At 55.9% G+C, this 67,509-nt stretch overlaps 16 protein-coding genes across 19 annotated transcripts; 8 read left to right on the top strand and 8 right to left on the bottom strand.

Annotated features, from left to right (window-relative positions):
• Window positions 1-5,081: 5,081 nt before the first annotated feature.
• On the top strand, window positions 5,082-7,838 carry IUM83_09266 (uncharacterized protein; the record flags this gene model as incomplete). The annotated part of the gene is made up of 2 exons (XM_067933693.1): window positions 5,082-5,160; window positions 5,248-7,838. The coding sequence occupies 2 exons, from the start codon at window positions 5,082-5,084 to the stop codon at window positions 7,836-7,838; spliced, it is 2,670 nt and encodes an 889-aa protein (XP_067799832.1).
• Window positions 7,839-9,833: 1,995 nt separating this feature from the next.
• On the top strand, window positions 9,834-11,723 carry IUM83_09267 (FYVE finger containing protein; the record flags this gene model as incomplete). Its single annotated transcript, XM_067933694.1, has 1 exon — window positions 9,834-11,723. One exon carries the CDS (start codon window positions 9,834-9,836, stop codon window positions 11,721-11,723), a length of 1,890 nt encoding a protein of 629 aa, XP_067799831.1.
• A 2,700-nt stretch (window positions 11,724-14,423) lies between these two features.
• IUM83_09268 (Dynactin subunit 1) lies at window positions 14,424-17,036 on the bottom strand (the record flags this gene model as incomplete). Its single annotated transcript, XM_067933695.1, has 2 exons — window positions 14,424-14,850; window positions 15,547-17,036. 2 exons carry the CDS (start codon window positions 17,034-17,036, stop codon window positions 14,424-14,426), a joined length of 1,917 nt encoding a protein of 638 aa, XP_067800026.1.
• Window positions 17,037-20,827: 3,791 nt separating this feature from the next.
• IUM83_09269 (TKL protein kinase) lies at window positions 20,828-22,990 on the bottom strand (the record flags this gene model as incomplete). Its single annotated transcript, XM_067933696.1, has 1 exon — window positions 20,828-22,990. The coding sequence occupies one exon, from the start codon at window positions 22,988-22,990 to the stop codon at window positions 20,828-20,830; it is 2,163 nt and encodes a 720-aa protein (XP_067799835.1).
• A 929-nt stretch (window positions 22,991-23,919) lies between these two features.
• IUM83_09270 (uncharacterized protein) lies at window positions 23,920-25,500 on the bottom strand (the record flags this gene model as incomplete). The annotated part of the gene is made up of 1 exon (XM_067933697.1): window positions 23,920-25,500. One exon carries the CDS (start codon window positions 25,498-25,500, stop codon window positions 23,920-23,922), a length of 1,581 nt encoding a protein of 526 aa, XP_067799944.1.
• Window positions 25,501-26,128: 628 nt separating this feature from the next.
• IUM83_09271 (putative myb-like DNA-binding protein) lies at window positions 26,129-28,668 on the bottom strand (the record flags this gene model as incomplete). Of its 3 annotated transcripts, none has more annotated exons than XM_067933698.1 (4): window positions 26,129-26,284; window positions 26,442-28,059; window positions 28,139-28,214; window positions 28,293-28,668. In XM_067933698.1, the coding sequence occupies 4 exons, from the start codon at window positions 28,666-28,668 to the stop codon at window positions 26,129-26,131; spliced, it is 2,226 nt and encodes a 741-aa protein (XP_067799945.1). The 3 variants fall into 3 exon arrangements, with proteins under 3 accessions (XP_067799945.1, XP_067799947.1, XP_067799946.1); XM_067933700.1 differs by lacking the exon at window positions 26,129-26,284 and having other exon boundaries at window positions 26,554-26,557; window positions 26,722-28,059; XM_067933699.1 differs by lacking the exon at window positions 26,129-26,284 and having other exon boundaries at window positions 26,421-28,059.
• A 2,725-nt stretch (window positions 28,669-31,393) lies between these two features.
• On the top strand, window positions 31,394-33,061 carry IUM83_09272 (Merozoite surface protein 1; the record flags this gene model as incomplete). Its single annotated transcript, XM_067933701.1, has 1 exon — window positions 31,394-33,061. The coding sequence occupies one exon, from the start codon at window positions 31,394-31,396 to the stop codon at window positions 33,059-33,061; it is 1,668 nt and encodes a 555-aa protein (XP_067800041.1).
• A 308-nt stretch (window positions 33,062-33,369) lies between these two features.
• IUM83_09273 (NAD(P)H-dependent FMN reductase LOT6) lies at window positions 33,370-33,588 on the top strand (the record flags this gene model as incomplete). The annotated part of the gene is made up of 1 exon (XM_067933702.1): window positions 33,370-33,588. One exon carries the CDS (start codon window positions 33,370-33,372, stop codon window positions 33,586-33,588), a length of 219 nt encoding a protein of 72 aa, XP_067799943.1.
• A 724-nt stretch (window positions 33,589-34,312) lies between these two features.
• Window positions 34,313-34,906, top strand: IUM83_09274 (uncharacterized protein; the record flags this gene model as incomplete). The annotated part of the gene is made up of 1 exon (XM_067933703.1): window positions 34,313-34,906. One exon carries the CDS (start codon window positions 34,313-34,315, stop codon window positions 34,904-34,906), a length of 594 nt encoding a protein of 197 aa, XP_067800000.1.
• Window positions 34,907-35,031: 125 nt separating this feature from the next.
• IUM83_09275 (Proton-dependent Oligopeptide Transporter (POT) Family) lies at window positions 35,032-36,918 on the bottom strand (the record flags this gene model as incomplete). The annotated part of the gene is made up of 2 exons (XM_067933704.1): window positions 35,032-35,822; window positions 35,883-36,918. 2 exons carry the CDS (start codon window positions 36,916-36,918, stop codon window positions 35,032-35,034), a joined length of 1,827 nt encoding a protein of 608 aa, XP_067799948.1.
• Window positions 36,919-38,637: 1,719 nt separating this feature from the next.
• On the top strand, window positions 38,638-39,917 carry IUM83_09276 (putative taurine dioxygenase; the record flags this gene model as incomplete). The annotated part of the gene is made up of 4 exons (XM_067933705.1): window positions 38,638-39,195; window positions 39,262-39,408; window positions 39,480-39,642; window positions 39,709-39,917. 4 exons carry the CDS (start codon window positions 38,638-38,640, stop codon window positions 39,915-39,917), a joined length of 1,077 nt encoding a protein of 358 aa, XP_067800042.1.
• Window positions 39,918-41,582: 1,665 nt separating this feature from the next.
• On the bottom strand, window positions 41,583-43,450 carry IUM83_09277 (Proton-dependent Oligopeptide Transporter; the record flags this gene model as incomplete). Its single annotated transcript, XM_067933706.1, has 2 exons — window positions 41,583-42,559; window positions 42,976-43,450. 2 exons carry the CDS (start codon window positions 43,448-43,450, stop codon window positions 41,583-41,585), a joined length of 1,452 nt encoding a protein of 483 aa, XP_067800043.1.
• Window positions 43,451-44,120: 670 nt separating this feature from the next.
• IUM83_09278 (Poly ADP-ribose) lies at window positions 44,121-45,424 on the top strand (the record flags this gene model as incomplete). The annotated part of the gene is made up of 4 exons (XM_067933707.1): window positions 44,121-44,684; window positions 44,753-44,899; window positions 44,970-45,132; window positions 45,210-45,424. 4 exons carry the CDS (start codon window positions 44,121-44,123, stop codon window positions 45,422-45,424), a joined length of 1,089 nt encoding a protein of 362 aa, XP_067799940.1.
• Window positions 45,425-46,156: 732 nt separating this feature from the next.
• Window positions 46,157-48,022, bottom strand: IUM83_09279 (the record flags this gene model as incomplete). Of its 2 annotated transcripts, none has more annotated exons than XM_067933709.1 (1): window positions 46,157-48,022. In XM_067933709.1, one exon carries the CDS (start codon window positions 48,020-48,022, stop codon window positions 46,157-46,159), a length of 1,866 nt encoding a protein of 621 aa, XP_067799942.1. The 2 variants fall into 2 exon arrangements, with proteins under 2 accessions (XP_067799942.1, XP_067799941.1); XM_067933708.1 differs by having other exon boundaries at window positions 46,157-47,605.
• Window positions 48,023-49,032: 1,010 nt separating this feature from the next.
• On the bottom strand, window positions 49,033-50,439 carry IUM83_09280 (Proton-dependent Oligopeptide Transporter; the record flags this gene model as incomplete). The annotated part of the gene is made up of 3 exons (XM_067933710.1): window positions 49,033-49,527; window positions 49,752-49,897; window positions 50,169-50,439. 3 exons carry the CDS (start codon window positions 50,437-50,439, stop codon window positions 49,033-49,035), a joined length of 912 nt encoding a protein of 303 aa, XP_067799804.1.
• Window positions 50,440-52,237: 1,798 nt separating this feature from the next.
• On the top strand, window positions 52,238-53,452 carry IUM83_09281 (Poly ADP-ribose; the record flags this gene model as incomplete). Its single annotated transcript, XM_067933711.1, has 3 exons — window positions 52,238-52,942; window positions 53,003-53,165; window positions 53,241-53,452. 3 exons carry the CDS (start codon window positions 52,238-52,240, stop codon window positions 53,450-53,452), a joined length of 1,080 nt encoding a protein of 359 aa, XP_067799803.1.
• Between the last annotated feature and the right edge of the window lie 14,057 nt (window positions 53,453-67,509).

The following is a 67,509-nucleotide window of genomic DNA, read 5'->3' on the forward strand; positions in this document are numbered from 1 at the left end:
TACACTACGAGGTACGCGGTAGTGGCGGCGGTCCCGAAACACACGGCGAAGGACATCGCCAAGTTCATCTTGGAGAAGATTGTGATGGTGTATGGGCCGATGCGCGAGCTCGTCATGGACGGCGCGCCTGAGTTGAATGGCGCGGTGATTGAAGCGCTGGTGAAGTCACTGCAGGCGAAGCAGACGACGCCGGTACCGTACAGGCCGGCGTTGCTAGGGCTCGTCGAGCGATTTCATCGCTCGTGGAAGGATATGGTCGCGCTCTACGTGGCCAAGGCTCAAAATGATTGGGATCAGTGGCTGCTGTGTGCGGCCTATGCGTACAACGGCGCGAGACACACGAGCACGGGGTTCAGCCCCAACGAGCTCATGATGGGCAGACGGCTGAGAGCCCCGAACGAGTTGCTGCGCGTGAGCGGTGTGCGGCAGGTCGGGGAGTTCGCCGAGTAAGAGCGGCGATTGGTGGCGAACATGGCGAGAGCGACGGAAGGCGCTGGAGAAGGACCAACGCCGCCGCAAGAAGTTCTACAATCGGCGTGTCAGGTAGCGCCGGGAGTTCAGCCCAGGCGACTTGGTGTGGGTGCTGCGGCCGCCCAGAGGCAAGGGGATCACGAAGCTCGCTCATCAATGGGTAGGACAGGCCAAGGTTGTGCAGGACGCTGGGTTCGACAACATGGAAGTTGTGCGGGACGACATAGGCGAGCACTTGGTGACGCACAGCAGCTTCCTGGTGGCGAGCAGCTGCCCGAGTGACTCGCTGGGCGCGATTGCTGAACGAATCCTCGCCGAGCTGGCGGAGGAAGATGACGAAGCGGAGACTGGTTCGCGTGGCGACGGCCGGGCGGCGAATGCAGCGCCGCTGGGACCAGGTGCTAGGGCACAAGCGACGGAGTGCCAAGTGTGACAGTGGTGCCATTGCGTGAAGCTGGACCAGAACCTGAAGCTGCTGGCCCTGTCGGAGACGCAGTGGGTAAAACGAGAAACGGTGGTGGCGCTGGAAGAAGCACCAATACCGGTGAACGGGCAGAAGGTGCCGCTGGACAAGATGAACGACTGGTGGTGGCAGATGCGACTGCCACGTTGGAACCGACGAACCCGAGAATAGTCACGGCGAGCGGTGACGCTGGTGGTATGCGCCGACTGGGGCACCCACGCAACGCCAAGCAGCACTAAGGAGCGGGCAGCGAAAGAGGAAGGCGCGCTCAGGCGGCGATGCCAAGGACGACGAGAAGCAGAAGCAGCAACGGCGACGAGAAGCCGATACAGCGCGAGAAGCACGGCTTGCGCGGCGCCGTGCTGCACGTGACGAGGAGGAGGCCCCAGAAGCCGAGGAAGTGGGTCCAGACGACGATCAAGGGCTACACGGTGGTGCACGTGCCGAAGTACGAAGGCGTAGTGCCGGTGACGAAGCCACGAGGGAAGTCGGTGAGCGAGAGCGACAAGCGGTCGGGCAAGGACGGCCGACAACCGAGCCGCACGACGAAGTCCGAGACGACGGCCACGGCACTGAACGAGAGGGCGCAAGTGCAGTTACGGTGGGAGCGGTCGAGATGCGGCAGGGACGAGGGCGTCGGCGACAGCCAGCACCACTGCCAGAGTTGTTGCAGGTGGCCACGGCAGGCTACATTGTTGAACGGGCGAGGCGACGCGTGCGTAATCGCGCCGGACGCTATGTATTGGAGCATAAAGTGGAGTACAGTACTCGACAGGGTGGACCGATGGGCAAGCGTTGGCTCACGGTCCAACAGTTCGAAGAGCTGCTGGATAACGGCAAGATCGAGGACGATCTCGCAGCCGGGGATGGCGTGTAGTAGTAGGGATTTTCTCGTGGCCAAGCTCCACGACGGTGACCCGGGTGATGACGGGCGAACGGTGATCGACTTGACAGCGTCACCATGACGAGAGGACGGTGACGAAGGAGTGAACGAGCAGTCAGTTGGTGGTGGATGCAAGCCAGCGGGCTGGTGCCACAAGCGCGAGGGATCTAGAAGGGATGCAGAGGGTCGCCATTGGAGCTGGGCGACTCGGGAAGATCGCAAGGGGAGACGACACGGCTAGGACGAACGACGTGCAGTATGCGGAGAAGGAGAGGCGACGAGGAAGAACCGATGAGCGGTTGAGAGACAGCGTGAGGTGAGTAGGTTAGCAAGGACACCGTAGCAAGTAGGATAGGCGCGGATCGGGGGGACTTCGGTAGATAGGAGGGTGCGGCCTTGCGGATTGGCAAGCCTGGCCCTCAGTTCTGGATTTAGTGCGGGAAGAGCATTAACGACGAACTAATCTAAGCTACTTGGTGTCGGACGCGGAGTTAGTGTTGCTACCTATCGGGAATTGGGGTACGGCGGCACTGCACGAGGTACGCTGTTCGGGGTTACGTATGCGCGTGGTAGAGCAGTAGGGTGGTGAGGACCGCGGAGAGAAACCGCGGGGGCTTCGACGTCAGTATGCGCGCTGGCGTCGTGCCGAGGGACATGGAGCACGGCTAGCGCACTTGTGCCGTCGCTCCGAGTCCGCTGTATATTGCATGTAAACCGGAACGCTTGCGGGGAGCAGCCTAAAGACCTACCGGGGTTGCGGTCGCCGATAATCGCTCTCTCCTCACTGTCCCTATCCCTGTCGTCAACGGTGGACGAAGGGCCAGCTAACGCTGGAGACTCCCATGATGTCATGCTCCCGTTCTAGGTGAGGCTCAGCTCCAGGAGGTGTCAACTGAGTAGTCTAGAGTAATGGTATTTGTCCCCGCGTGGGATATGCCGACACAATCCTATTTGCTTCCTAAAAGATAGGGATAGCGCTGAAGTTGATTTAAAATCGTAAATAGAGGACATTGACACTCATACGCATTGGCGCAGACTTAATTTATAGCTAACAGCACGATTGTTTATGGAGTGGCTTTCCCAGTCACGTGGAGATGGGTGCGTCAACGCTCGAGATGCTCATGTTCATGATGTACAACAAGGACATGTGGGACGTCTACACTTTTGTTGTAAGAACTATTGTCAGGCATAATGCATACTAATGACATTATTCATTCTGTGGTGTCTTTGCTCTTCACTAATACACCTACGCAACATTGCCCTTCACTGTGGAGATCTGCTGCAACGAGCTCGTTTCTGATCTCGGTGAGGTCGTGAGACGTGGCAACATGTAGCATGTTGAAGTCGCTTAGATACAGCTTGTTACGTTCCTCTAATCGACCGGCAACCTTCAGTATGGCCCTGACAACGATTCGTTTGCGGACAAACACCTACTTGAAACAGGGCGAGGAAGTCATGAGTCACCGTTGATAAGTTTCGGCGGCATGGCGCACGTTTATTAGTCGACGACAGCGAACAGATCGGCGAGCTGAGCAACGACCAGCGACGAAGTGTATCCTGCGACAGCCAAAAGCTGAGCTCGGCAGCTGGTAGTTGGGTACACTTGTGCCTAAAATCTACGCGTGTTGCTCTTTAGCAACAGCGTTTCATTCATTGAACTCGTTCGTTGCGCGAAACACCAGCGAAAGCGGATCCGCTCGAACCATCCGCTCTTGAGAGAACGTTCTGCCACAAGAGCACTGAGCCCCACCTACTGGTTAGCAACGGACACCTTGGCGTCTAACGCTACCAGCGGCATGAATCACGGCGGGCTGCACTGAAGAAGCCAAATTGGCTTCGAGCAAAGCCCGTGCTGAGACCAGCGGCATCTCGATGGATCCCCGCTGGCAATCTCTGCCACCCGAGGGTGTATCCCAAGGATTCAATCGCCGGCATCACCCGCGCTGATTTTTCATCATTTTGAGCAGATAAGATGCAAAGTGCATCTGCGTCGTTGCAAATTGGCCCGAGGTCAATTGCCAACCCGCAGCCATGGTCTCCGCGGCCCGAGCCTAAGACGCGGCCCGCATCATGAGACGCATGCGTCGACGCTGCACGAGTGGATATTGCTGGCGAAACGATGGTCGCCATCGGCGGGGATTTGCCGGAGTGGCACGATTACGCGGTCGTGGACCGAGCCTTGAAAGCTGAAACCACGCGCGAGGCCCGAGGCGCGAGCGTCGTGCTGCGGAACGCCAAGCGCGTCCGTGGAGAGCACAGACGAGCATTGCGGAGTGGAGCGCTGCCAAGTCGGCGCTGGCACTGCCAAAACGCCAAGTGAAGCGGATAAGCCCGCGAAGTGGCACTCGGGCTGTTCCAACGGCTGCCCCGCAGAGTTCAGACGCGGTACTGGACTTTTGTATGCGAAACGAATCGAGGATCGCGGGTGGGAAACCTGCGAGAGTTTGTACTTCTTCCATCTGCACCGCACCCCATCTTTCTGGCTCAGTTAAACTACGCCAGGGGCGCATGCATGCACACTAGTGCACATGAATCACCTCGCCGCAGCCGAAAGCAGAAGATGTGGGCGCGCAGCCCGGCTTTGAATGACCCGCAGCGCTTCTATTGCCCCGGAGCGAGGCTCACGGCGAGGCCGCGGGGCGGAACCAGCCCGCAAAAGCAGAAATACGCATCTCCACCGTCAGCATCCTTGCAGAAAAGCGCCCGTCGCTATTTTGGGCTCTGGATCCATGAGCACAAGAACGCGGACGAAATACACAACATGGGGGCACCAGTGTTTGGCTGTCGTCGCTCCCGGCACTAAAACGATACGGAGCTCTTCTGTCGATTGTCTGGACCCTTAGACACACTTGCGTTAGCTCGAGCGCCAGAAGTGGCAACTCGCATTGGAGCGACGCGCAGCTCCGCTGTTGGTAACGTTGTGTTGCGAGCATAAATGATGCCGTTTGAGCGAACTTTTCGCTCGTCCGTGTGTATTTTCCGCGCGCCGATCACCCAAAGCAGCGTTTTGCACGGGCCCAAACCGGATTAGATTGGGCGTTAGACTCCTTCGGATTACGCGGCAAATACAGTTCAGCGCTCGCCGTCAGTTCCAAAAGTAACTTGCAGGCCGCACACGACCCAGAGGCCACGAGCTGCTGGCGTGTGTCTGTGCAAATTGAAAGGGACACAACGCAGAGCAAAAGGCAGCGAGGTTTACGCCAACGAGCTCGGCACGGCGTGGCGACGGAGTCGGCCAGCAGCAGTCGACAAGCAGTGTTCTAGATGCCGAACGTCGAGGACGCCGAGGAGCTGCCGCTGCTGCAGAGCAACTCGCGGCGGGCGGCAATGCCCAAGAGCGACAGTGAGTGTCTAACCCCTTTCCCGCATTTAACACCTCCTAAAAAGTGTCTAAACCCGTTTTTTTGCCATCCATGTCTAAACCCCGCAGTGCCCGACATGGACGAGTACATTTGCTACGGCGACCGCGTGGCCTTCCTGTGCGAGGGGCAGCTCCTCGCGCTGACGCACAAGTTCAACCTGACGTACCAGCAAATGGCGCTGCTGGCCGCGTCCACGCTGGCAACCGGCGGACTCATGGGCCTCGCCGGCTTCTTCGTGTGGCGCAAGGGGCTGTTCCGCAAGCGGTACGCCGCGCTCTTCGGCGACGACATCTACAACGAGGACGACCTCGAGCCCGCCGTCTGCTCGCAGCAGACGCACGCAACGTTCGACGTGCCGCTGCTCGGGGGCGAGCGCAGCAAGACGCAGGGCTCGGCCGTCACCTCCAGCCGCGTCACCACCACCAGCGGCGTGGCCGGGGAGCCCGACGACCCCGTGGGGGGATCCAAAGCCCCGCACGGCTCCGTGGCCTTCAGACTCTTCGAGTTCGACCCGAAGAAGCAGCAGCTGGTGTTCTCCAGCGTGGGTCTGCCCGTCAAGTTCGGCACGCCGCTGGTGGTGGTGCACGCGGAGACTGGGAGAGCCATCAGGTACTTGAGCCACAGGGGCGCTGTGACGATCAGCAAGCCTCCTGTGAACTTGGCCTTCCACCGCCAGGTGCGCGCGAGTCTGTTCGCCATAGAGGAGTCCGCGGTGCACCTGAACCACATCAAGCGGACGAGGCCCCAGTCGCTCACGACGGCGCTCATGGCGTCGAGTAACACTGCCAGCGTTAATAACGCGGGGGCGGAGGCGCTGAGGGCCACGGTCGCGGACCCCACGACGACCGCAGTGGAGCAGGAGGACTCTTTCATGGTGGAGCTAGCGGAGCAGAATCAGGGACAGCAGACGCAGCGGCAGATGCAGGTGCTCACCAGCTACCCGAGGGGCAGGAAGCTGCAGAATCTGAACAACGTTCAGCAGAACAAGCACAGACCGCGCAGTCGCAAACAGCAGCAGTCGGCGCGGTCCGTGCAATACGGCGCCCAGCGACGCAGCTTGGACGTGACCAGCTCGACCGCCGCGGCCTTCCGCGCGGCTATAGAGGATCCGCGCTCACGCCAGCCGGCACTTTCTTACGGCGACGACCCGACCGGAACGACGGTCGTCAGTCTCAACGATGGACCGAACACGTCGTCTGGTCGTGGACGCCGCCGGGCAGCGAGCTCGTCGGCGTCTGCAATTGCAGGCTCAGGTCCGAACCCGTTTTACAGATCCATCTCCGAGTCGTACATGAACATGGTCTCCGACATCACCGATTCGTTGCAACAGCAGCGTGACCGACAACGTGACCGCCAGGAACTAAGACGCCGACAGAAAGCGCTCATGAAGGACCTGCCCAACATGTCGTTTAACAACCCGTTGGGCAAATACTATGTGGGAACAGTTGAGCCAGTGCGACACCAGGTGAGCGGCAGCAACTACCGTCTACCTGTTGCTCAGAGTGATGAGTATCTGCGCTGGGGACAGCCAATGTCGCTTGTCGCCAAGTTTAATGGCCGAACATGTGGTATCCGGCCGCGCGAGTATTACAAGGACAGTGATCTGTACCTGACGACGGAGGCGACACCAACTACGATCGTGCCGCTGCGTGAAGATGGCGATCTCAAGTGCATGGCCAAGGAGTCTACGCGATACTTGGCGCATCTGGAGAAACGCCAGGTGAATTTGAGTGTGGGAACGTACAACGTGTGGATGCTGCCGCGAAAGGTGAGCGCGTTTACGAGTGTTTCACCCAAGAAGAACACGCGCGCGAGGTTGATCGGCGACTTGCTGCCTCCGTGTGACATTTGGGTCCTGACGGAGTGCTTCGACTACCGTGCGCGTGATATTTTGCTGGACAAGATGTCGGAGGCGGGCTACTTTTTTTTCTCGCCGACGGTGGGCCACAAGCGTATGAACAAGTCGAACATGCGCAAGCTGCTGAATGGAGGTGTGCTGCTGGCCAGCAAGTACCCGATTCTGAGCGTTCGGGTGAAGCTGTTTGAAGGTGCGTGCGCTGGCGCTGACAAACTGGCGGACAAGGGTGTGCTGTACTGCAAGATCCTGAAGGACGGCCTGCTGGTGCACGTGTTCTCAACGCACTTGCAAGCCTGGAACGACCCGCTGTCGCGGACGATGCGCAAACTGCAGATGGACATGGTCGCGAACTTTATGCATGCCATGGATATCGACGAGACGAACGATGTGGTTTTGTTTGTTGGTGACTTGAACGTCAACTACTGGCTGAACAAGACGAACGAGGAGTACGACGAGATGCTGGACATCTTTGGCGCCAAGGACCCCTCGGTCGTCCGCCCCCGGGAGCTTGGCAACGCGTCCGATTCTGATAAGAAGGAATCGGCGGCGGAGTACAAGCACTTGCGCAAGTACAGCTTCGACCCGCGCGTGAATGCCTTGGCTGCTGACGGCCTGAGCAGTGATGGCAGTCTGGAGTTGCTGGACTACATCCTCTACTCGCGCACCCACCGTCAGCCTAAGTCTGCAACGAGCTGGGTCCAGCCACTGACCACGAGGTCGCCGTGGATGTGGCGCAGCCAGCCGCACTTCAACCTGTCGGACCACTTCCCCGTCGTGAGCGAGTTCACTTTCGAGATGTAGAATCACGAGCTACGGGTTGGATGCTGGTGGATGGATACTCTGATCGCGAGAGCATCTATTCACAACAAAATGCCTGAAGCCTCGGGGATAAGGAATCCCGCTCAGGACGTGGGTACTATTTGCTTGTCGTGTATTTTTGCTATTTTATCTGAAGTAGATTACCAAATACATGGGGAAATCAATGAAATCGTTTAACATCATTTGAGTGAAGCTGCTGTTTGCCTTTTAAATGCAGGAGGACGTGGTACGTTGAAGGTGTTTGACACAAATGGTTTGCATGCACGTAGAGCGCCCGCTCGACTTGAATCCCTTCATGAGGTCCTCCAACACTGTTTCGGCAAACTTCTGACGTGATGTTGCCTTATCCTCATCAGTCGAATGCTTGCGTCGTGATTTTGCTGCCACGCGACATGGAACCGCTCTCTGCATACACCTCGGCGCTGCGAATGCTCTCCACAGCTCGTCACGCGAAGCACGGAATTTGGTCGATCGAGCTTGCGCCAACTTTGGAAGCGGATTTTCCATCGGTTGCTGCTCCCCTTCCGTGCTCTATACGGAGCCCCTCGAGCTTTGCTGCCTGCTGTGATTGCGCCTACGATTCGTACGAGCAGTTTATGAGCGCGAGCCGAGTCAGCCTTTCCAGCAGGTTTGCAAGGCGGGGGCGGACCAAGGCGGCTGGTCTGTCCACACGATCCGCCCTGCGCTGGGGTGGAATATCAGGCGCTTTCATCCGACGCCATCGAATCGGTTGAGTGCGTGCAGAGCTTGGTCTCACTTGTTACGCCTTGACCTGCGGCCTTCCGTTAAAGCACCCGTTGCCGTCGAGACGGAGAGCTCGACTCGGACAATTGCACGCGTCGGAGACATCCAGCAGTCTTCGACCGCGCGAAGTTCCGTACAAACCGCTTTGGTTGGGGCTGCACCGCTCATGCCAAGCGCGCCCGTGCTCTGAAGGTGTTAGTAAGGCGTTTGCTTGACCTCTTTGCAGCAAAGAGATGTTTTAGAGGCGGGCGCTGAGCCTGCTTTTCCAGGGGCAGAAACAACTGACTTCAAGATGACGGGAGTGTACTTTTGTAGCAACTCGTCAACGCTTTAGGCAGGAAGATAACTGACCTCAACACCATTACAGGTAGAAAAATATCCCTGGCGTGCCCTCAAGTCTACTGGAGGGTCAAGTGAGAGTCAAGTGCGTCACACGGGTTGAGTCAGGTTTCTCCACCGGAAACTTAGGGCGGAGTGTCTGCGATGCAGATCAGTCCATTTCGAGGGCAAAGCGCTGAGCGGAGGGAATTCGTGCACAACTCCGTGAGCTCACGTCGAGTCAACGGAACCAGGCCTCGATTTTTCACCAGCAGCGTAGCGCTCTCCCACCAGATGCCATCCTTAGACACAGTGACCGCGACCGAATGGAGACTACGGTACTTCTTCTGCGGAGCATGCGGCATTGAGGAGGCCTGGCAAACAAGCACATGCTTGGAAATAATACAGCTTCCTGGCGAAATGCTTCAAAATTGCCAGCTTTGTCGGGAAACAGGAAAAAATGTTTGAGATAAGCATTGTCTCGAAACCTGCAATCGCGTATGTTGTAAGTTTTCCCCAGACTGACCAGGTGAACTTCTGCCTGTCGTCAAGGCATCTACAGCCTCCAGGAACGCATAACCAACGTCGGTTAAGCTTTCCACAGGGATTTACGCGTGGTGTCGTGCTGCGATGGGACGGTTGATAGCAGTGGGCCTTGCAGTGCGGAGCGAATTTTTGGTGCATAGCGAGGGTTTGTGGACTGACGAGGCTCGTCGTCCCATCAAAAAGCAACTCGGCCGAGTCTGCGCCTTTGGTAGCGCTGTGCCTCTGCCTCGGTCACAATCAAAAACGCCACGCTGCCTCGCGTGGCCGGAGATCAAGTGCTCACGGGACGTGGTTCCCCACTGAAAAGCGCCTAGGCCGTTTCAGCGATAAAAGCACAGCAGTCGATTTAGGTGGAGCGTGCAGGTTCCCATGAGCAGCCCGCAGCCATTCCGCCGCTCGCGACTGGAGCGCGCCAGCAGTGCCGACCTGGCGTCGTCGTCACTCTTCCGCCGCTTCCAGGGCAAGAAGACCAGCAGCAAGACGCCGACCGAGCCGCTCGCCGCCTCGCAGCCGCCGCCGCGGCACTCGCACCGCCGCATCCTGTCGCGCGACCGCCGACGCCCCATGGTCATCTACTACTCGAGCAACTCGGCCGACCTTGCCGACGACTCGAAGCTCACGTCCACTGTGCGCAGCCTGGATGCCACTGTGTACACGGACGGCGAGCTGTCCGAAGACGAATTGGCCACGCCCGGCTCCAACGTCTTCGGCGACTACGACCGCTTCGACGCCGACCTCAAGGTGCCCGACTTCGCCGCCACCACCGGCCCGCGCGACAACGTGAGGCACAACCGAGGCAGCCGCGCGCTCATGCGCATGTCCCAGACGTTCAGCCGCGCCTCGGAGCGCATCGACCCGCACGGGGACGGGAGGCGCGACCACCGCCGCGCGGCGAGGCAGAGCGCCAAGTACGACGTGGCGTGGCGAGAGGACGACGAGAGCGCGTGCTGCCAAGTGTGCTTCGCCATGTTCACGAAGTTGTCGCGGCGTCGCCACCACTGCCGCGTGTGCGGCGAGCTCGTGTGCGGCGCCTGCTCGCAGGACCAGGTGTCTCTCACCGACAAGTTCTCCACCCCGCGGCGCGCCTGCGTGGCGTGCTGCAGCCTGCTGCAAGCCATGGCACGTGCGGGCGACGACCGCGTCAAGGTCGTCGAGCCGGACGCGCCAACAGGTGCAGCCCCCGGCAAGAGGCATCACCAGTCGGCGCCCGCGGCGACTTGCCGCTCGCCTGCCGGCAGTGTGATGCCCGCACCCGCGGCGACTCCGCGCTACCACGACCGACTCTCGGAAGTGCACCGAGTGATGGCGGCCGGCAAACTGTCGCGTCGCCGCGGCAGCGCCGAGAAGAAAATGTTCGTCATCTCCAGTCGTTGGTTACGCACTTGGCTGGCGTTCACGTCCTCGGCGTCGAGTAACTCGAGTCGCAATTTGGACTACGGCTTTGACCCGGAGAGCTCCAGCTCGGCCCCCTCCGGCTGCAACGACAAGGCCGCCCCGGGCCCCATTGATAACCTGTCTCTGTTGGAGCTGTCTCGTGGCAAGCTTGTTCGTCGTCCGGGGCTCATCCGCGACGAAGTTCTTGCGGGAGATGCAGCGAGTTCGGTAGAGGATGCGGATTACCAGCTTTTGTCTCCTGAAGTTTGGGAAGTTTTCCAGCGGCTGTACGGCGGTGCGCCTGCCATTTTCGTGAACTTGATCGGTGACGACCCAACGGAGTGGATCGTTGATGTGTCCAGTCTGCTGGTGTCGGGTACCAATGCCAACGGCACGAAAGTGCAGGTGCTTCCTGCCGTCGAGCGAGCGTTGACCACCCGTCACCACAGTGTGAACGCATTCACGGATGTTCGCGGCCCTCGGTCGGGCTCGAACGCAGCTCGAACCCCGACGGAGTCACCGGTGAATAGTCGATTCACCATGTCCAGCTCCAAGCACCAGCCGCCGAAGAGTCCGGCGTGGACGGTCACGAGCAGCAGTAGCAGCAGCTCGTTAAGTGAAGACAAGGATCGCGTTCGCAGTCCGACCGGCAATGGCAGGATGCAACTTGAAGACTTGGAATCAGATGTCGCGACGATGTCTGTTGGGGTGAGAAAAACCTCATCGGACGAGAACCTTGGCGAGGATGACACCCGAGCCACAACCTCGATGCGCAGCCCGACGGCTGCCCTGGCAGCATCGGCCTTTGCTGTTGCTATGAAGCAAGCGCGATTGAACGCCCAGAAGGCCATTGACGACCGCGCCTCCCGCGTTGTTGCAGCCTAAGCTACTTTCTAGAGTATTATCCAGATCGAGGCAGGTCTACAAAACTTATCTATCAACGAAACGAAAATATGCATTGCAAACGTCAAGCTTGTGCTGAGCTCGGTTGAATAAGGTTGAAAAAATATAAAGTCATAGTAGCACGTGAGATTTGCATACAGCAAAGAGAAATTTTCAGTTCGGGAGTTTAAACGTAACTTCAACTTCACCCATACAAAACACGAGTAATTTGTTCGCCACAGCTAAAACAAGCTGTCTATTCTTGCATTTCCTTCGATCTCGTTGGCAGTGCTGTCTTGACCATGGTGGTGATTCGAGCTCGACGTACGAAGTTGCCATCGGATGTGCGGCAAAGAGACAGCGAAGATGCTCCGAGTGCTCATCGCCAGGCCCAAGTCCGAGCACGTCAGGATAATAGACGTCGTGCTGTGCTGTACGATGTGAGCTCCCCGTCTGGAAAACGTCTACCCAGCGTCTGTCTACAACCTACCGATGCTCGAGCACGGCGTGATTTACAGCGACTCACGCAGATGGAAGACAATATGGTCGAGAGTGAGAAGAAAAGTTCCTACGAAGACGAGCAGAACGACAGCAAACATCGCGAGCATCTAAACTACAGACCACCTATGGATCATATTCAAAACTTACAAGATTTGCACACGACGGTAGCCAAGGACTGTCGAGGTCGCGTGAAACTTACCCCCGAGCAGCGTATGTTCGCTAAACTCAAGAAGAAGTTTGTCTTAAAGCAATACGGAGACGTCACGGACGGTGCAAAACCTGAATGGCGTCTAGGCTACAAAAACAACATCGACACTGGGTCTCGCGCTGGCGTAGGTGGTACTTTCGAACCACGCGATGGCACCCAAGAACGAATTTTGGACTCTCGGAGTGCTACAGCACTCCTCCCCAGCTCCGTTGCGGTTGCATACCCTTTGAAAAAGTCAAAGATCCCGGTAGAACTCATTTGGCGAGAACACGAAGATGAAGATGATGCACGTACTGAGGTGCCTAGTTCTACCGAGTCGGATGCTGATAACCAAGTTGATGCAATTGACGAGAAGAAAGATGAACGAATGGGAACTTTAACGCAGCGCCGAGTTATTAAGAACAAACCGTGGTGCCCAGCATCCTCTTCTATGTTATCAAGTTCATTAAGTCTTCGAAGGCGCTACCCCGTTGAACGCTTCACACTACCAGGTTTCGAAAGTCATCCAGACCAAGAACGCGAGGGTAGTCCTGGTTTAATACCCTCTGATCACGATGGGATGCAGCGATTCCCAATTCGTAACGTCGAGCCATTTGAGCCGATTGGCGAGGCTCAAAAAGAATTTGTGATCGACGCTCGATGCGCACGCAGACAGCAAACATTACTGACTAAAGCCGTTGATACGTACGCGCGGGTCCGAGCGCGTATGGATCGCATGAAAGATCCACACCTGCGATACGAACTGCCAGTCGATGACGGCACGCAAAATCTTCGAGCATATCGACTTGGTTTGGATGACGTACCTTCGACAACGACAAACCCCAAGAAGCGTAAGGAGAAGCTAAAGTTTCGACCCAAGTCAGCCGGTACCAGTTTGGGCTTCCAAACAGGTTGTTTAGGCCCAAAGTCGGGTGATTTGTTAACTCCAGAACTCAATGGGACGGGGAAGGTAGCGGGTGCGCGACGTCGACCTCATTCCGCATGTATCACGTACTTCAAAAACGCGACAGTTTATTGCATGGGTCCACCGACTCCATCGAAATCGGGCTGCGTTTCCGCTGCTACCGATTTTCGCAGCGTAGTCGACGTGGAGTGCCGAAAGCGACAGCGCGATCGTGATGAAACTCTTCGAAAACTCGCTACGCGTGGATTGCTCCACTCAATACCTTTAGCTCAAGTGTTTGCTAGGCTGCGACGTGAAGGACTCCTAAACATTGACCGGCGACTTCAACGCAGTATATTCGAGCGAATGACGCTTGATGAATACATGAGCGCGTGTGGTTGTCTTAGCAGTAACATGACTCCACCCGTGACGGCTTCGGACAGGAAGCAGTACGATTCTCCCCAGTCATCCCCTATGAAAGAGATCAAGCGATTCAGTACCAACCTGACCAATACGGAGCTAGTGAATTCAGGCACGGCCTCAACCGTGGACACGTCGCCCTCTTTACTGGCAACGCGGAATGCACTTGCAGTATCAAGGCAGCAATTCCACCTGGCCCTCGAAGCCTTCAACTTGTCTCCGACGGACGTGAACTTGTTCTTCTCAGCTCTAGATGTGACAGTGAGTGATCATGTGCAGGTTTGGGATGCCATGTGCTCTGTTGAAACTCTGCAGCTCGAACACACAGCACTACGGCGTGCGCGAGTGCAGCAACTGCAGGCTCCTCCATCGAAAGACCTCGAGTTCTTTCGTAGACTGAGTGCCTAAACGAAAAAAAAACACCCGATCGTTGGGACATCTCTTTTTTGTATTTTGCGTTGTTGTTCCCAGATTCCTACGTTTGGGAAGTTTGGGTAGCGACATGCATTGCGATCTGCAGTGCCACGTATGGTCCTTTGCTTCGAGAGGTATGGGATTCATAAACCGGATTGAAACTGAAGCGACATAGACTTCCGGTGCTCTTGCTCGGGGAGATGTGGCTGGTCTCAAAGCTACTCATCGCGTTGATACCATCATAACGCCACTCGGAAGTTGTGAATGCAGCAAGGACCTAGTGCACTGAGAGGTCCAGGCGGCTGGCGCGGATGAAAATGCCGTGGTTTGGAGCACAGGTGAAGTATTTCTCTCCGTCGACAGTGCCGCTGTTCTTGCCTTTTTGTTCACAGAGCTCAATGCCCACCCACGTGCCTGTTGCAAACCGTGTGGTGCCGATGTAGCGCACCACTCCTGGTACATTGCCGACGTTGATGAACTTGCCCACGCACAAAGGAGCGCCGTTGATGTACACCACGTTGCTTCCTGAGTGGCGACGCGCGCTGGCACGATTAGTAGCTCCGTGTTGAACGGGACGGATTGAGGTCGATTCTGTCGCGTTGGCAGTGTTGATAACAGGAGCTGTAACTTGCACACCGTGCATGTCTCCCGTTTTCGGGAGATACACATCAGTGAGCGAGTGGAGCGACTCGCTGCGAGCACGACTGAGCAGTGGAGGATCCACACTCGCCAACAGAGAAGGTTGAAGTCCGAGTGGAGCCTCAGAATGCTGTCTCTGGTTACGCTTTCGTTGCTGCTGCTGTAAGAGCATCTCCTGTCGGTGTTGCAGGGTAAAACTGTTGATCGGAAGAGACCGACGCCGAGGTCCAGTCGCAGCAGCTCTGCGTTCACGTTCAGCTTTGGCAACAGCTTCTAGCGCTTGATCACGCGAAGTAGAACGTTGATACGGCATTGGGACCGGGAGACTTTGAGGATCAAATAGGACAACGCCTTCGCCTTTCGATGGGGAAGGAGTCTTGCTTCGTGAGCGGGATGTCACGGGACTGGCATTGCTGTTACTTGGACTGCTACCACTTTTTCTCCCTGGACTGCGCTCTTTGGGGGAGTCACTTCCATTGCTTGCATTGCTACTGCTACTCGCTCGGGCTTTCGCTTCATGCCAAAAAGACTGAATTCGATCGAGGGGTTTGCTGAATCGACGAAGCTTGAGGTGGAGCTTCGGAGTCGGCGATGAAGCGGGGCTTTGGACTGTGGAGCTTTCCTCTTGAGCCTGGTCCTGAGGCTCAGCTCTTTCTTGGTTAGAGGTAGTACTGGGCGGCGGCGTAGTCTCCTTCATAGATTTCATAGCGCTCTCCATGTCCTGAATCAACTCATTGTACGCCAAGACGTCGCTGACGCACGTGCTAGCCTGTCGACTGAAGATGGAGGCGTCGGAGCGGTTCGTCAAGTCTGAGAAATCGTTGGACAAGTCCGACGCCATGCTCATCGTTTGCGTAAATCCATCCGAATCTCTGAATTTGCCGACCTCAGGCGCTTCGTCCGAAATGCCGAAGTAGTACAAGTCCCAGAGCTGCTTGTCCATCAGTTGTTCCTGATCGCCACCAGGACGTAGCCCGAAAGACGCGGCGGTCGGCTTCGGGGCACGCGGTGGGCTTGCAACGGACTTGGATTTGGGCGGCGTGTCGTCTCCCTGGGTCGGGATGTACATGGTGACGCCGCCGCTTCTCGACACGATAACTTTGCTCGAGTCGCCGTAGTCTTCCTCGTCCTGTTGGGGCGCGTCGTCGCGTTGGTCGAGCCAAGGGACGGCCCGACACGCCTCGACAAGGTCGCGGGGCTCGAAACGGGCTCTGCGCAGTCGTGCGCGCTCGACCATGTGATCCGTGAATTCGGCGTTGGACCGATCCGCATCCTCCTCCTCGTTATCTTGCGGCAGCTCCGGATCGCGCACCTCGTCGCCGGAGTTTCTGGCACCTACCAGCTCGCTGTTTTTGCCGCGCTGGTGCGGCGGCACCGGGACAAACTCGAGCGAAAGCTGCAGCAGGCCGGCGTTGTTGCCAGCGAGTGGCAACCAGTGTGGACTCAGCCGAATCACCTTGGCGCCGCTGCCGTCGACCGCGTCTTCTTCGAATGTGCGCGCCTTAGACGACAACAGCAAGTCCTCGAGCGCCACACTGGCCGAACCCACGACGCGTTCGCTACACATAACGTCGATCTCGAGCTTGCAGTCGCTGGCTTCCACGCCGATGCCAGCGCCGTCTCCAGCAGCAGTTTCCTCGGGTTGGCCCAGCGCCCACGCGAAGTGTCCCCCCATTCCGTCGCGAGCCTCGTCTTGGGCTTGACGCCACACGGGGCAGCTCACGGTGCCTAAGGTGTTGCACGGAGACTCCTGCACCGCGCCCAGCAGCGTGCAGCGCACGCGGAGGCCGTGCTGGTCGTACAAAGCATCCGTAAGCGGCCACGGCGCCGTGAGCTGGCGCGCCTCGTAGACCCAGACATGCAGCTCGCCTTCGGGCACGCTGTCGCTGAGTCGGTCCACGACCTCATCGACCGTCGAGGCCGCGATCAGCACGGGCTCATGGGTCGTCGAGCAGGACGTGCGGGTACTCTCGAGCATGGGCAGCTCGTCGTCTTCGTTCGACGATGCGTTGGACGGATCTTGCGGCGGCCGCAGCATGGCCGCCATCTCGTGCGCCAGCGGGTGCCTGGGGCTCAGCGCGAGTCCGTGCACCGCATCGCGGATCCAGTCGGTGGTCTCCGCTTCCGTGTCAATCGTGTCCGCTCCCGTCTTCGATCGACGGTCGCTACGGCCCTGCGTCTTGGCGTCGGGCGGGCGGTTGGCGTCGGCGAGGGCCACCTCGGGCTCCTCGTCGTTGTTGCTCACGAGCATGTGCTCTCGACGCAGCGAGCTCGGTAGTGAGCGCGAATGCCGCTGCGCAGCGGCGCCGCCATCGTTTCCCGGAAGTTACTTCCGCGATTCGCGAGGAAGAATAGCATGCCCAACGAGTCCGTCGTAACGGAGCGGCATTCTGATATCGAGGGGCTGAAGTATCCTATCTGCGGCGACTTCAACGAGCCGTGGCTATGTCGCTGCGTGCAGAGAACCACGGGCAAAACGCTGCAGCGTTTTGTATTATTGCAAATTTGCCGCTCCGAAACGAGGCCTGGCGCAGCAGCAGAGGGCCTGGCAGCGCCGCCGACGGCATGGACGAGCATAACGGCCGCAGGCGCATGGGCCCATAATGGGTGCCCGGCCGGCCGAACGCGCGCGGGCGTGGCGTGCGGCGGCTTTCCCGCGCTGCCGCCGTATATCCTTCGCGTCGCCCACGCCAGCGCGCTCTTGTTCGAAGTATATCTTTCCAGCGTTAGCAGTAGCCGGATGGTGATCACGGTCACCTTGATTTGGATTTGCTGGTGCGGCTGTAGCCTGCGTCCTCTTTGGTCCGCGCTGCCGCGGCGAGGTGGTGCGGGCACGCGGAATGCAAGACTGGCGTCACGTCGATCGCCGAAGTGGCGCGAGTTTTTGGTCCCGATCTTTTACTTGACTGATCGCCATACAAAGCGCAAAGTCCACGCACGTGCTGTTGTTGTTCGGGTAGTGCCGGTTGATATGCGTGCTCTTTTCGTAAGCAGCAGTCTTGGCGTGCATACATATTGTGGGCGGCTTGCAGCAGCAGTAGCTCTGCTCTGCTCTCTATGACGCGCTCGCTCGATGAGCCCCCGGTTGCGGCGGGCCGCGTAACGGAACGAGAGAACTCGGTTGTGACGACCGCCTATGTATGTCAGCTTCAACTGTGACTTGCTCATGTGCATTCTGCGCGCGTTCCGGCGTCTTATTCGGCTCGACGCAGCCAGCCTGGGTAACATCGGCGATGGCGATGGCGACTCCGACAGCAGCATGTGCAGTGCCGTAGGTGCGTATTGAGACGATCGCTGCAGGCAGGTGACAGTTCGGATCCAGGACCGATGGCACTGCCATTGGCAGTGTATCAAGCCTGTCAGCGCTTCCCGCAAAAGATACTTTTCACCGCGTCCGCTCGGCTTGTCTTTACGCCGCGTATCCTGCAAACAAGCAGCGAGATTGCTCCAGTATGTAGCGCCCCGCACAGCGGCGACATTGAAGCTTTCGTTAACACCCCCGTCGTTGCTGCCTGGAAGCCTGCTTTGTCTCGAAACTCACCAAGCGCGGTTGGTTGCTTCAATGTGGTTGAACATCTCAGCGCCGCGGGATGTCCGAGCAGACAAGGCTTTGGGCGCCACGATCGTCCCGAGTCGTCGCTGAGTGTCTCGAGTCCCACCATAGCCAACGAAGTTTCAATCTTTGACCTCGAATGATGACTGCGGCGGTCCTGCCAGCGGCAACAACAATGCAATGCTGCTTTATCTTGTTTGCCTCTTGGCGTTGACCTTGGCTGGTCGATGGGTTACTGCGCGCAAGTTAATAAGTGAGTACTAAAAACAAAATTACGAGGGCAGTTGATGACTCGAAAAATATCAAGACTGGATAGCAGTCCCATCTTTCAGCCCTCTGGCTGTAGGTTAGCCACGCCATAGAAAGTATTAATTAAGCTGCTTCTTCGGGGTGGTGTAGGCTTTTCCCCTGGGCTCACTTTTCAAAATGACGAGATAAAGGACCGGCAAAGGTCAACGCCAAGAGGCAAACAAGATAAAGCAGCATTGCATTGTTGTTGCCGCTGGCAGGACCACCGCAGTCATCATTCGAGGTCAAAGATTGAAACTTCGTTGGCTATGGTGGGACTCGAGACACTCAGCGACGACTCGGGACGATCGTGGCGCCCAAAGCCTTGTCTGCTCGGACATCCCGCGGCGCTGAGATGTTCAACCACATTGAAGCAACCAACCGCGCTTGGTGAGTTTCGAGACAAAGCAGGCTTCCAGGCAGCAACGACGGGGGTGTTAACGAAAGCTTCAATGTCGCCGCTGTGCGGGGCGCTACATACTGGAGCAATCTCGCTGCTTGTTTGCAGGATACGCGGCGTAAAGACAAGCCGAGCGGACGCGGTGAAAAGTATCTTTTGCGGGAAGCGCTGACAGGCTTGATACACTGCCAATGGCAGTGCCATCGGTCCTGGATCCGAACTGTCACCTGCCTGCAGCGATCGTCTCAATACGCACCTACGGCACTGCACATGCTGCTGTCGGAGTCGCCATCGCCATCGCCGATGTTACCCAGGCTGGCTGCGTCGAGCCGAATAAGACGCCGGAACGCGCGCAGAATGCACATGAGCAAGTCACAGTTGAAGCTGACATACATAGGCGGTCGTCACAACCGAGTTCTCTCGTTCCGTTACGCGGTCCGCCGCAACCGGGGGCTCATCGAGCGAGCGCGTCATAGAGAGCAGAGCAGAGCTACTGCTGCTGCAAGCCGCCCACAATATGTATGCACGCCAAGACTGCTGTTTACGAAAAGAGCACGCATATCAACCGGCACTACCCGAACAACAACAGCACGTGCGTGGACTTTGCGCTTTGTATGGCGATCAGTCAAGTAAAAGATCGGGACCAAAAACTCGCGCCACTTCGGCGATCGACGTGACGCCAGTCTTGCATTCCGCGTGCCCGCACCCACCTCGCCGCGGCAGCGCGGACCAAAGAGGACGCAGGCTACAGCCGCACCAGCAAATCCAAATCAAGGTGACCGTGATCACCATCCGGCTACTGCTAACGCTGGAAAGATATACTTCGAACAAGAGCGCGCTGGCGTGGGCGACGCGAAGGATATACGGCGGCAGCGCGGGAAAGCCGCCGCACGCCACGCCCGCGCGCGCTCGGCCGGCCGGGCACCCATTATGGGCCCATGCGCCTGCGGCCGTTATGCTCGTCCATGCCGTCGGCGGCGCTGCCAGGCCCTCTGCTGCTGCGCCAGGCCTCGTTTCGGAGCGGCAAATTTGCAATAATACAAAACGCTGCAGCGTTTTGCCCGTGGTTCTCTGCACGCAGCGACATAGCCACGGCTCGTTGAAGTCGCCGCAGATAGGATACTTCAGCCCCTCGATATCAGAATGCCGCTCCGTTACGACGGACTCGTTGGGCATGCTATTCTTCCTCGCGAATCGCGGAAGTAACTTCCGGGAAACGATGGCGGCGCCGCTGCGCAGCGGCATTCGCGCTCACTACCGAGCTCGCTGCGTCGAGAGCACATGCTCGTGAGCAACAACGACGAGGAGCCTTCCGTTGAGCACTGTCTTGGAAGTGAATCTGTATGTTTGTTGTTCAAACTTGCTACAGGCGGTGTGAACCATTCCATGGAAGAGTGCGTAGTCCGACTATCAAAATAGTAAATTGGTCGAGTTGGTTTGACTGCCCGCTCGACTGCGCCCCAGATTGCAGAACTTGCAAAGGTGATGTTGAAGACGTTTTCTGAGATCTACATTTGTAGAGTAGAGCTTCCTTGGCTTGAGCTTGCAGAGAATACAAGCTCGAGCCATGGATGTTTTATCCTATTTCCTCCTAAGCTGCTACAATAATGAAGTTCTTCGGCGTCAAGTGGTTCTGCTATGGTCTTACATTCAAGTGCATCGGGCGTTAACTAAATCCCTTCACCCCGCCGTAGGCCAACTACCGCACAGCACCGTCAATACAACTTCCTTTACGGACTTTGCTCTTGCGTGTCAAAAATCTTATACTACCCCCTTTATTCGCTCGCTGGCTAGAACAGCCTCATACAAAATTCGACGGTGGGTTCGAGCGCGGCGCACCGACCGATATCGTGGTCACTTTCCCCTCGACCTCTCGAAAGTCGTTCAGGGTACGCAGCAAATCTTGCTGTACTTGCGTGCTGCTAGGTCTGTACTTGGGCTTGTAGCTAGTGCACGCGTTCACGAGTTTTACGATGCTCTTTGGACACTCCGGCGACAGTGTTGGCGTCAACGCACCCTTTGCAATCAGCTGCAGGATATCTGTTTCGGGAACGGCTGACCGATTCGCCTGCATCAAATCCGAGAATGGCAGCTCGTGCGAGTCCATTTCGGCGATCAAAATTCCGAACGAGTACACATCACTGGCATCCGGGTAAGATGAGCTTGTTTCACGGCCCAAAAGAGCTTCAGGTGATATCCACCGACCGGAGCCCACCGCACTGTAGGACATAAGCTCTTGCTCCGTCAAGCCATCGGTCCGACCATCGACGCCATAGTCGCTCAATTTTGCACGCAGCGCATCGTCCAGTAGCACGTTCCGAGAGTTACAATTCCCGTGCACTAGGCGCGGATGCATTGAATGCAGGTAGAGCAGCGCCCGGCTTACGTCCAACAACATTTGCACCTTCTGGACTGACCATTTGCCAACTTGACTCGCTGTGCGATGAAGCCATTGCCGAAGATCACCTTGAGCCATGTACTCCGTGACAGCAACTAGGTGTGTTTCGCGGGACCAGGCCACGCCGACGAAAGCCACCACTTGCGGGTGAGAAAACACAGCCTGCCGCTTGAGCTCGCCCTTAAGTTTGTCCCTAGCTCCACCACCATTGCCACTTGCTGACGACCGTGGGCCTTGGTCCTCCCTGGGTGCAATGAACTTGGCCACCACCAAGGTGTCAGTAGTGCCTCCTCCAGGTGAGACGGCCACTGCAGAATGCTTGCCCGACCAGTACGACGCCAGCCAGATCTCTCGCGGGTTCATCACGCTCGTCACGCTTTGCTTACGAAGCGTCTGACGATTCTCAGTCGGCAACAAGTTGAGACTCTTGATCATTTTAAGGCGCTGGAAATCCAAACGCCACGGCTGGAGCTCCTCGTCCACCCAAAACCCAGCGTTGTTGCTGCTGAAGGGCTTCTTGTCCTGTCTTCGATGAACCCGAGGAGACGGGGTGGGCGGTGGGGAAGTGCTCGAATCATTGGCCGTAGGACGATCCCTTTCGCTATCGTGAGCCGCGTCGATGGCACTGTCCTTCGTGGTGTTGACGCGAGACACCTCGCCGCTTTCGCTGCGATTCCGCTTGTACGTCAGCATGAAGAAGAAGAAGAGTCCCAGCTTGTACAAAAAGTAGACAAACGGAAGGCCCATGCTGAGCAACACCAGCGTAGATGTGTCCTGGTCTGCTGCTGACTTGGAGCCGCGACTAGCTCCGTCCATCGTGTCGCTGCTCTGACTTTCACCCGACCCGGAATTCGCTGAAGTTTTCAGCCGCCGAGCGACGGCGACTTCATCGGAGACGACGCACACCTGCCATCCACCCAGCCTCTGCACTCTGCCTGCTCTTACGTCGATGCAGTCTGCCGTCTTTGCCTCGCCTGCCTCCGCCTCTTCCTGTATAATAACTGAAGAATCACTCGAGAGCCGAGTGCTTAGCCACTTGAACTGCCGTTCGCTGAGCTGCGTCAGCGTCCGCGTCTCCTCCACCAGCGAGTTGTCCGTCAGCACGAGCGTCTCGAGGTTGGGCAGCGCCAGAAGCCACGTCACGGGGACGCTGCTCAGCGCACAGTCGACGATGTGCAGCTGCGTGATCGAGTCCGGCAGCTTGGGCAGCGAGGCGTTGGTCAGGTCCAGGCCAATAAATAGCAGCGCGGCCAGCCGTTCGCCCGTCCAGCGGCTGGCGGCGTCGAACTGCACGCGCGTCTTGTCTCCCTGCAGCTCCAGCGTCTGCACGTCGGGCGGCAGCTCCACGGCGCCGAAGCTGTAGTTATAGGCGTCCAGTGTCACGCGCCACTCGCCCACGGTCTCCGACAGGTTCAGCGCCAGGCACGCGCCGTCGTCGGGAGAAACGAGACACAGCGGAGCAGCGCACCGCGCGCGGCAGTCGCGGCCCGCGGCCCACTCGCGCGCGAGCGAAGGTGAAGAGAGCAACGTCGCCATCGAGAGCAGCCTCCGCCGCCTCCGCTGCATGGCTCACGCTGGTTTGCTACAGTAGTGGCGTAATGCTAATGCGAGACCAGCAGGACCTCCTGCCAGCGGCCAGTTCCGGAGCCCGACATATGTTGCTTCATGACCCACGACTAGTCTTTCTTTGTTATTCCGGGGTAAGGCTAGAATGAGTTAAACAATTTAAGTACATTGGAACTTATATATTGGTTTTACATCGTACTTGTCGACCAACGTAATTGACTTTGATTATAATTATATCAGTTGTTACAGAAGGTACTTTTATAGCAGACGTGCCGTGACTCGCGCCACCTGGTCTGATGCCTGCAGTACAGGCTCTAAAACTGGAGCACATACGTGGGTGCAGACAGCTCAGCTACCTATATCGGTGCTCGCGTCTTATTTGCCTTGTTTGCCTTGATCTCGAGTCAAGTTGGGGCCGGAGTGCACGGCGTGCATCCGCCGCCCTGGAAAGCCCCATAGAGAGCGCTGTGACGCTGTGACTGACTGTCTGCGCGATTGCGGGCTGCTTCAAAGATCGGCAATTTGGTCCGCCGCAAAAGAGGGCTTCCGCGCCCCCAGCTGGGCGCAGCAAGGCGTGGCGGTCTCGGTTGGGGCGGCGCGAATGCGCCTCGGGGCACCCAGCTGCGGGTCATTCCTATCAGCACCGCGGAGAACTTGGGCAGTGCACAAAGCTCCATTGGCACGCCACGGCTTCGCGGCGATGATTTATTGGCGACAAGCACGCTGCGGATGCCAAGCCAACGCGCGCGTGGCAACAACAGCACACGCTGGTGCTTCAACTTCGACTCCTTCACGAAAGCAAACCCACATTTGTCCATATTATCGTTATTAGTATGCACGCTGCGTGCTGTATGGAGGGCTCGTGGCTATATACGGGTAGAACATGCAGATGTGAGCGAGCTCTGCGTACGCTGCTTCTTCAGCGCCGCTTAGAGCGCCAGAGGCTCCGCCTCGACTTCCTCCTCGTGTTTGACGTCGCCCTTAGCTACCAGCTGTGGCGGTTCGTGGTCTTCGCACTGCGCCACCCACTTGCTCTTCACCGGCATGATGTGGCAGTTGATGCGCATGACCTTAAGCCCCTTGGTGACCTCCAGATCGACCTGCGTCCAGTTGTTGCGCTGGTCAGGCATTGTACAGATATGGCCCACCTTGGGCTGCCCACAGCGTCCACACTTGTACAGCTTCCGATTCGCGTCGTCGGAGCATGTCTTCTTGCTGCCTGATGAAGAGGCAGAGGTACTCGCGCTGCGTCGCGGCGGCGACCGGTGCGGGTTGAGATCGTCCATGCTCGGCTCTTCCGGAACGGATAGGAAGCCCAGGTTCATCTGGGACATATCCATCGACAGCCCCGACGAGCGATTCGCACCGCGTCTGCGAGCTGCAGCTCGCGGCGGCAGGTTGCTACCCAACGACGATCGCCGGGCGTGCAGCGAGTGCGCCGCGCCGCTGGCAATCTGAGGCGGCACCTGGAACTGGAACTGCTGCATATTGGGCTGCATGTTTGGCTGCATGTTTGGCTGCATGTTCGGCTGCATGTTTGGCTGCATGCTTGGTTGCATGTTTGGCTGCGGGGGTGCCGGAAACACCGTCGGGTCTTGGAAGCTCGCAAAAGGGTTCGGATACCCTTGGTTCGGGTTCATGTTTTGCTGCTGCGGCACTTGCTGCTGCTGTAACTGTTGAACCTGTTGCTGCTGCTTGGTCTGCTGCGCCAGGATGCGGAATTGGTCCAAGTTGTGCAGAAGATCCACGGGGTTCGAGTGATGTCTCGAATGGTGATTCACGGGACGCTTGCGCTTCATCTTGAGCTCGTTCACTCCTTCCTGGATGCGCTGTGTGCGGTAGGCCACAGGCGACGCGCCTCCAACAGACACTCCATTTCCATCCGTCGATGCCGCGTTCGCTACCGGCATTTGCTGCTGTTGCTGTTGCTGTTGCTGGTCGGGGTTTAGCTCCGACCACGAAAGTTCCTTGAGAAACTCGTCCATCTCCTGGAACGACTCCCCCTGAGGTGTAGCCGTGCCTCCGAACGGCATGGGACTGGCCTGGGCCTCCACTTGGACGGGGCCGATGGGCATCATGTTGTGCTGCTGAGGGAACCCCATGCTGTTGTGGCCCATGACGGGCGGAGTGATGACACTGGGCGCCATGTTGGCCATGCCAAATCCCTGCAGCACGTCGGGGTTGGAGCGCACCCGCTTGTGCTTGTGCTGCGGAGCCACACGGTAGTTGGGGCCAACGACCGCCGCCCCGTTCGGGTTGAAGGAGAAGGTGAGCGGCGTGAGCAGGTCCTCGCCCTCGGCCTTGGGCGCCATCATGTTGGTGGGCGATGAGCCGGGTACGTCGCTGTCCAGTAGCATTTGGTCGTCTGGCGCCACGAAGCCGCCGCCGACGGGCGCCGCGTTGCTGCCGCCGGCACTCATGGAGCCGTCCGCCGGCGCGTCGCCGCCCTCGAGGAAGTTGTAGTCGAGCGGCAGGCCGTCGAAGAGGTCCAGCGTCTGCGCGTCTGCCATGGGGAGCGACAGAGAGAATGCTATAGAGGTCGAGGACGGGATGAGGGCTCGGCTTCTTCTTGGCCTTCTTGGACTTGTGCTTCGGCGTGAGTGATTACTTGAGAAACTGAAATCCAGACACATCCAATACCCCTGTTAAATTCTTTCCGTATAAGAATCGTATTAAGAAGGTTTTCGTACTTATTCAGGACGGACCTCAATGTGAATACGGCGATTGAACGATCGCCTCACCAAATTTCTTGCGGAAAATGCATATCCTGTGACAACTTAGACGGGACAGGAATCCTAGCGAAATTTGCAGAGGAGCGTATCCGGAAGTATGCTGTCTGCAAGGAAAGACGCATAGTGACATGAAGCTTTAGATGACGGCCTAGTAGGCCTATCCGGATCGCATCGAGTTTGATGAGGCAACCGCCTAGCCCTGATCTACCAGCCGCTTCAGCTTGATTGGGGTGTGCAACATGGCTACATTCGATGGCACCACGGCAGCATGAACGCGTTCACAAGAGCGCCGACAAACATCCAAACCCTTAATTCTCCGAAGGAGCCCCGCAAACGACACTTTCTTTATACTTCCTTGCTTTATACATACCTATGCGGGAGAATTAGCGGCTGCCTTCGCCGCGCACTACAGCGCTTGCGAGTGAGGGAACGCCATGGTCGGAGCGGCCCCGAAGTTAGACGGGCCCATCTCGTACGTCACGGACTCCGCCGGCTGGTGCTCAACCGGCTGGTAAAAGCTTGGGTCCAACACGCCAGCTCGAGCAGGATCTTGCAACAACGCCTGCAACACGCACGCGATCGGCCGAAGGCTGTCAGCAACCAATGTCAAGCTCAGATGCGTCCTCCCAGGACAAGCCAGCCGCGCCGACGAAGCAATGCCCCCGTGATCACTTCATCCCCAGACGCTCGGCGTCTTCTTAGAAAAGAAATTCACTCACCTGCAGACTCAGTGGGCTCAGCTGCGACGCATCCTGTCGCGGGTACGGATCCCACATACCCGCACCATTGGCGCCGGGCTGCTGAGGCTGCTGGACTTGCTGCTGCTGGCTGTCAGCTATCCGGGGCATGCCGTCTTGATCGATCTCGCCATTCGCGGCGGGGACAGCAGGCTGGAGCCAAGCCTCGCCGCCGTGTTGCTGCTGCTGCTGGTCGGCATGCTGGTGAGCGGGAGACGCACCTTGGCTACCGGCGCCAGTGGACGTCTGTCGTTCGTAGTACCGCGGGTCGTAGCCATTATTGGCGACATAGTCTTGACCCTCATACTGCTGCGGTGGGGCATAGGGCTGCTGAGCATAGGCAGCAGCGGCATACAAGTTTGGGTCGCCCCCAGGCGAGTGACCCATGAGCATAGCGCGGTTCTGCTGGTACGGTTCCGCCTTCAAGTCTTCTGTGAGCATTGCAACGTGGCTTATGTGCTGGCCTTGCTGCATTTGCGCCTGCTGCTGCATGAGCTTCTCGTGGAGACGCATCTGCTGCATCTGCTGCTGCTGGTCGAGCTGCTGCACTGCTTCCGTGTTGTGCGCCTGCAGGTGTTGTTGTTGCTGCAGAAGCTGCAACTGTCGCTGGCGCATCAGAGCCGGATTGTTGTACCCCATAGCAGCTTGCTGCGCTGCAGCAGCCTGAGCTTGCTGCTGGTTCTTCTTGTGTTGTGCATGCGAGGCGGCGGCCTTGCTAGGGTTCTGCTTCAGAGACTTCCAGCGGATCTTCACCGAGTCCTCCGTACGACCCTTCAGGAGCTGAGCAATCTGCGACCACTTGTTGCCCAGCCGTGCCTGCGCAGTCAGGATGACCGAGTCCTCCTCTTCCGTGTAGGGGCCCTTGTTGATCGCCGGGTCCAGGTGGTTCTTCCATCGTTCACGGCACTGCTTGGGTGTGCGCCCTGGAATACGCTCGGCGATCTGCCCCCAGTTGTTGCAGCCCTGTGTCACCAGATACTCGAGCACTTGATCCTCTTCGAACGACCAGTGACCCTTCACTAGACCAGGCTTCAGCACCTTGCGCCAGCGCTGCAGGCACTGGGCGTGGTTGCGTCCAGGGACCAGCTCGGCAATAGCCTTCCAGTTCTTCTCGCCGTGGATACGCACACTCTCACGGAGGGCCGCATCCTGACTCTTGGTCCAGCGCTTGGTCGTCGGTGCCTCTGGGTCCTCGACAGGCTCCGAGTTACCATTGGAATTCTCTGCGTTATCTCCGTTAGCTGCCACGGGCGTCCCTGCGTCGGAGCGAGTGCGCTGCGTAGGCTTCTGCTCGCCTTCAACAAGTGTGCGGCTGCTCTCCGGGCGGTCGCGCTTGGCGGCGGAAACATCGTCGTCCTGGTTCGAAGCCGATGTGCTGTTGTCGCCCGGAATGAAGCCCTTCTTGTTGATTTCCAGCTCGCGCAGGTTCATCTCAGAGTCAGCAATGTGCGAGTTGCTAAGCAGTCGCCCCACCTGGGAGATATCTTCCTTGGAGATCACCACAGACGACGAAGAGAGCGAGCGGCCGACGACAACGCCGTCGGCGTTGGGCATGCCAGCCAAGTGCTGGGCCGTCAACTTGTGGCCGTTGGTCTCCTTGCTGCAGATGGCACAAAAAAAAGGAAAGAAGTAAGCAAGATGTAACTCGCGGCTACACACTCTATGCAGGGCGGTCGTACCCATCGGGGCCCACCACGGCATTGAACGAGTGAAACTTGTTGGCGCCGCCATTGAGCATCTTGACGCGGCTGGCAGCTGCAGCACAGAAAACATCGAAAGAAAAAGAGGGGTTAGAGAGAAGTCGAAATAGAGATAGAGGAGCCGGGAGCTCACCGTTAAGCGCCTGCTTGCGCTTGATGTGCGACTCCATGTTCTGCTCCTCCTGGGCCTGCACCTCGGCCAGCTTGGCCTGCTGCACGAGGAACTTCTTGCGCAGATTCAGGATGAACTTCTTCTTGCCCTCGACGGTTGACTCGGCCATGGCCTTGATCACGCGGAACTGCTTCTCGTCGCGCAGTCGGTCCACGTAGCGACACAGCTCGGCGCTCTCGCTCGGGGAGAGGCCGCTGAGCGCCATGAGGAAGAGCCGCGACGCCTCGGCGGGCAGCGACTGCAGTAGTTGGGCCAGCAGATCGCCGAAGTTGTCGGCGGACGCCGAGTCCGTGGGCGGCGCGGGTTCCGGCTGGTTGTCGGTCGCCGTGTCCGCCATGCTGAGACTGGGAGGTGAGGGAGGCGCGCGGGCGGGTAGTGGGAGTGGAGCACTGCTGCTGCAGGACGGCGGCGGAGCGAGTGCGCGCGCGGGCGAATATTGCCTTTTGCCGGCCAGCGGTCGTTCTCCCCCTTTTCGCTACCAGCTCCCCTTGCCCCTCTGTAGAAACCCCCCGATTTCCCGTGCCCCCGATATATCCGATGTCATCGATTTTAAAACAAACGATAGATTTGTATTGAAGATAATTTCATGAACTGATTCCCCGTCACTTTCGCTTCGCTTGTCGAGCGACGCCGCGCCAGGCACGCGCTCCTGGGCACTTCCGCCCTGCGGGCGTCAAATGCCGTCGGCGACCGACTAAGAAGAGTACGGTGGCGCCGCTGGACGCTAACCGCGCGGTGTGTGGCTCACCGCCGCCGTTTTGCTCCTGCAACACACAGATATTCCCACCAAGTGACTCTTTGGCCCATCCCTCCAGGCGACCCGTCTTTGCGCGCGCCCACACGATGTTCACTTGGACAAAGTATGCCGCGTGTGGCGTGTGCCGCTTTGAATCGGCAGCAACATGTTGGCAACGTTGGCCGCTGCCCTTGACTGGCCGGCGAGGACATGGCAAGCCAAGATAAGCCAAGCCGAACCGAGCACTGTGCCCGGCGGGCCCTGCATAGGACATGGGGCGTCCTCAATCGTGCAGCGCGGCGAGGGCACTCTCCTCCTATTTTCTGGCCCGACAGGCGGAAAAGTACGGCAGAATAAGCTTTTTGCCGCGTAGCGTAGCGCTGGGCCGTCTGGATCGAGTATCCAGCCTCGCTGTCGTCGCGCCGCGCGGTGCCGGTGCAAACTCGACACGCACGCCTCGGCTTGACCTGGGGCAGTGCGCTGAGCTAGCCTACAGCGTCGGAACCAAATGCTCCGCGGCGACGCCAGCCAGCTCCGTCGCCGGTCACTGCGAATGGGCTCACGTCGCCTGCCAATTCTCGCGGTGTCTGGGGTCAAGAGGAAGCGCCCGACGACAGACGTCCACCGAGACGTGTATCACCATACTGCTGGATCGACGGTCGATTCAACCTGGGTAAGTCTAACAGAAGGACGCCTGCGGGACGTTGTGAGCGCGGCAGCGGCGCGGGCGCCACACGTCTTGTCGGCGCTGCGTTTGGCGACGCTGAGCTGATTTTTCGCTGTCTGTCGGCGAGTACAAACTTGGTGATGCAGCTTGCCGTCTCTTACGATGGAACCCGCAGAATGGAGGAACACTTCGGTCGCCAAGCGATCCGGAGGATAAGTTACAATACGCAGGTTTCGCCGCGGGTGCTCTTGCTTGAAGTGGCTGAGGAATATCACTTCAACAATCTGTTTAATCAGGATACGCCAAAAAGACAAGTGCAAACCTCATGCGGTCTCGTGGTATTGCACAACTCAAGCACGAGCTGAACCACTCGTGCCTGTCCATCACAAGCTCACCAACAACAATACATGACATGTACTGTAGCACCACTTCTCCCCATTACTGTGAATCCCGTTCAGTTGGCCAACAGGGCCCACTCCAATAAATTCATCTGTTTTGCGCATCGATCTTGCTGGATGAATGGGGCCTCACTCTCACCGTGACGAACACCGGCTACCTGAAGCACTGGTAAGGCACCATCGGCGCGAACGAGTCCCCCGGACCACCTCGACGAACACGACGACGTGGGGTAGGTCCCGCCTAGCGAAGTTAGTCAAGGCGCAGCACATGGCGGCTCGTGCCATGTTGTACCATGGAGGAAGTGGTCGGATTACAGACGTTTTAAAGTGCTCAATTCGATACCGCCTGTGCGCTCGACTGCGAAAGGAGACCAGCTGAACCAACAGCAAAAACCTACAGCTTCACGGTGTTGGGTTAACTTCTCTCTAGCACGATATGGAGTAGGTGGCGGGAGGCTGGTTTCCGATGAAGAAATCTACACCCTAGGGGTGTGCCATCGCTGCGCCAAGATCAAGAGGATCTCGGTGGAAGCGGGATATACTTGCAGTCATGAACCGCTCAATAACAAGACTGCCAACACGATGAGCTAGGCTTGGCCACCAAGTGGTGGGCTTCATTCGCAGAGAACTAGTTTTACCTGGTAAATTCATAGTTTCTAGTAGAAACTTTCTACTGGTAGCGGCATTAACGCGTCGGTCTGCCATGGCGATCGTCGCCAGGCCGGTTCTTGAAACCCACCAAGTCGCGTACCATACTGCAGGGTCGCCGTGCGCAGCGCAGTGCTGCCAGAGCTGCATGATAAGTCTAGCAGAAGGATGCCAGCGGGGAGTGCGTGGTGGCCAACCAAGCGCGCGGTATCCACTGCTGTGCGTGCGTAGCCACATGATGCTGGTCCAGATGCCATTTCTCCTAATACGTTTGATTTTCCACAACGTGCGTATAGTATCCCAAATCTCCTTACTTTTTTTACACACGATTTGGAAATATAATATGCTTTATGTGCACTATTCGGAAGTTCCCGACACTTCAGCTGATTCTTGCCAAAAATATCCCGCCCGCTCTTAACAGTGTGATGGTAGACTGCGATTCAGGAGGGTACTCTTTTGGGCAGGTCTTGGGCATACAAAGATCCATATTATCCTGTAATCGAAAGGATCGAATTTCACGGTCTGCACTGGCTTGTCACATAGGGTGGACCTCAGACTCGGGATCTTCCAGCCAAAGCAGAATCATTTTCGAGTTTGACGAGGCAACCGCAAGATGAAGCTCTCTGCGTGCGCGGCCGCGATGGCGCTGGCCTTCGGCGCCGCCCACGCGTGGACGTTCGACGTCTCGGAGGTGGCTCCGCCTGAAGACATCGTGGGCGAGCACCAGTCGCTGCAGCGCTCCTGGACCGTGTCGAGCTTCGCGCAGCTGGAGCAGCTGTATCTGGCCATCCCGGGCCGCGTGTTCGTGGGTTTGGACCCGTCCCTGCTGCCGGCGACCGAGGCTCCCGCTACGGAGGTCCCTCAAACGCAAGCTCCTGAAACGGGCGCTCCTGCGACTGAAGCCCCCGTTACGGAGGCCCCGGGCGTTGTCCCTGGAGAGACTCCTGGTGTGGTCCCTGGTGTTGTGCCGGGCGTTGTGCCTGGGTTCGTGCCCGGCGCCGTCCCCGCGGGCTCGCTGAGTGGCTCCGGCTTCGGATGGAATGACAGCAGCCTGGCGGGCGAGACAATCGAAATCCCGACAATGATGCTGCGCAAGCACCACCGCAAGCACGAAGACGAGGATGAGGATGAGCAGCAGGGCGAGGAGACCGTCGTGGCCAAGATTGTGGTCACGGGCAACTCGACGGACTTGCTCAACATGATCGAGGCTGCGCCCCTGCACCCGCGTCGCAACGACGGACTCAAGCTCCACCTGAAGAACGAGGACGCCTATGGTGAGGGCTACGTGCTGACGCAGATCTACGTGTTCGAGAAAAACCTCCTGCGCCGCGTGACTACAGCGTTTTCGGGGGACGTTGTGCTGGACGAGGCTGTGGTGACGCTCGACGATGCCGAGGCGGACGTCAAGCTGGCGTGCGTGGGAGACGCCAACCTGTACCTCGAGTCCAGCTCGAACGTCACGCTGGCGTCGCTGGAGGTGGAAGTAACTGGAAGCGGACTCGCGCAGCTGGAGATCCCCTCGGTGAACCTGGAGGGCAGCCTGGATGTTGAGGTCGCCGGCAGTGGCTCCGTGGCTCTCGTCACGGATGCCCTGGCAGCCAGTGAGGTGAAGACCACCCTTTCGGGATCGGGCAATATTGTGGTGGACACGAGCGACCTGGAGGCCCAGAAGCTCGATGCATCGGTGTACGGTTCTGGTGTGGCGAGCTTCGCTACGGCGGGTGCTGTGGACAAGGAGACCTTGACGCTGTCGGGCCCTGGTCAGCTGCTTGCTGGATCGATTGTCGCGCGCAAGTCCGAAGTGGACGTGTGGGGTGACGGTGACATGCTGGTGCAGGTGACCGACAAGCTGACGGTATCCACGTCGGTGTGGGGCAGGGTAGGCTACGTGAACGCTCCGCCTACGGACGTCAAGATCAAGGGATGGTGGTTCTGGCGCGAGGCCAGCTCCATCGTGTACCCTGCGGCGGTGAACAAGGTGCTGATCTATGAGCCTGCAGCCGTGCCGACCAAGTACCCGGTGTACTACTCCATCGAGACGGCCGAGTCGGCGTTGTCGGACGACCCCGACTACGCGTTTGTGTCCGCCGAGCCCTCCAGTTTGACGAACTTGATGACCACGTCGCTCTCGAGTGTGCAGCAGGCAGCTAGTCCCACTACGGATGAGTCGCATGGCCTGTTCTACGCGTTCGTGGGCGTGGGTGTCGTGGTGGTGAACGTGGTGGCCGCTCGCTCGTGGGCGCAGCGTCGCGCGCGTCGCCACTACACACGTCTCCTCTAGGTACGCGGCGTGCCGCGGCAGCGCTCGTGAGCGTAGCTTGGTCCTGACCGGATGGCGTGGGAGAGCTGTAGTTTTGAAGAGCTAGAGGCAGCAACGGAGGTGTCGAGCAGTGATCAAATGTACGTGCGTTTTTTCGCAGGTAACTTGCCTTGCCCTTTGATTGGCATCACGGACTTCATCTTTAGTGTTTCGTACACCATTCCGTGGCAGCAGCTCGTAATCTGTGGGATGACGTGTGCTCTGGCCACCGGATGAAAATCAGACCCGTGGGTTAAATCTGAGAAACAAATGAAAACGGAAACGGAATCTTGGCACTCTTCGATTCACTGGAAAGCCGACCAAGACAAAACAAGATGGCCCTCACCGACGCGATTTTCGCCCCGTACGCCGCCGCCAAGGACTTTGCGCAGAGCATGAACCCCGTGATGCTGGCCGCGCTCGTCGCCGTCGTGGTGGTGGTCAACGTGGTCGCCGCCAAGTCGTGGCAGGCGCGTCGCAGCCGCCTCGAGTACAGCCCGCTGCTGTAGACACCGTCAACGACCGAATAACGTCCCGTGACCAGATCCTGGAGATAGGGGACGCGAGTCCAGGCGCCTAAAGGCTCATAGCGTCCCTCGGAGAGCAGACTGGGCGTCAAGAACTCGCTACTCCGTCTTAGTTTGTAGCTATCATAACTAACAAGGCGCGCGCCGCGCTGTAATCAACTTCGGAGCGTGTCTACTGTCTTCGGTTTGTTGTCTTCAGTTATTGCCGCAGCAACCACTACATGTCCTCGGCCACCAGAAGCTCGTGGCGGCGCTTGACCAGCATATGGTGAAGAGCTTCCTTCTCGAACTTCACCGTGTCGCACGGGAATATCTTTGCACAGCGCCGAAATTGCGCTACTGGACCTGCTCCCCAAGACGGTCATGACGTTGAGCGAGAAAATCGCGAGAAGAAATGCACTTCCAATACGTGCTCCAGGTGTAGGAAAATGCTGTACTATGACAGTTATTTCTGTAGCCGTGTATACATGTACCTGTTGTATCACGTGTAGGCCGTGGTGTCCAGAGACGTACTGTTGCTTGAGTGCGGCAATCACCTGCCGTTTACTCGCACTTCAGGAATGACGGTCCGACATGACGGTGTTGGGGCAACGGCGTTGCCGCCCTCTAAGCCCTACTTCGCTAGGCTGGCGACGCTTGCTGGTGTAGGAAGTCACTCACTTTCCGTTTCGCCGGGCTCACTCCAAACCTTCAGATTGACTCTACCATGAGCGCCGTTGCTCTTATCGTCGGAAGCGTCCGCGCCAGCAACAACGGAGACGGCCTGGGCGCCTGGCTCAGGGAGAGGTTCGACGCCGTCGCCAAGTCCGACACCAAGCTGGTCCTGGCCTCCGAGCTCACGGACCTGCCTTTGCCTATCGGTCCAGTCATGGACCCGGTGATCGCAGCCGCGATCAAGTCGCCGCTCGAGTACGCTGACCCGGCCGTCCAGGCATGGAGCCGAGCCGTCTCCGCAACCCCGGCCGTGGTGATCCTCACCCCGCAGTACAATTGGGGATACCCTGGTCACCTCAAGAACCTCCTCGACCACCTCTACACCGAGTGGAAGGGCAAGCCAGTGGTGCTCGTGACGTACGGGGGGCACGGCGGCAGCAAGTGCGCCGAGCAACTTCAGGTAGTGCTCAGTGGTGGCTTCCACATGGACGTGGTCGCTCAAGTCGGCATCAGTCTCCCCATGGAGTTCATCCGAAGCTCCGACCGTGTGAGAATGACGGACGCCCCTGACTTTCTAGCCGAGTACGAGGCGAAGGTGGACGAAGCATTCGCGCTGCTCCTCAAGAAGCTGCAGGGAGAGGACTAGACCGTCCAGTAGAGACAAATAGGACTCGATGCGAATAGGACTCCATGCCATCTTGCGTAACGTCACCTATTTTTTTCTTTAGCATTTATGCCCGACACACCAATTTTTCCTCAAAAGACAACCAACTACGCTACTGACACCACTCGATCTGGCTTGGACTCGTTTCCCTGCTCTTCGTCGGCGACAACCGGCGGAATCATTGCGAAGTTCATTTCACGCATCACTAGGACGTAAAAGAAGGTGTTGACCGCCATGACAGCCGCGAGTGTAAAGTACAGATACTCCATGTGGCCGTCGTTCAAGTCCGTAGGGATGTACTTGCCGAAAAGCAACACAAACACCGACAGCAGCGTGCTGCCCATGGAGTTCATGAAGAACCCGAGCGCGATGGACATACCGCACAAACTCAGCGGGACCTCCGTGTAGCCAATGTTGTAGGTCGAGATCTGGATGAGCACCGTCGCCAGAGACACCCAGCAGTACTGGGGGACAGCCGTCCACCACGGGATGTCGCTCATCGGTTGACCCCCGTCGTCATTATAGATGTACTGCGTCTCTCCGTTCGCATCCACGTATGTCAGCAGCGGCGAGTTGCGTCGGATAATCTCGAAGCAGCCAGTCCAGACCATTGCGATGATCGCCACGATGTAGCCGGCAAGCACTTTCCCGTATCGACTCGGCGGCTTGCCAACGTATTTCTCGTACAGAGGGTAGATCAGCTTGTCCAAAAGTGGCACGAACAGTAGCCCGGAGAATGGATTGAAAATCTGGACAGTAGGGCCTGGGATTTGGCTGGCGTCGGGAGAGCTGCCGAGACGCACGTCGGTTTGCTGGATGATAGTTTGGTTGTTGCCACGCTGGTTCTGGCAGACCCACCAAAACATGTTAAACGCATTGAACGGCAGGACACGGATTACTTGCTTCAGCCCTCGCATGGTTTCAGGGTCGAGTTCGACTCCAAGAGCGTCTGTGGCACCTTCTATGAAGGAGGAATCGCGCGCGTAGTAGACGTAGATTATTGTGGCGACGACCGTGAGGACACCGCACGCGTACGAAATGTTGTGGCCTATTTCGTCGTGATCCGCCAAGAATGCTGCAGGAAAATTGAGCAAAAAGGCTGACAAGTACATGACCGTGCCCAGTACAATCATCCTTGCCTGGAAATTGTTTTTGGCACGACGAAGAACGACGCGGATCACACTCCCGAGAGCGCTCCTCGTGGGGGGCACGTCCACGTAGCGTTTGCGAGTGAATAGCATCACTCCGACGAAGATCAGCAACATGAGCAAGCCGACGAGGTACACAGCCACGAAACCATAGTCAACGGGGATGGCACCAAAACCGTGAATAGCTAGCGAAGGAAACACCGCGTAGCTGAAGGAAATGCCAATCCGGGAAGCCCAGAAGTTCAGGCTGAAAAACCTCGCGCGCTCGTCTGGAGGTGAGGTGCTCGAGAATTGGTCACCACCAAACGAGACTGTCAGTGCTCGGAGGCACACTTGATTGAGTGCGACGCCACCGAACAGGCCAACGCAAAATAGAGCCTTGCTCAACGACTGCGTGGAGCGGATCGACGGCAACGCAGCGAGCGAGATGAGCACGAAGCCTATGGAGCTGGAGGATGCAGCCCCGAGCAGCGTCTTGAACTTGCCCAGAAACTCATCTGAGATGTAGCCCGCTGGAATGCACGCGAACTGGCTGAGCGAGTCGTAGGTAAGCTTCATGGAGTTGGAGCCCTTGTTAGACCATCCGAGCCGTTGAAAGAAATTCTTCAGGGACTGGTTGACGGCATAGCTTGCTACCTCCTCGCACACTGTCAGGACAAAGATGAAGACGCAGACCTTCTTGATGATGTTTTGCGAGTATTTGGAGGGCCGGGCTTCCCACAACTTGGTGCTGAGGGCCGTGGAAGGCTTTGGCGATAGCGTCTGGGTGCTGTAATCGGTGACAATCTTCGGCGTCGCGTTCTGCGGCGTGAGCAGGGGCGACGGGGATCCTGTGCGAGGCGCCATTTGTGCTTGGCGATGCAGATCGAGTTATGGGGCTGGTGGGTTCCGAATTCCGTCCAGCGATGCTTTGCCCGTACGGTCTCCAGTGGAGACTCCACTCAATCTGCCAGTCGAGCTTGCTCGACGAGCGGCTCGCATGCAGAAGAGGGATTTAATCCCGCTGCTCATGTTAGTCGCCTCTCATTGAGACCTTGTAGGGCAAGGCATCACGGCGACTTGGGTTGAATCCGGCAGCACAGGTGACGAAGCAGTTGCCTGTGCCAATTAGCTGCCGCATCCTGGGCTGGCTGCTCAAGTCGACTCTGCATTGGCTGCCGATTCCTCCAGTCGCAGCGCGCCGCAGCGAGGTGTCGGTGGTGCCTGCGTACTGATCCTGGCTCATCAAGGGAATCGATGTGTTTCGGGCGACACGCACCAAACATGACCTGGAATTAGTAGTACTTGCTAAAATAGTACCCAAAAGTACTACTACCCGATTTTAGACTGAAGAAATACTACTACTACGGTATAGTGTGGTATTCACAAGTAGTAATCTACTGGACTCAAAATGCTACTATAGTACTCCTAGCGTACTACTGATGAGTTAACCCTGACCGAGTAACCACGACTCCTATACTGCAATTCTAGATTGACTGGTTCTCGATTCGTCGCTCGGGGAAGATCACCATTTCTGAAACCGTGTCATAACCCGACACGCGAAACATGGGCTGCGCTGTGAACGGTTGCCAGGAGGGCGACGAGCTCAAACCAGATCCGTGTAGCGTATGTTCCAAGCTCATACACCACATAACATGTATGTTATGCGCTGTTGGTGTGCTTGAAGGTTCAAATTCGGTACTCAACGAGAGGTACGATGCGTATATTCTTTAGTGTTATGACTGGTTTTTCGTACTCACATTACGACTAGTAAATTTTGCTGTCTGAATTGTGCTCAGGCGGACTACCCAGACGTTGACGCCGCCGCCCCAGCAGCATCATTCTCTGCAAAAAGCTTGGCCCTCCTGCACGATTAAGCGCGCGGTCTGCAGTATCTGGACTCCGACTTCGTACCTTTGCCAAACCGCGCTGAGGAGACGTACTGAAGTGGTCCCGCGATGAAGGTAAAAATCGACTCCCCTCTATTGATCTGATAGCACGCATCCACCTCGGCAAGATATCGTCATCGCCGTTTCAGGAGCGAGTGTTCTCTACGGGGGGGGGCATTGTGATGGGGCCTCTTCGAGCCCGCACTGATAGCAGACGTGCAGATAAACAGGTACTACTCAGGCACAACAGGGACGAGATCGCGGTCATTAAGCAGGACGCGCGCAAGAGCAGCCGTGAGTAGTAGTAGATGAGTAGTTACTTTCTAAAATCACTACTAGTGTGAGTATGACCGCCTCGAATAGTCCTGGGTAGTACCGGTAATACTACTACCCACTTTTTACTGCTACTACCAATCCCTGAACATGACCGTGGAGATGGACGCTCGGTGATCAATGGCCCATCTATGTCGAAAGGCTCAACTAATGTCGACAATGGTCCATTTGACGGCCTCTCACGCCGTGTCACGAGTGGTTGAGTTGCAATGCCCAACCACAGACCGTGCCAAGCAACACGTGTACTACGTTGAAGTTGTACCCGTGCACGAAGAGAACGTCGCACGACACCCAGCTCTTTACCTCTCAGGCGGCACATTCGAGCGAAGTGGAAGCTCACTTCCCAACTTGCAACTCAAGCGCCATGGCCCCCAAGAATCACGACACCAACACCGCTTCCACCACCGTGGTGGCATCCTCGCCAGCCCCCATCAAGAACGCCCTCAACCGCGAGGTCGAGCACGCCCCCTTCACCCACCCGGAGCTACTCAGCGAGTTCCCCACCAAGACCTACGACCCGATCCCCGTGCTCCCGTACGAGGACCGCGCGCTCAAGGCCGACCCGACGTTCAAGAATCTGTTGGCCGACGCGACCGTGACGCACCTGGAGCCGAAGATCGGCACAGAGATCTCGGGTCTGCAGCTGCACGAGCTGACGGACGCGCAGAAGGACGAGCTGGCGTTGCTGGTGGCGCAGCGCGGCGTGGTGTTTTTCCGCGACCAGAAGATCTCCATCGAGGAGCAGTTGGAGTTGGGTCGCTACTACGGTCCGCTTCACGTCCACCAGACGGTGGGACACGCGACGGGTATTCCTCAGGTGCACGTCGTTCAGAACTCTCTCGAAGGTAGCGCGAAACGCATCAAGACCCAGGCTCTTGAGCCTGTGAATCTGTGGCACAGTGATGTGTCCTACGAGCGTCAGGTAAAAATTGTACTTCGAGGTGAATATTTTGGTAAATAAACTAACATTGACGAGTTGTTATCAAAGCCGCCGTCATACACGAGCTTCAAGGTGCTGACGACTCCGCCCACGGGCGGCGACACGTTGTGGGCCTCGGCATATGAGGCATATGAGCGCCTCACCCCGCAGTTCAAGACATTCGTTGAAGGGCTTACTGCCATCCACAGCAGCAAGGTATGTAGTTGAGTTTTTCACGTTCTCATTTGTGGATCAGCTCTCATGGGTTGCTTCTTGATGTCACGCAGCATCAAGCGGAAAGCGCCATCGCCAACGGCCAGACTCTACGCCGACCGATTGTTGAGTTCGAGCACCCGGTTGTTCGCACCCACCCCGTCACTGGTCGTAAAGCGTTGTACGTGAACGCCCAGTTCACGACACGAATTAACAATTTGTCGGCTGCTGAGTCCGGTACGTGACAAGTGGGACGATATTGATTGGCATCTCGTACTAATTAGTACTTGTCTGTCCTCCTAGATGCTGTCCTGCGTTTTCTGCTCGAGCACATCGCTCAGGGACAGGAGTTCCAGGTGCGCTACCACTGGACGAAGGACGCGGTGGCCATCTGGGACAACCGCGCCACAGTCCACTACGCAACGTACGATTACCTCCCGGGCAACCGCCATGCTGTTCGCGTGACGCCGCACGGTGAAATCCCATACTTCGAGCACCCCGAGAAGCCGTGAAGGGCTTGGAGTGGGTTGGCAGAGTAGGCCGTGCGTAGTGTGTGTGTCGTCTCGAGAAGAGTGTGAGCTTACGAAAATGTACTTTTAGGTAAGCTTTTAAGAAATGAAAACCTGCTACTGCTACAAATTTGTACGTATTGACATAAAACAGCCACCTCTAGACAAGGCAGATTTTGATTCTGTCGGGGGAGGGGGGTACTGTACGCCCCGCTCGGGCAGGTATAGATCGCTAAAACAGCAAACAGCACCCCTGCAGCGATGTTTCCTGGCGTTGCTGCTATGTGCTGCTCCTCGCTGAAGCAATCATTGTGCAGACGGTCTACGTGGAGCCGATGACTAGTTCTCCCTACGGCGTAGCCGTCGCAAAGACGGCATAAGGAGAAAGTATCGACAGTGAAATAGCCTTACGAAGACAGATACGTCATTGATCTGGTCGCACGACAAACTGTGGGAAAACATTTACGATACGGAAAATGAGTTCGTCGCTTGGATGGATTTCAACGTGGCGGGTGTTCATTTCCTACTCGGTTGTTCATGGATGTCTAGGAGCGCATACGTATTCCTCGGGATGACGTGAATTAGAAGGATGTAGATCGAGCGTAGCTCGCACTGATGCCAGGGCAGCGTGCGATCCACAAACCCCTTGTCCCTGCGTTTGCTCTTGGAATCCTTTGATTCGTTCTTCTCGCACTTTAGAGTGATATCGCTCTCCCGTCCGAAATGATCTTTCATGCGTACACTTCGCCTACTCTTGGAGACAGCGCTGCAGGCATACTTAGCGCCATGGCTTCCGCTGCGTAGGAGTGCAGGAGTGACGGTATCTTCAGCTTCAACGTGGCTACTCGGATCTATACCGAATTTAGCCATCTAGACACCAGGTGTGCAGTCCAAACTACGGGCAGTACCAGATCTGTACACGGGTTTTAGAAAAGGAATCAGTCCACGCTTAAATGTAGGCCCCTGGCAGCGACTTTTACGTTTTAAAAAGTTGCTTAGGTACCCCCCCCCCCCCCAAAAAAAAAAAATAAAACTACGTTGTAGTGACTAACCTAGTACTTCTCAAGTGTGCCCCCACACACTGGTGCCAGTTTTTTTCTCCCGAAGTGGCAAAACTCCTAGATTTCAAATTATTGATGATGCATGTCCTGAAAGCCGTACTCCCGACTCGGGAGTCCCGAGCTACAAGGATGAAGTGAGAAATATCGGAGGGACGTCTTCAAAATAGTTTATCCTCAAAACACGAGCCCAGCGAAGTGCTCGAAGTTCGAGCCTTGAACATACATATGCAACAACAACTTTCTGTTTTGAGGTTGGATGTCACATTTTAACGGATAAAAAAACAATAATATAAAAAAAGAATACATGTACTGTATGTACAAAGACAGTTGTACTGTAGAAGTGAGACCTTGTCAAAGGTCTCACTAAGAAGTACTGCTTGAAAGCGCAAAAGTTCGTTCACCTTCATCCATAAGGCCAAGAAGATTGGCAAGAACCTTGTTTATTCAGTTGTGTACCGTAGAGTGACAATAGGCTTGGGAGCAGTGGTGAAATTGATATACTACAGGAGTATGTGGGTGGGAGGTCACCATCACGCTTGTGGTAGAATTCGAGAAATTGCAGCAACAAAGATAACACCAGCAGATGTACTCAATTAATACTCCGTTGTCAGTTATTAATGCTAGGACGACCAATAAAAAACTTCGACACCGATACCTCCTTGCCGCCCTCCTCGGTGGATTCCTTGCCCAACTGAGAGACCATTCCAAACTGCATTTTCTGCATGACCACGACGTACGCGATAGTATTAATAACCATCACAGCAGCAATAGCGAAGTACATGTACTCCAGGTGGCCATCGTTCAAGTTCGCGGGGATAAACTTGCCGAACAGCAACACGATCACCGACAGCAGTGTACTGCCCATGGAGTTGATGAAAAGACCAAGCGCGATTGTAACGCTCCGAAGGCCCATTGGGACCTTGTCGTACCCGACGTTGTACGTTGGGATCTGAATCAGCACTGTGGCCGTGGAGACCAGAACATACTGGGGGATGGCTGCGTACCAGGGAATATTATTCATCGGCTCCCGTCCATTTTTGTTCAAAATGATCTGGGTTACTCCCTCTGCATCCACGTAGGTCAGGACTGGCAAGCCGCGACGAATGATCTCAAACACACCCGTCCACACCATAGCGATTATTGCCACCACATAACCAGCTACCACTTTGCCGTATACACTCGGTGGCTTGCCAGCATACTTCTCGTAAAGTGGGTAAATAACCAAATCGAAGAAGGGGACGAGAAGAACACCAGGTCCAGGGTTGAAAAACTGCACAGTTGGTGCCGGAATTTGAGTTGAGTCAGGGGAGTGGCCAAGACGCAGATCCGTTTGCTGAATTATAGTCTGGTTGTTGCCGCGCTGGTTCTGGCAGACCCACCAAAACGTGTTGAACGCATTGAACGGCAAGATGAGGATAACTTGCTTCACTCCCTCGATCAGCTCGCGGTCAAACTCGACGCCATCAGAGTCGATGGCACCATCGATAAACGAAGGGTCTTGCGCGTAATAGACCCACAGCGCGGTAGCTACCACAATTAGTACACCGCATACGTACGAGATGTTATGGCCCACTTCCCCATCGTCTGACATGAACGCGGCAACAATGTTTAGCAGGAATGCTATCAAGTACATGATTGTACCGAGCACGATCATTTTTTTGCGCGGTAGTTGCGTGTAGCGCTGCGGACAACTACATGAATCACACTTCCCAGAGCGCTTTTTGAGGGAGGCACGTGCACGTAACGAGAACGGGTAGACATCAGTGTGGCGATAATACTGAGTACCAAGACCAAGCCGATGGCGTAGACCGTCACATATCCATAGTCAGCAGGAATCGCGCCAATACCGTATAGACACAGCGATGGGAATATAGCGTAATTGATAGCGACTCCCACATTTGACGACCACAAATTCATGCTGAAGAAATAATCCCGTTGCTCTGGCGGTGAACCAGGAGAGTATTGGTCCCCACCGAAAGAAACCAGCAACGAGCTCATACCGACTTGATTCAATGCGATACCCAAGAAGAGCCCAACGCAGAAAATCACTTTGCTCATCATTTGATTCTCAAGAACGGACGGTAAGGCCGCGATCATAATCAGCACGAAGCCCACCGAGCTGAACGATGCAGCTCCAAGAAGAGTCTTGTATTTGCCCAGATACTGATCAGCAATGAACGCAGCGGCGATACAAGCGAACTGACTCAGCGAGTCGTACGTGAGCTTCATGGAGTTGGATCCCTTGTTGGACCACCCAAGCTTCTGGAAAAAGTTCTTGAGGGACTGATTGACGCCATAGCCGGATAGCTCCTCACAAAATGTCAGCGCTAGCAGGAAGATGCAGACACTCTTCATGACGTTCTTGGAGTACTTGGGGGCTCTGGCATCCCATAGCTTGGTGCTGTAACCGGCGGTGACGACGGGCGTTAGCGACTGTGGTGTCAGCGGGGATCTTGGTTCGCTGCTCTTTCTCATTGCTGCGAGAGCACGAAAATCGAGTTGTGAGGGTTACATCCAACCGATCGTAGAAGACTTTTGAATGTGATGTGTGTGTAGTTAGATACACTGTACAGCTACGGCGTTTGTGTGAGTACTGGTACCAATGGACCATGCTGCTGGGGGCGGGTGTGCCACTTACTACGAATCGTGAGCTTGCATTGGCTGCTGTATCCACGAGGGTGTACGTGAGACCATCCTGGCACACCAGTTGTATGGGTGGCGCACGAGGGAATGTTGCCCTCTTGTAAACGCATCCCGAGATTTCGTTCAAGTTGGCGAGCAAATCAAATCTTGGTCGTTGGCAAACGATGAGGTTATCAAAGAAGCAGCTGGTTAGACCTCCAAACAGCTCCGGATCTCTGAAGGTCTCCGCCGTCGAATACGACGTTGCCCCAGCGCTTGCCCTAACTGGACTACGGCTGTACCAATCCGCCACAGGATAACCCAGATCACCGAAGTGCTTCGTGTAGCTCTTGCCACCATGCGCTCCAACAGGAATTGCTGTAATCCACAGACATCATTCCGGCCATAGGCATTGAGTTGTGTGTACCCCCTCGAGATGCATTAGGGTTGGAAGGCTCGACTATCAATGGCAACGCCTTTGAGCGAAGTGGAAGCTCACTTCCCAACTTGCAACTCAAGCGCCATGACCCCCAAGAATCACGACACCAACACCGCTTCCACCACCGTGGTGGCATCCTCGCCAGCCCCCATCAAGAACGCCCTCAACCGCGAGGTCGAGCACGCCCCCTTCACCCACCCGGAGCTACTCAGCGAGTTCCCCACCAAGACCTACGACCCGATCCCCGTGCTCCCGTACGAGGACCGCGCGCTCAAGGCCGACCCGACGTTCAAGAATCTGTTGGCCGACGCGACCGTGACGCACCTGGAGCCGAAGATCGGCACAGAGATCTCGGGTCTGCAGCTGCACGAGCTGACGGACGCGCAGAAGGACGAGCTGGCGTTGCTGGTGGCGCAGCGCGGCGTGGTGTTTTTCCGCGACCAGAAGATCTCCATCGAGGAGCAGTTGGAGTTGGGTCGCTACTATGGTCCGCTTCACGTCCACCAGACGGTGGGGCACGCGAAGGGTATTCCGCAAGTACATGTGGTCGAAAATACCGTGGAGGCGAGCAAGGATCACCTCGAGGCTAATCTCTACCGTCACTTCAACCAGTGGGTGTGGCACAGTGATGTATCGTATGAACGCCAGGTAACGAAAAATCCCGAATTTTGCAGGCGTGCTCGTAGCAAATGTATTAACTGTTGTGCTGCTTGTAGCCACCTTCTTACACAAGTTTCAAGGTCTTGACGACACCACCTATCGGTGGGGACACGCTTTGGGCTTCAACGTACGAGGCGTATGAGCGCCTAACACCGGTATTCAAGAAGTTTGTGGAGGGTCTTACGGCCATCCATAGCAGCAAGGTACGAGTAAAACAAAGGGACCCTGGCGCATACTTCCTGGTGAATTCGGGATTGCCATCGTATTGAACAGCTGCAAGCGGAGGCTACAATTGCGCAGGGCCGGACCCTTCGCCGCCCTGTCGTGGAGTTCGAGCATCCGGTTGTTCGCACTCACCCAGTGACGAAGCGCAAAGCACTCTATGTAAACAGTGAGTTTACTACTCGCATCAACAACTTGTCGGCTGCTGAGTCAGGTAGGCTATTGGCGAACTGTTCCAGGCTGATCTATAAACGCGAACTTACGAACTATCTACGTTTTCGTTTTTTGCAGACGCAGTGTTGCGTTTCTTGACCAACCACATCGCCCAAGGACACGAGTTCCAGGTCCGCTTCCATTGGACCAAGAATGCAGTAGCGATTTGGGACAACCGTGTGACTGCTCACTATGCCACCTTCGACTATTTGCCGGGCAATCGCCACGCCGTTCGTGTGACCCCACACGGCGAGATTCCGTATTTCGAGAACCCTGAGAACAACCATCCTTGAGTGATTGCACTCGACGTCAGCTTTATGCAAGCCGGCCCGTTCTACCAATCACTACGTGAGCAGTAACTAGTTCCTGTTTGCGTGTGCACCAATACCGAAATGACGTTTTTGCAGTTGTATAAGAATGGGTGCAGATTAATATTGCCACTATGGTGACGTCAGGAATTGAAAAACTGGAATAGTTTACGCTGGCCTAACTGAGATACGCACGCCTTGAACAAACCAAACCAACCAAAGTGCAAACTATTGGTTCAAAGTTATGTTTCACGACTGTTGAACCAATTCGAGCCGTTACTTTGGTTTGAACGTCACCAGATCAACGCTCTTGAACTCCTCCTGAGGTTTGGAGTTGAGCTTCAGAACTCGCGAGTTGAGCCCAAGTCATCGGAGCAGTGATTAAATATTACATGCAGTTCTGTTGGTGACTTACCGGTTCGTCTGGAAGCTGAACAAATTTACAAACTCATTCCGTGGATTTCAGAAACACATCGCTAATCAAACGCGTGGAGAATTCTTTTTTCGGTAGAAACTTGTGGATGGTTCTGCCGGAAGGTGGTTATTATCTACCTGACGGAAAATACACTCGCACCAATTTAGAATGCATGCCTAGCAGTTCATTGGCACTACACAATATTTGTAGGGAAACGCAAATGACACCGTGCAGTTTCATTGAATTTTGTGAACTGCAAACAAAGGATGAAGTATCCCAACTAAGAGAACTACTGTTTCCCATCAGTCGACGCTGTGACGGGCAGCCGAGAGATTGTAAGCGGGTGCGTCCTTCTCCTTCTCCTCTGTAGGATTCTCCCCCAACCGAGGTATCATGCCGAACTGCATTTTCTGCATTACCACGATATAGAAGAAAAGATTGAACGCCATCACCCCGGCGATTGTGAAGTACATGTACTCCATGTGGCCGTCGTTCAAATTCGCGGGAATATCCTTGCCAAACAGCAAGACGATCACCGACAAGAGCGTACTGCCCATCGAGTTCATGAAGAGGCCAAGCGCAATAGATACACCACGAAGAGCCATTGGGACTTCAGTGTACCCGATATTGTACGTCGGAATCTGGATTAGGACTGTCGCCGCGGCCACGAGGACGTACTGAGGAATGGCGTTGTACCAACGAATATCACTCATGGGCTGTCCACCGTTGTTGTTGTAGATGTATTGAGTTTCGCCATCCGCGTCTACGTAGGTGAGAAGTGGTGAACCGCGGCGGACAATCTCAAATACACCCGTCCACACCATCGCAACAATTGCTACAACGTAGCCAGACGCGACCATACCGTATCTGCTCGGAGATTTGCCGACAAACTTTTCGTAGAGTGGGTAGACCAGGTTGTGGAAGAACGGAACAAGCAACAAGCCCGGGCCTGGGTTGAAGAATTGCACTGTTGGCGCTGGAATTTGAGTTGAATCAGGGGAGCTGCCGAGACGAACGTCCGTTTGCTGAATGATAGTCTGGTTGTTTCCACGTTGGTTCTGACAGACCCACCAAAACATATTGAACGCACTGAACGGCAAGATGACGAGAACTTGCTTGACGCCGCGAATCAATTCCCGGTCAAACGCGGTTCCATCCGTATCCGTAGCATCATCAACCATGGATGAATCTTGTCCGAAGTAGATCCAGAGGGCGGTGGCCACGACAATGAGGACACCACAAACGTATGAGATGCGATGCCCGGTCTCTCCATCGTCCGACATGAATGCCGCAATAATGTTCAACAAGAACGCAGCCAAGTACAAGACCGCACCCAGTACGATCATTTTAGCGCTAAAGTTGTGTTTCGAGCTACGAACAACCACATGGATCACACTTCCAAGCGCACTCTTCGTCGGCGGGACATTGATGTATCGAGAACGGGTAGACACCAGGTTCAGTATGATAGATAGCATTAGAGCCAAGCCAACAGCGAAGACAGCCACGTATCCGTAGTCGGCAGGAATCGCGCCGATACCATACAGACTCAGAGACGGGAATATAGCATAATTGATGGCGACACCCAAGTTTGACGACCAAAAGTTGATGCTGAAATACGATGCTCGCTGCTCGGGTGGAGACGCTGGAGAGAACTGGTCACCGCCGAAGGATACCAACAAGGCTCGAATGCCGACCTGATTCAGTGCGATACCCAAGAAAACACCGGCGCAGAAAAGCACTTTGCTCAGCATTTGATTCTCAAGGACTGAAGGCAGCGCCGCGATCACAATCAGCACGAAGCCCAGCGAGCTGAACGATGCAGCTCCAAGAAGAGTCCTGTATTTGCCCAGATACTGATCAGCAATGAACGCAGCGGCAATACAAGCGAACTGACTCAGCGAGTCGTACGTGAGCTTCATGGAGTTGGATCCCTTGTTGGACCACCCAAGCTTCTGGAAAAAGTTCTTGAGGGACTGATTGACGCCATATCCAGCGAGCTCTTCACAAAACGTAACGACGCAGAGGAAAATGCAAACGCTCTTCATGACGTTCTTGGAGTACTTGGGGGCTCTGGCATCCCATAGCTTGGTGCTGTAACCGGCGGTGACGACGGGCGTTAGCGACTGCGGGGTGATCAGTGGTGACTGCGGCGGATTGCTCTTTCCCATATTGTCCCAAGAGGTGAAATTGAGTTGTGGTCGTGAGAGTACTGGACCCTCTTGCCGCGCTCTTGGGTCTCGGTAGCGTTGAATCCAAGTACCTGGGCTCCACGAGGAAGGGTGCTGCTTGGCGTGTTGTAGAGGTTGCTGCTCAGCTAACGTATCGCATTTCGTTGGCGGCGCGGTTGCAATGTGTTGTTGAGTCCTGCCGTGCAAATCACGCCGACGCTAGGCTCATTGACCACGAGCGAAGGCCACCAATTAGGCGTAGCGGCTTGCCCAGCTCGCGGCAGTTTGGCTGGGGGAGCCGTAGCATTGGCTGCGGGGGCCTCCAGTTAGTGTGCTCGATTTGTTCAGTGTCGGTGCTCAAGATGGGTCTGCACAATCAGCGACCGGGATGGACTGGGCATCAACCCCTTCAACTTGTCCAGGGAAGGCGTTACGATCGCGGCAGAAAAGCTTTCAAAGCAATTCAGAACGGACCTCCAAACAGTCCTGCGTGGTCCGCTACGGGCGACGGACTGGGCGCACGGCTTGGCGCGTACACCAATACGTGGTGGCTTGGCGTATTCGTCGACACGCGCTTATCGATGATAATAGATGCACATCGTTGAGTGAGCCGGGCCCCTTTTCTCTAATCGTGCCGCTGGCTGGGGGTACACGTGCTTACTTTGTGTTTTTGGCAGTAAAGGTGAGATATATTCACTTCGTTTTACAAAAGCTAATGAATTCTAAACCACCTTGATCGTCCTACATCCATTTACGTCGTCGGCCGGCCTTCAGCGCCTCCATCCCCTGGAATCCGAGGATGCCTCGGCTGTGTTGTTCAGAACTCCAATACGAATCCGACGAGCTGGCAACTGATCCAGAGCTATTGATGACCCGCTGGAATGTGCAGATGATACAACTAGTACATGTATACCCAATAGCTAGTGTCGTTCATTTATATTGCTAGCCCAATTGACTATGCCGGACGGATGAGTGCTCGGCGAAGGCCGCGGGAACTGCGACAGCATTCCTTAAGCAGTGTTGGATTCCTGCGCCTTGGCAGTGCTGCTACTATTTATTCCAAACTTCATCCGGTTCATGACTACCACGTAAAAGAAGATATTGACGACCATGAGCGCACCGAGTGTGAAGAACAGATACTCCAGGTGGCCATTGTTCAGGTTGGCCGGGATGTACTTGCCAAAGAGTAACACGATGATGGAGAGCAAGGAGCTGCCCATTGAGTTGACGAAGAACGCGAGCGAAATCGAAGTGCTGCGCATGCTCTGAGGAACCTCCGAGTAGTTTAAATCGTAGCTCGGAATGCAGATCAACGCGCCGGCAAGCGAGACCAGCAGATAGTGTGGGATCGTGGTCCACCACGGAATATCGTTCATGACTTCACCTCCATCGTCATCGAGTAGGAACTGCTCCACGCCGTTCGTGTCCACATACGTGAGTGGGTCAGTACCGCGGCGGATGACTTCGTAAGCGCCAGTCCAAAACATCGCCACCACGGTGACGCACTAGCCGGTAAGAATTTTTCCGTATGGGCTCGGAGGCTTCCCGACGTGCTTTGTGTAGAGCGGGTAGATCACCTTCTCCAGGAAAGGGATGAAGAACAGCGCGGCCAAAGGGTTAAAGAGTTGAACATTGGCCCTGGGACTTGACTGGCATCAGGAGAGCTACTGAGGCGAGTATCGGTTTGCTGGATGATCGATTGGTTATTGCCACGCTGGTTCAGACATACCCACCAAAATACGTTGAAAGCGTTGAGAGGGAGAATCCGAATGACTTTCTTGACATCGCCCACCACCTTGGCGTCGAAGTCTCCTCCCAAACCTTGCTTTGCACTCACCATGAAGGCGGGGCCGCGGCCGATGTACACCCATAGAACTGTTGCAATTACAATCATCACTCCCGAAGCGTAAGAGATGTCATGGCGACTTCCCCTTGATCCGACAAGACGGAGGCAAGGATGTTACATAAAAATGCGGCAGTGTACAACAGTGTTCCCAGCACCACCATCTTTGCACGGAAGTTTGTTCTCGAGTGGCCAAATACAACACGAATGACGACTGCGATTGATTGCTTAGTCGGAGGAACGTTTTGAACTTGCCAATGTGTTCGTCTGACACGTATCCCGCGGCGACACACGTGAACTGACTGACAGAATCGTACGTGAGCTTCATGGACGTGGAGCCTTTGTTGGACCAGCCCAGCTTCTGGAAAAAGTTCTTGAGTGACTTGCTGATGGCAAACGCGGCGATGCCTTCGCAGATGGAGAGGACGATGAGGTACACACAGACGTGTTTCATCACGCTCCGCGCGTACTTGGCCGGACGCTGATCCCACAGCGTCGTGCTCACGTAGCTGGCGGTGACTTCCGGCGAGAGCTTCGGCGTAACTACCGGCGATGGGACAGGCTGCTTGGGCATTGGTGCGGTCGAGCTCAAGTTGGGGAATACGTTCACTGAGAGCTGGGCGGCTAAAGGGATGCGAATTTACCAGGAATCAGCAACGGGGACTTGAACATATACCTCTTGCCTCGCTGCTTCGTGTCGCCTATAAGATCCTGGGGGAGGGAGTATGGGGGTATCGTTCTGGCGGTGGTCCTGATACAGTCCATCTCGATCACGCCAGTCGCCAAGTTGAAGTGTCAACGGTTTCGCGGGCGATGATTGGATGCGTAGCAAATCAATAATACGTCCAATGACTCGAGTCCTATCCGACAGCGCACCCATGGTCTCCGCTAGCAATATTGTAGCCTCCGCTAGCACGAACAAGGTTGTCGATAGTAAATAGGAGCTGAGCCTCCGTGGACGGCACTTGGTGGGCTTGCATACCGTTACACTATCAATAGCGTGTCAGTGTCTCACATGTACCGTCGGAATTGCTGCTACCTTTCTGAGCACTGTGCAGCAAATACACGTCGACCCCGCTCACGCTGTTCATTTGACGGCACAAGCCTACGCCACCAGAACAGTACTCGTACACTCATCACGCATACTGATGCATTGCTAGCGGTCCATCTGCCGAGCAATTGGTTTTAGCTGGCTCCTTGAAAAGCCACACACGAATAGCGTCCATTTCATGCTATGGGCACGCTTCTTTCGACCGCATGGGAGGGTGGCAGATTTTTAGGGGGGCCGCGTGCGTTGCAGGCTCCGGGATAATGGCTCATTAGACCTCCAAATCAGAATTTGACAACTACGCGGTGAGCTGTGCAATCAGGGAAAACGAAGGTGCGACATGTTAGGGTATTCATCTCTCGGCCGAGAGCTGACCAAGGGATTGATATTGAAAGAGCTGAGAAGATATGATCAGTCGTTCACTTGGTCGGCTCCTTCGTGCGTGCACGAATCGCGCGAATTCTCTCTGCTTTTCACTCAGTCGCTGCATGTCATTCTTCAAAATCCCATCTCGCAACCGATCATCATGGCTCGCTCCACTCCCAGCACCCGATCCTCGCTTTCTTCGGCCCGCTCTGGCCCGACTTCGAGCTCCCTTCGCCCCGAGGAAGCCTCGGAAGAGAGGCGCAATGCTCGTCGGGGTTTCTTACAGCTCCAGGAACTGGAGAGTTTACGCGCGAGCAAGCGCGCGCGTCATCACTTCGGTCCATTATTGCCTGATAGTGACGAAGATGAAGACGTGGACCACGCCATTTTGGACAACTTCCAGGCGCTTGGGTACCGCGTACCAAGTTTTACCGTCACTTTCACTGCACGAAAATCACGATCTGCCCATTTAATCAGAATCCGATCGTCCAACTCGGAATCTTTCGTATTGTGCTAGCCGTAGTGGAATAAAGGGAGTAGCTGAGCTCGTGTCATCGTCATGGTGCTCTCGATCAGTAGCAGGCGGAAAAGGGAACAAAGGTTGTGCTTGGGCAACTAGGCCCTACCGTGCAGGGTAGGCAGCTTCTGACCTCGAGGTCTATTGGTCGCGTTTCATGCATGTCCAAAAACGACTACTCTCAGTTTACATCCAACAATATAACCTGTTCGTTTGTCAGACTGGCGCGTAAACAGGATCCCTCGCAGAGTATCCCTGTAGCTACAGCATGTAACGCAAACGCGCTGTTGCATCCTGTCCTGATTGGATGTACAGATCTCCAATTACAGGAGCTACAGCCTTACCGTAATGAGACCGGCTTCAACCACATCTTAAAGGGTCAACGCATGGCTGCAATAGACTGCTGATCACTTCTCGATTTGCATCGCGCCCCAGCTGACTATGCCCCCGCAGAACCAAGATTCTGAAACCCAAGTGGCCACCGTTACGACACCTACGGCGGCTCCGGTGAAGAATGCGCTGTTCCACGAAGTGCAGCACGCCAAGTTCGAGCACCCGGAACTGCTTAGCACCTTCCCTCCTACGACATACGACCCGATCCCCGTGCTCCCGTACGAGGACCGCGCGTTCAAGGCCGACCCGACGTTCAAGAACCTGCTGGCTGACGCGACCGTGACGCACCTGGAGCCGAAGATCGGCTCGGAGATCTCGGGTCTGCAGCTGCACGAGCTGACGGACGCGCAGAAGGACGAGCTGGCGTTGCTGATCGCACAGCGCGGCGTGGTGTTCTTCCGCGATCAGAAGATCACGGCCGAACAACAACTGGATCTCGGGAGCTACTACGGCCCTCTGCACATCCAGCAGAACTTGCCCCACACGGAGAAGTACCCAGAGATGCTCGTCGTCGAAAACTCCGTTGCTACGAGTGCAGCGGTGCTAAAGCGACACCAGTTCGACCCAGTGAGTGCTTGGCACACCGACGTGTCCTACGAGCGCCAGCCTCCTGCCTACACACTTTTCAAGGTGCTGACGACCCCTGATGTCGGTGGCGATACGCTTTGGGCATGCGGCTATGAAGCATACGACCGTCTCACGCCAGCATTCAAGAAGTTTATCGAGGGACTTGTTGCCGTTCACAGCGGGAAGGTAAACATCGTTACGAATTGCTTATTGTGTCTGTGACATTGACTGTTTATGTATTCACAGAGCCAAGCTGACCATGCGATTGAAGCTGGACACATCGTTCGCCGCCCAGTGGTTGAGTTCGAGCACCCCGTTGTACGTACGCACCCAGTCACGAAGCGCAAAGCACTCTTTGTCAACGCTGCATTCACGAAGCGCATCAAAAATTTGTCGTCATCTGAATCGGGTACGTTTCTTCACTTAAATAGGTCTATGATTAGCTGTGACAACTAACGCACAGCTTCGCGTGCCGACTTTGAAGACGCCGTGCTACGCTTCCTTTACAAGCACGTTGCCGAAGGCCACGAGTTCCAAGTTCGCTTCCACTGGACGAAAAATGCGGTGGCGATCTGGGACAACCGTTCGACCTTCCACTACGCTACTTTCGACTACTTGCCGGGAAACCGTCATGCCGTTCGCGTGACGCCGCACGGCGAGGTCCCGTACTTCGACCCGGATTCTACCTCTCCATAGGTTGCCTATGGGATACGTATGGGGTACCACTTGGTGTGTGGCGACGATAACTCAGAAAAAAGGGAAAATAACATGTCGAGCAATGATTGTTTTGTAGTTTCCTTGACCTGACGTTTCTTAGAGTGCTTTTGATTCTCTTGAATTTGTATGCGCCGCTCGCTGGTTTTGTGTCAAATGTTTTGCGTTATCTTCTGCTTTTGGCGCATACAAGTTCGTTAACGCACAAGTGGGTGAGAATCTAAGAAGCGCCCACTACGGAGCGCCCGCGTACAACACGAACCTACACCTGCCATACGATATTGACAGCCGAATCGAAGCAAGGAATCTTACCGGAATATCTTACCTGTGCTAGGGATACTATGTGGCGTTCGCCCATGATAGCACGCGGCAACATCGCTTGGCGTTTGCCATCGATACAATGGAAACTATGACAACAAAAGTTGTCTAGTATTGAAAAGTTCGTGTAGTGTTGATTAATGCAGTGAAAACTACGTGAGATTCCCGTTTACTCGTCCAGAGGGCGAAGACCGGCGTAGCCCCATGAGCGTGGTGGGATATAAACCTGTTGGAACCCCTCGTCTTCGTCGGTCAGCAGCAGATTTTACGTCGAGGGGGGCAGAAACTCGTCGTTGTTTAGTGCGTCTTGAAAGGGAGTGGGGCTTCTGTCGTTCTCGTCACGTGAATTGAGTGACTGTGCAACGAGTTCAAAACCGGACGGCTCCCTTCTCGTACTGTGCTCGCCATGTCCTGCTTTGTGTTGCTGGGGCCTCAATTTAAGGCCTCTAATCGGGCGCGTGGAGGGTTCTAAGACTCTATCACTCATCGCACATGGCGCCTCGGGCAGCCACCAGTGCATATCAAAGTGACCAGACCAGGCGCTAACCTTTCCTGCGGTGGACTCCTCTACGATTATCTGCGGCGCAAAAGAAGTGAACAGCGCCTGCAGATGGTTCAAGTCGCCGACGAAGACTAGGTGGCTATGAGTCACGACTATGAGGACCTGTACTTGGGGCAACGCATCCCAAGACCACAGACGAAAACAGCTACTGCGGCATCTCCTTATTGCATTTGAAAAAATAAATACTACCAGAGACGGACAGCAAATCAACTACAACTCAGAAGCGAAACTGGAAATGAGAGCCAAACGGATAGAAGACGCTGCCGACGACTCGCTTGAACTCAACTTCAACTCACTCAGGATCAGAAGCAACAGCTGCACGAGCCAGGACGCCAAGCAGATCCAAGTCACCGGGAACACCAGCCGTGTCGGAAGCTTGTTCCTCTGGAACAGATCCAGCGCTTGGCGAAGACTCAGACGCTGCAGTAACACGGGCATCACCAAATTCAGCGACCCATTCTGGGCTCAATTCACCCGGTTGCGGCGGCGAATTTGGAACCACTTGACGACCGACGTCGACTCGCGAAAGACCAGCTGGAACGAAGATTGGAGCCGACGGGTTACAAGAGCCAAACGTGGTGCTGTAGGGGTGTTGTTCCGGCACGTCGACCCACCCGTTCCGCCACAGCTCTGCAGCACCCAATGCTGCGACTTCAGCCAACCAGCCGGCAGTCTTGGGTTCCCAAGACAGGTACACGAGAGAATAGCCAGGCATGGTCGGCTCGAACATGAACTCAGGCCTCACCTCCAAGAACCCAAGGGTCCTTGCTGCTGCCCCACTTCCAGATGTACGGGAGGATCTTGGCCTGGAGCCGGTCACTTCCCTTGTTACGTTCCACGAAATACTTCGCCCAAGCCGCTCTCACAGCGTCCAGATCTTTCTGCATCCGGGACTTTGACTCTGGGGCCCAGCCCATGCGCTCCAAGTTGTCGGCAGCAGCGGAAAACGTGAGCTCCACAGCCTTCGGCGGAATTTAGTGATCGCGCTCCTAAAGCGTGAAACCCAAGTCGGCGTCATCCGGGTCACCATAACCCCGGAAGTTGCTCCAGTAACCTTTCACGTGAGTCATCGGCGACGACCGCTGGGGAACCTTGGAAGCCGAGTGAAACTCGAAAGTGTCAAAAAGACAAGCCTGAAGCGGGAGTCTTCTACGCAACTTCTGCCACGGGTGATCCGGGTTCTTGTAGTCTCCAAATGCAGTAATGCCTTCGGGACTGGACAAGAGCCGGTGATCCCTATGCAGCGGGGTGGGTAGTCGAGCAGTCAAAATCTGAGTCCAACACTTGAGCGCTCCAGGAAGTACGAACGGCGGGTCCAAGTATGACACCGTCCGCTTGACCACTTGCTTAGAAACCTAACGAGATGCGGCAGACCACGCACCGGTGGCGGCACAGCAAGCGGGCGCTGGGAACTGGGATCCGATCCAGGTATGGACGAAATGGTAGCGAAGACTTTCGTACAACCAACCAGAAGAAGCAGATTGGCGTGGGACAGAAGGGCGTCGACGTTGTTGACGGGGACGCCTCTGAGTCCTCGGTGGAGCGGAAACCGCATCCACAGTCCCAACACCAGCATCTTGGATTGCTCCCGACGACTCAGTACCCAGGCGATCCGAAACAGAATAGGAACTAGGAGTTTCCCCCGGCAACTCAATGACGGATCCCACGACCAAGTTTTCTTCATCCGACCTAATATTCGGGAACCACTCGAGAGAAGTACCAGCGTCAGCATGAACATGCTGAGACGGAGCGCTTGAAGACCCAACATATTCGTCCGACGATTCCGCCACACAAGAAGGCTTGTGTGAAGGAAGGACGGGTGAGCTGTCCGACGAAGAATTCACGGCACGCCCCACGAAGACAGCGCACGCTGGTGGACCAGCAGAAGGTTGAGAGCGAGCCCATCACCCCTTGGGTTTTCTCTTCGACTTACCCTTGGACGACGGACTCTCAGGAGCACTTAGAACTTGTGACGACGACTCTGAGCACTTGGAACTTGCGACGATGACTCGGAGCTGGGAGTTGCAGTCGCCGGAGCACTTCCAGAAGTCTCAGCAACCTCCGTATCCACGTCGGAGGGATCATGGTCTTTGGTGGCCGACAGAGAGACACCTGGAGCCGTCACTGAGGACTCACGACCACCATCGCGACTAGGCGACGATGCAGGAGACCCTGGGGCAGCGGGCCTTGAGTTTTCGGCCGATCTGCGGGGCTTATTAGACAGACGTGTGGTAGGCGAACTGCGGCGAATGGACAGAAATCAACCCCGCTTCTGCGACGTCGAACGAGAAACAGAGCTTGACCGACCACGCTGACGCCGGGAACTGGACTCCTCTTGCGACGAACGCTTGCGTGAGCGACCAACTAGCGCGACACGCGAAACACTGCCCGCTTCAACATCAGCAGCACGTATTCCAGGCGTAGTTTTGTTTGCCTCAGCTGCTCGCTCCTCCGGCGTTGACTCACCTTGAGATCCGATTCCAGAAACGCAGCGCGGGTCAAGTCAACAGCAATGGCGTCGTCGGTGCGAGATGGATCGGCTTTGGCCGGCATGTCCTTGAGGACTCGCCGAGTCTCTTGGCTGATGTCTAGCAGGTCCAAGTTCAACTCACCAGTCGATAAATCGGCAAAGAAATGTGTCATCGCCCAGAGTCAGACCACAAGCCAGCACGCAAGAAGACACAACACCTTGGCAACCGGCACGAACCTTCAGAGATCAGCACAAGGACGTCTGGACCCATGTCTTCAAACTTGACGTGTGCCCGAAGGGTCCGGTTGACGCGCGTCAGCCGCTTCACTTGTTCTTGGAGGTCTTCGTTCCGGCGCTGGAGGCGAGTCGATAGCGAGTCATCGCCAGCATCCAAGCGAGCCAGAAGATCGTGTAAACTCTTGCTCTGTGCAGTTGACAACGCCACGACAGCTTTGAACACCGTCTGATCATGAGAGAGCTGGATTGCCAGCCGCGTGCACTCGATGTCAGCAGCCTTTACACGGTTCTCCAAGCGAGCTGCCGTCTCGTTGTGCGCATCCACTGCTCCCCGAAGACCCTCCATCTCTTGGAGGTAGTGAGACTCCACGACGCACAAGCGCTTGATCTCCTTTCTGGAATGCTCGAGCTCCGCGCTTGCTTGCTGTAGGAAGACCATGGTATTCTCGTGCTTGAAGGATTCCTTCATCAGCGAGTTCTCCGGGCAGCATGCGCGGTTTCGGCGAAATGCAACTGACCTCGAATCACAGCCAGGTCCAAGTTGATGTCGCCGTGGACTCCCATGTTGGGCTGAGCTGCGGCCACCACGTCTTCCAGCGAGTGAGCAGCGGCCAAGCGAGAACCCACGTGACGGTCTCCACGGATGTTGGGGCCCTGGTGCAAGTTGACGTTGATCCGCCCGATAAGCTCCAGCCGAAGGCCCAACACTGCGATCACGCGCTCCGACGACTCAGCACTGGCCTCCATAATGAGCTATTCAAGGAATTCACGCGACACAGCATCACCAGGGGCCAGCGAGTCGCCGGTGACGGAACAACCAGCTCCAGCACTCGAAGCAGGACGACTAGCAACTGGCTGCGACGACTGGTTCGCCGCCGAGTCGCTGGCAGCATTACCAACGGGCCTATCAACCAGAGAAGTGTCCCGCAAGACAAGAGACAAAGAAAACAGCCTCAAGCGTGAGCGAAAGCGTCCCAGGATCAAGGTGCAAGTCAACGGGATGTACCGAAGAAGCAGCGGGAGTGGGGGGCTGGTGACGCAGACGACTCCGGCGGAGTCTGGCGCGGCGAGTCGCCGCCAGCGGGCGAGCTCAACCCCGGAGATGACAAGGCTACCTGTGAAGCAGTCGCACAAAGCCACCGAGCATCAGTACCTCGCGTGAAGTCGACGGAAGGCGAGATGACGACAAGAAAATCACCGTGGACGAGCTGCCCGTCGATTCAGCAACGCTCCCATCTTCGGACACCGCCGACTGCGGGACAGCAGGAGCAGTATATGGACTCCCAACAGCGGGCGCATTCCCTCGATCAGGTGAAGCCTGAGCTAAGATACCAGGATCTCGGTTAGTGATGGAGACGACGAGCGGACAAGAAAAAGCGGCTAACCTGAAGCGATAACCGAGGCACACCGAGAGCCCTGATGTAGTGGGCCTACTTCGGCTCACTACTCTAGCTTACACGTCGCGCCACGTGTATAAGGAAACGTAGAAGTTTATTAATAATTTGAATTAATTATACTTGAGTCCACAAGTACAATATAAATCAAATAAAACACCAAGTAGCTAGTTTAAGGCAAAATGAGAACTGTGTTGTTTGTAAATTGATCTTCCTTCTAAAACTGCTAAAACGGTTTATCATCTATGAAAGGGGTTGACAGCGGCTGGCTGTCAGAGCCCCGCCAATATGTACGTCTCTAATTGGTAGAAAGATGCTGCTTTCTACCAAGAGGATCTTTGGGTAGGTGTGGACCACTCATTGTGGTGGCCCACTTCAATGTATTCATTGGTGTGACTTACACCAATGTGAGGAAGTATCTAAAACTTTTAGCAGATATTTTATCTGTTAAACCATAAGTGACTGTTGTCACTTGTGTGTGTAACCCCGTTACACCATCCCCCCGTTAAGCTTAGACGTGTCGGTCTCGACACGTCAATTAATATTGACTGCTTGTCAATTGTTTGTGCTGGGTGTTTTCGTGCCCATCCGCAATGAGCCCGACCAAGCTGAAGACTGCCGTTGCAACAGAGGGTAAGCTCTCTGTTGCTGAATACCATGCGCGGCAGGGCAAGGTGCGCCGCTACCACGGGAACAGACAACGCAGTGTCTGTGTACGATTCTTCGATGTCGACCGCGTCTGTGCGTCGACATCTCTATGCGAATTTCTGTTGCTTACCGTGATCGGGTAAGCATCTGCTGCGCGTGATTCCAAAGCTCAAGGCTCTCCGCGCGCTGCGCCCACAGCGCGCGATCCGTGGATGCCGTCCGCGTCCGAGATATCGGACCGGTAAGGGAACTCGGTACCTCCGAATGAGGTGCCGCTGTACGTATGCAGCGCCATCAAAGATGACGCCGTGGCTGCCGAGCTGCACTTTGATGCGGAAACGCATCAAAGGCGCGATTACTACATCGGACTCTTTCATGAGCTCCGATGGTTTCAAAGCAAGAAGACCTCTTCTCGCAGCAAAGTGCCCGAGTGACAGGCACTTCGTCAAAATTGGAACACCTTTGTTGAAAACTTCAACAAGATGCCGAATGCTTACCGTGATCGGATTAAGCAAGCGCGTGATCGTTTCGAGACGTATTCGAAGCGTGGAAAGTTGGAGCAACTCCACGTTGCTGCGGAGGAGGCTAATGTGCCGTGCGCTGTGCCCGAGGGCTTTCAGTGCACGAAGTGCTTTCCAGGCGTGGTCCGCTTGAGCGACCGCGACCTGAACGGGTACACGTCGTTCCGTGTGCCCGAGAGTCTCAAAGAGCTCCGTGCTAAATTATTAGCACGTGCGGGTTCGGGCGCTAGCGATGACCGCAGCGCTCGCACTACTTCCGCTGCGCCAGCGCGTACTGCTCCTCGTACGCCCTCACCATTTCCGGAACGTCCTCCAGCAAGACGTTCCGCGGCTCCCATGTATCTTGATGGGGAGGAAATCCTCTCCAACGAATACGAAAACGAGCCCCTTGAGGGTTCATTTTCGTGATACTATGGCCAACAATCCGATCAACAATCCAGCGGGTTGAGCCGCGGGCGTCACGGATCGGTGGTGGCGGGGGTGGGAACTCGCCCCGGGTATGATCACCCCCGGGCTGATCAGTATGTGCCTCTCCACGACCGGGTGACCGCCGTGGATCGTCTGCAGGGCGCTGAGTTCGCTGCCCTGAAGCAGGAGCTGGCGAACCAGAAGGCCCAAGTCGCGGCGGTCTCGCAGACCGCCTCGAATATCCAGGTCAAGCTGGGGACCCAGATGAAGGGGTTGCTCCAGCGCGTCCGCGCGCAGGAGGAGAGGCTGCTCGTCGCCGAGGCCAAGGCTTCCGCTTCTGCCTCGGCTCCTGCCGAGGCTTCGGGTCAGCCGAGCTAGATGGCTCGTGCTGCAGGTATGGCTTCAGCCGTCTGACGTAAAAGGTCGGATGGAGGCGCATGCTAGACGGTATGTCTAGCGTGTATGCGTTGCCGTGCCGTGCCAACACAGTGAACGGCCCGATGAAGCGCGGAGCAAGCTTGCTTGCTCCGAAGTCCGAAACTGCATGTCTGGGCAGGTTTTGTGTAGCTAACAAAACTAATGAACCAACTTTAAATTCATTTGTGTTGCCTCTGCCCACATCGTCTGCGTTCAGCTTCTGTTGATCAACAGAAGCTGCTATTGCATCTTTGACAAACCGAATTACGGCTTGTCTTTTAGTGATGAAACTGATTGCATCCGAGCTGAAGTCATTCAGCTCGCTCTCCGCTAGAGGCCCGGCCTCTGCGTGGTTCTTGATGGTGTCTGCGCCCTGCACAGACCCATGGTCGTTGTCCTTGTTGCTAGAGGTGTCTAGGGTTTAAGTGGGAGCCACCACTCCGATTAAACTTGATAGACGTGGATGCCGCATGGCATTCACGTAAAACGGTGTATGCCCGGTCGAGGCATGCACCGAGTTGTTGATGGCGAATTCCGCCATCGACAAACACTCGCTCCAGTACTGGAACGAATGAGCGTAGCTCTTCAAAATGTCGACGAGCACGCGATTCACGCACTCGGTTTGACCGTCCGTCTGCGGATGATTCGCAGTCGACATTGAAAGCTGGCTCCCAAGAAGTGTAAACACTTCTTGCCACAGGTGCGCTGTGAAGCGCGGGTCTCTGTCCGACACGATGTCGGTCGGCATGCCATGGTGTTTGAACGCCATGTCGACGAACAGACGGGCCGTCTGCTTCGTGGTTACCTCTGCCGGCACCGCAGCAAGATGTACCATCTTGCTTAAGCGGTCGACGAAGACCACAACACCGGTGTTCCCTCCGCTGTCCGGGGGAAGACCAAAGATGAAGTCCAATGACATGGACTTCCAACACTCCGACGGAGTCGGTAGTGATTGCAATGGAGCCTGCGCGAATGGCGCAGGCTTTACGCGTTGGCATACCTCGCAAGCACGGATGTACTTGCGCACCCACTTATACTGGTGGTGCCAGTAGAAGTCGCGCGTGAGAAGGACGTATGTCTTCTCACGTCCGAGATGTCCCGCCGTCGGGGCATCATGATACTCGTACATGATCCTGAGTCGCAGGTCGTGGTCATTTGGCACGACAACGCGATCCGCGTTGTCGTCGACTGCGTTGTAAAGTAGCAGTCCGTCGTGCACACGAAAGCGGTGTGCACGCGCTCGAAGGTGCTTGGGCAGCTTCTGACGGGACTTGTCAGAAGGCGCTGTGCCATAGGCCAGCAAGAGTTTCGCGTCCGCGTCGTGGGCGTACGCGGCCTTCACATCATCCAACAGAGATGATGTGGGTTTGCTCGATCGCATGGCGTCAATGGCATTGACGTCAGCAGCTTCTGCATAGTCTGGCCGACGTGATAACGCGTCGGCCACTACATTCAATCTTCCGGGTTTGTATTCGACCCGGAAGTTATACTCCGCAAAAATGAGAACCATCTCGCCATTCTTTGTGAAATGTGTGGTGACTTCACTGCAGTGCGCAGTGATGCATGGTCGGTGTAGACCACGAATGGTCTACTTCCAAGTAGATACACTCGGAACTTTGCGAGTGCATATTTCATGGCAAGGAGTTCCTTGTCATGTACCGGATAATTACGCTCAGCTGCTTTCAGCTGACGCGACTGGTAATAGACGACACGATCACGGCCCTCGTGATCGTGCTGCATCAACGCGCATCCAATCGCGAAATCGGATGCGTCACACACTACGTGAAATGGACGATCTTGGTCAGCCACTGCCAAGATCGGTGCCTCAGTCAAGCCCCGCTTGACTGCATCGAATGCCGTTTGGCAATCGGTTGTCCAATTCCACACAGCTTCTTTCATAAGAAGCTGTGACAGCGGGCGGATCTTGCCCGCGTAATCCTCCACGTACTTGTGCAAGTACGTGGCCAAGCCAAGGAACTGCCTCAGTTCCTTGACACTTGAAGGCGTTCGCCATTCATTGATCACTCTGACCTTTTCCGGGTCAGGGCGAACACCATTCTTCCCTACGAGACACCCGAGGACGGGTATCTCGCTCGCCCCGAAGATACACTTCTTCAGGTTCGGGTAGAGCTTATGTTTTCGCATAAGTTCAAGTAGTTTTCGGAGGTGCACCCGGTGCATCTCAATGTCGGTCTTCCCGTCCACAGCCTGGTTGTAGATGAACACATCATCGAAGTAGCTCGGTGCGAAGTCGCGCACCGAGTGCAAGAAGTGCGTCACGCACCTGTTGAAGGTCGCAGGGGCATTCTTAAGCCCCTGTGGCATTACTAGCCATTCCCAGAGCATGCCGCTTGGCGTGCTCACTGCCGTGAGAGGGATATCGCTCTCACGCATTAGGATCTGATAGAATCCATCTCGCAAGTCGAGAGCACTGTAAACGGTGCTCCCATCCATCGAATCGATGATAACATCTTTTCGCGGTATCGGCCTCTGTGCCGGTACCGCAGCATCGTTCAGCTTGTTATACGCATGAACGATGCGCCATCCGTCCTGTGGCTTTTTGACACAGAACGTCGGAGAACTGTGCGTGGACTTTGATTCCCGCACTTGTCCTGCTTTGCGACGACTTTCAAAGAAGTCGTCGATTGCTTTTACTTGCTCTCGCGTCAGTGGCCACTACCGCGTGACACAATACTTCGTGCCCGGCACGAGATCAATCTCGTACTGAATGCCCTTATCCTGCGGAAGCTCCGCAGGAATCTCTTCCGGGAGTACGTCTTTGTACTCCCTCCACAATTCGAAATAGGGACTCGATTTCAGCGAGTCCCAGCCTTGTTCCTCGAAGCGCTCTCGCTTCGTCTTCGCACTGAGCGTGTCTTCACTCTCAGTAGTACTTCCCATGAAGAGCTGTCTCAGCTCTTCGCTCTCGCTCTCCGTTCTTTCGCTGTCCGAAAGAACGCAGACCTGTTCGATGCGTCCATCGTGCAAGTCGCGTGTGAAGCGCTTCCAGCCATGAGCTGGAAGCGAAGTCAACTCCGACGCCATCGTCGGAGGATTAGCGAGTCCCATTTCGCGATACTGGAATCCAGTATCGGTGCGCGTCAAGACGCTTAGCGTCTCGACGTCCGGCGTCAACGCCTCTCTCTGCCCGACAGACAGTTCTTGTAGCGTCTCGGTCCCGGACCGAGACTTGCGCAGCGTTCTCCGCTTGCGCCGTCTTCTTGTTGTGCGGAGCCGGGCTCCACACAGTTGTTCTTCTGGTCCAGGCCCGGCCGTGGACAGTTGTTCGCCGGCGGACCCTGTCCGCGGGCGCGCGATATCAAGCCCGGCTTGATCGCACGGCGCTTCGTCGTGCAGCCCGGCTGCACGACAGCATGCAAATTGTGTTCGTGCGGTACGTTTGCAACCGTCCGCACTGTTCGCAGCGTCAACTCCCGGAGTTGACACGCCTTCGTCACCTCGACGCCATTCATTGGCGGATCCCCTCATGACCGAGGGTGCGTCGGCTCCCGGACCCGACGCGTCATCGTCGACCTGACCTGTTCGGGTCAGGGACTGTCCTTTACACGCTTGAACGTGGGTATTGCTTCCCGGAACCAGTACGTCTTTTTCTTCTGACGTCGGCAGTCTTGCCGACGTTGGTCTCACTTGTGCGCGCCCTCGCGCACTTCCTGGGCACTCCGGGACAGCAGCATTAAGCGCTGTCTTGATTGGTGAGCCGCGCGCACCTGCTGGTGCGTGCGCTGCGGTAACAGGGCCATCGCTCTCTGTTCCGCTGTCGCGGCCGAAGCGCACGAGCGTGCGCTTCTTCCAGTCTATTGCCGGATCATGCCGTGCACGCCACGGCATGCCCATTACCACGTCGAACTTATCGTTCAGGTCCAAGACGATAAAGTGTTCGACAAACACTCGTTGTTTGTACGAGAAGCGCACGTTCACGACGCGCTTCTCGGTCTTCACGATGGCACCTGTTGCCAGTCGTATCTCCAGAAGACTTCGAGGTGTATCTACCTCCTCGAAGTCAAGTCTCGGCAGGCTTCGTAGTCGAACAAAGTTGTTCGACGCGCCCGAATCTACCAGAGCGCGAAGAGAGTCGCTCGCTCTCTTCGGCGTTACCTTCAAGATGACCAGGTTCGGCATGTCATCTTGTTTCTTGCAGTGAGAGCTAGTCTCACTGGGGGCTGCAGTCCTCAGTGTCGCGTGCCCGATATCGGCACGCGCGACTGCATTACCAGTAGGGCGCCCCGCGCCTACTGGATGTTCGCGTTTTTTGTTGGTCCGCGGCGATGCCCGACATCGCCACGACGGCCACCATTGTAGTGCACGGGAGCCGTGAACTCTCTGGCAAAGTGACCGATCCTTGATAATGGAAGCATCGCACGTTACCTCCCTGCTGCTGGTAACCAGCAGTTGTTGCGTTCGAGAGGTCCATTGGTTCTGGACCTCCCGTCCTCACTACCGGGCGCGGTTGCGACCTCGGCACATTTGCATGAAGTTTAGCCTGCCGCAGGCTAAACTCTTCTTGCATTGCGAGAGTAATCGCAGCTTCGAGAGTACTCGGGTACTCTCGGAAGAGATAGGTCTTCACAGGCCCATCTCTCAGTCCCTTCATGAACGTGACGACCTTGGTCGCCTCGTCAATTGGATTGGTCACGATATTTGAGACCAAGTATCGTGCACGCTGCGCGTAAACATGGACATCATGCTTACCAGGCTGCAGGTCGAGAAGTTTCGCCCTCGATCGGAACTCGTTGTGCGGGACTCAAACGCTTGTCTGAGCTCCTCCTTGAATACTTCGTACGTGCTGAAGCACGTAGGATCGGAGAGTCGGCATCCATACGCCCAACTCCTTGCGCGTCCGCCAAGGCAGGACATGGCGAACGCGACCTTCGACAGCGGGTCGACGATGCGTCGAGCCGCAATGGCTGTGTCGAGTTCGACAAGCCACCGGAGGAGAGGCTCGCCCTCTCTTCCCACGTAACTGTTCACGCTCAATTTCAATGATTGAGCACGCGGTGTCGTCCCTGATGACGCCGTCACTGAGGAAGCAGCATCACGCTGCTCCTTCATGATGAATCCTAAAGCAACACCATGTTGCTCTCTTGACGATAGCGTACGCAGCATCGTAGCTATCGCCGCCTCCACAGTGACTGTTGACAGTCGTTGGAGGGCCTCCCACTCTGGGTCAGACAGGTGGGGGCGGTCCGCGCGTGCAACATGCGTTGCAGGCGTATTGGAGCTCTCCATGGGCACCTCTGTGCTCATGGGGTTCTCGGCTCCGCGTTCGTACTCCTCGTACGAACGTCAAGCAGTCGGTCGTTGGACGGACTACAAAGTGCTACCAGGTGTGGTGGGTCTAACTTGACTCACTACTTTAGCTTACACGTTGCGCAACGTGTATGAGGAAGCGTAAGTACTTAGTAGTTACTTAGGTTAATTATATTTGAATACACAAATATAAGTTAAGTAACAAAAGGATTCCTAGTGACTTAGATTAGGTAAAATGAGAACTGTATTGTTTGTAAATTGATCTTCCTCTAAAATCTGCTAAAAACTGTTTATCATCTATGAAAGGGTTGGCAGTGGCTGGCTGTCAGAGCCCCGCTAATATGCATGTCTCTAATTGGTAGAAAGATGCTGCTTTCTATCAATAGGATCTTTAGGTAGGTGTGGACCACTCATTGTGGTGGCCCACTTCAATGTATCCATTGGTGTGCCTTACACCAATGTGAGGTAGTATCTAAAACCTTTAACAGATATTTATCTGTTAAACCATAAGTGACAAATGTCATGCACAAGTGACAGTTGCCATTTGTGGCCGTTGTCATGCACAAGTGACTGTTGTCAGTTGTGTGTGTAACCCCGTTACACCTGAGCGCCGAGTTCACGGCGGACTGGGCAGCACGCGAGGTCTCGACCATGGTGCAGGAGCACCTCGACGCACACCAACACGCGGCTCGAGTCGCGGTGGGGGCAGTTGTGGTGTCGGGAAATGAAGCCGAAACCAAAACCCAAAGCCGAGGGTGAGAAGAAAACTCGAGGCGCCGGCGCCAACTGGCGAGTCACAACCCATCGCCAGTCATTGGATCAAACTCCCCGATCGCTCTTTGGCCTAAGGTGGTCGGTGATGATGACTCGTCGACGGTCACAAGTCAAACACGGGCGGTTGCAGTTCGCTAGGTATGGTGCAAACCTACTGGCAAGATCCGAACTTATGAGTCGTCGGCGCCTGTCCCCAGTCGTCGGTGGCGTTTCAGCGGCCGTTTGAGGCGTCGGTTGCGCCGTCACGTCGCAGAGAAAGGGCCGAAGAGTCGTAGGTTACAATTGGCGGTCCAAAACGGAAGCGTTTATGCTTATTGATCGATAGGAAACTTAAGAGAAGACAAGATAAGCCTTCGGGCAACAATAACAGAACAGCTTTTCCTCCCAACCACGCTAGGGCGACACTGGTGCCTGCAGTGAACGACCTGCAGCTCAAGGTAAACCTGGTAGGTAGGAGTATGACTGTCGGTGGGCACATCTACGTGTGTTCATCCCTGGCAGGGCCAATAGTTAGTGGCCAGTGTATTGGTAGCGACGAATCGTCGCCAGGTAGTGGAGGAGCGAGAGCGCACTACATTTATTCTTCCCGTCGGAGTATAGCTCCGGTACCGTCATATCACGCCGTATAAGGCCGGGACCATTCCTTCTGAGGGCCTGCGAGGTATATTTTGTGTGTGTGAGAGGGTGCTAGCCTTTGCTCGTGGCTAGTGGCTTCCGTCGGTCGACTAGCGGAAGCTCGGTACACAGGGGAAACATCAACCCGGTGCAAGGGAAAGTTCCTGGTCCTTCAGGTTCTAACCCTAACAAGCCCATTGAGTCTTCGGTGACTTGGTGGGTGTTGTTGGTGGACAAATGTGCCTTATATAATTTAGCGCATGTTCCTTCTCGACAGTTCTATTACCAGAACGACGTACGAGTCCGTATAACCTACGAACTCCAAGAGTCAACACTAGACTCTTAACTGTAAATCCCAAACTGAATGTATTTCCCTTTGCCTTGGTGTAAATGTATGCCGCTCACTA

This window comes from Phytophthora cinnamomi (genome assembly GCF_018691715.1).
Source record: "Phytophthora cinnamomi strain GKB4 chromosome Unknown Contig3, whole genome shotgun sequence".
NCBI classification, from domain to species: Eukaryota; Oomycota; class Peronosporomycetes; order Peronosporales; family Peronosporaceae; genus Phytophthora; species Phytophthora cinnamomi.